General features: G+C 46.9%; 3 protein-coding genes and 1 pseudogene across 3 annotated transcripts in view; all 4 read right to left on the bottom strand.

The window, feature by feature from the left end:
* LOC119350695 (probable LRR receptor-like serine/threonine-protein kinase At1g51880) overlaps nt 1-2802 on the bottom strand; it is a 4742-nt gene extending 1940 nt beyond the window's left edge. Inside the window, exons 1-4 of the mRNA XM_037618400.1 lie at nt 2715-2802; nt 2042-2573; nt 1857-1944; nt 1316-1367 (exon numbers count right to left, since the gene is read on the bottom strand). Coding sequence (XP_037474297.1) covers nt 1316-1367; nt 1857-1944; nt 2042-2573; nt 2715-2802 — 760 coding nt within the window. The remainder of the gene's footprint in view (nt 1-1315; nt 1368-1856; nt 1945-2041; nt 2574-2714) is intronic.
* A 5663-nt stretch (nt 2803-8465) lies between these two features.
* LOC119350694 (putative leucine-rich repeat receptor-like protein kinase At2g19210) lies at nt 8466-12729 on the bottom strand. Its single transcript, XM_037618399.1, has 12 exons — nt 12591-12729; nt 11877-12432; nt 11172-11659; nt 10812-10953; nt 10552-10623; nt 10396-10467; nt 10226-10306; nt 9968-10131; nt 9605-9879; nt 9378-9508; nt 9231-9295; nt 8466-9145 (listed from the first exon to the last, which is right to left on the bottom strand). Exons 1-12 carry the CDS (start codon nt 12727-12729, stop codon nt 8466-8468), a joined length of 2865 nt encoding a protein of 954 aa, XP_037474296.1.
* Nucleotides 12730-15388: 2659 nt separating this feature from the next.
* LOC119349080 lies at nt 15389-20460 on the bottom strand (annotated as a pseudogene).
* A 4890-nt stretch (nt 20461-25350) lies between these two features.
* Nucleotides 25351-27113, bottom strand: LOC119349079 (putative F-box/LRR-repeat protein At5g02700). The gene is made up of 3 exons (XM_037617085.1): nt 26236-27113; nt 26004-26138; nt 25351-25854 (listed from the first exon to the last, which is right to left on the bottom strand). The coding sequence occupies exons 1-3, from the start codon at nt 27061-27063 to the stop codon at nt 25540-25542; spliced, it is 1278 nt and encodes a 425-aa protein (XP_037472982.1). The 5' UTR covers nt 27064-27113; the 3' UTR covers nt 25351-25539.
* Between the last annotated feature and the right edge of the window lie 44329 nt (nt 27114-71442).

The raw sequence follows: 71442 nt of genomic DNA, 5'->3' as shown, positions 1-71442 counted from the left end.
CATCTTGGACTCCTTTCACAAGTCTAGATGGGATTACTCCATTGAGCTGGTTGTGTGACCAATCTCTGCAGAACAGAATTGATAACACTATTTACATGAGTCAGAAGTAATTCATGCGAATGGCTAAATTTTGACAAAAGTTGCCCGACTTACAGAACTGTCAATGAAGTTAATTGTGAAAGGGCATCTGGAATTGATCCTACCAAGTTATTGTTTGAAAGATTCCTGTGAGTTATGAAAAACTTTCTTATAGTTTTTTGTTGCACAAGTGCAGTGGACATTAAGGCAGATCCATAACTCAAGACATACAAGTACTGGATAACTTTAAGATTGGCGAAGGAAGATGAGATACCACCGTTCAGACCTCTCGAGGACAAGTCTCTGCATATAGAAGATAAGCAGTGGATCAGTTTCAGTTGATAGGAGCAGTGTAACCCTTTCTCCATTTAATATTTCCAATTATGAATTTCACAAACATAAGTTTCTTACAGATTGTTATGAACTACTTACACACGTCTAATCCTTGGGGCCCTTGCAGTGGCGTAGCTACATGCCAACTTGTCCCACACCATAATAGTCTCCGGACCGCATGGGTCACCAAACCAGTTTTTATGCACTTGACACTTCACCTTGATTGCCATGATTACTGCAGTTAATGGTTGGCAATTTTTCAATGCACTGTTGCTATTCACCATTGCTTCAGATTTTTCAGAATTTTTGTACTACTCCCTACATCCCATATTAATTGTTGATCAAACGTTTAGCGACAATTAATATGCTATGTGTGTACAATTTTAAAATGAAAAACGTTGAAATGTGACCTATACAAAAAAGACAAATTTATGGCATAGGAGGATGAATAGTATCATGTGTTAAAAAGCCTCAGATTTGTCTTTTTTACACAACCCTCATTTCAACTTATTTTGCGCTGAAATTTGACATACATGTGTGTTATGCCTTCATGTATATGTGTGTTCTTTTCCAAAACTTTTTAAAATGTAGAAAATGTGAAATTCGACAAAATTTAAAATTTTCAAAACCGAGCTCCATGGAGCTCGGCCTCCAAAGACAATATCCGGTGGACAGCATTTTAGTTGCAACGAAATCTGAATCGACGTAGTGGCTGCCTGCTCCTTGCCGCTTCAGTAACACTGTTCTCAGCCGTCTCATCATGCCGTACTGAGCCTTTGCCCTCCATATTTTGCATGCGGGTAACAAATAACCTTAGCGACCGATGGCCACGGGATAAAAAAATCAACAGTCCAGTGTACGTCGGACACGAAGCGTGCACCGCTTTGACTCATCCAACAGTGACCTAGCTGGAAGATGGGGGCTATGCGCTCTTCTGACAAAGCTAAATGAGCAAGCTGAAAGGAGAGAGCAAGCTGAACCAGTTGAACAAGCTGAACAAGACGTGGCGAATGGCAATCTCTTGTGATACGAATGGGCGCGTGCGTCAGCTTGGTTTCTACGAAAATGGGTGACAGCTGAAGGAATCTCATGTCATGCCGCTAGGCGGATGCACCGTCGTCTCTGTGCTGTGCTGTCACTTCAACTAGCACCGCGTGGGCTGCAAAGACCTCCTGCCAGGCCTAGTCATGCCAGTCCCTGTCTCACCTCCCGTCTCTATTTGTCTCCTTAAATAAAGCCTGCTAATTAGCCTGCTACTGTAAAGCGTCTGCACCTGTAAAGTAACTAGCATGAATCTTATACTCGGCGAACGGACCAGATAATCGGGTGCCGGGGCACCCGGGTTCCATCACACCTTTCCGCAATCCTAAGCCACCTGAGACAATTCGTGCCCTCATCGCCGTCTGCATCACGACCGTCGGTACCTCGAAGAGGCTATCCGGTACCTTCTCCGTCGTTGATATATCGGTAGGTTCAACCAAATGTGTCCATATTCTGTCATGTGGATCGTCGGGATACCTGACCGATCGATCAAATGCGTTCGTGGTTAAGGTCCATGACATGCATAGAAACAACATATGGGAGTATGCGATCTTTGGCTCACCTGATGACTTCGTTGTTTTCATCGGTCCGGCCGAAGTTGATCCTGTCTGAGAGGACGAGCCCCTGTGCCGCAGTCACCTGTGGGTACATCGTCTTTTTGAGCGGCCTGAGCTCCAGCAAAGAGATGAAGGGCGTTCCAGCACCCGTGTTGATGAGGCAAACTTGCAAGAAGTCGTTTGGCACCATGACGATGGCCTCCACGGACTTCTCCGTGTCCGGCTTCGTGATGTTCACGGTTTGCCAGTAGTTGACGCCGATGTGCAGGTCAAAGATGGGTGGCCGCCGGAGGCTGTCGTAGTTGCCGTACATGAACTTGGCCCGGATGAGATACTTGAGCCCGGGCAGGAGGGAGCGGAGCGTATAGCAGTTCCGCACGCCGGATGCGAAGCTGCGGACGGTATACAAGCACTTGCACAAGGACGGTGTTATGTAGTCGGCCGAAATGTTGCGGCTGATGCCGGCGCCGTCGGTGAAGCCCGTGTCCGGGTAGTACAAGAGCTTGGTGGCCGTGTCCACGTAGCCCTCCTTCCCCTGCGTTCCGCAGTCTATGCTTATGAATCCTGCATATATAGCAAACAGCACGCGATCGATCACACGCAGATAAAGATGTTGGATGATACAGTATGGACAGAGTGCAATTGTACACGATCCATTTGTGGCAACTTGCAGTAATCTTCTAGAGAACACATGTAAGTGTATACCATTGCTGTCAGGCTGGGCACGAGCTTGCAGTACGCCTCCGGCGCCGAGGCTGAGGAAGAGAAGCATCAGCCATGGCGTGGCCGCCATTGCTCGTGGCGTTAATTGCTCCGGTGCACACGCAAGAAGCAGCTAATGGAGCATCGATCATAACATATCTTTGATATGGGAAGCCTCAACTCAATCCCTTCTAATAAAAAAATTAGACAACTTGTTTTTGCGAAATTATTAGATCTATTATAAAGATTCATCGAAAGTACACATAATAAAAATTACATTGAGGTTCATGGACCACCAAACGACCATTCCGCCCTAGAACGAGTGGCCGACGTACCGTTGTCGCCGCTTCCATACTGGAGTCGGCCCGACCTTGTCGATGACAGCCTGGAAGTCTTCGTGCACGTGCCCCTAAGGACCAGCGTCCCGGAGCCACAATCGTTGTTGTTGAATCCTTGAATCGATCTGAAGAATTGACACCAAATATCGCCGTAGCGTACGGACGGCGAGAAACCCTAACCTCGCCACCCCGAGGAGCTTGCAGGAATCTACGCGGAAACTCCATCTAAGCCGTCCAAACACCGCCCGTGCGAGGACTAAAAAATTAGACAACTTGTGGAGGCTTAATCTAGATATAATAAGCAAGAAAGTCAGACATGTCCGACTGTCACATCAGCACCACCTTGGTTAACCAAGTCGTTACATACACAGAGACAGACTAACATATCCAGCAGGACCCAGTAGTAAAACCTTTTTTTTAAGATAACGTACTGGGACACACCATGAAGCGGCGAGTCGCTCTACCGACGAGGCCACGACTCGATCCGTTCAGAAGAAAAAAGAATGTGGGTTGACATGGGTTTGCAGAGATTTTTATTCTCTTTGAGGCAAGGCATGGGCTGGAGAGTTGACACTGCCTTCGAACTTTCTATTGTGCGTGAGAGCGCACGAAGCCACGAACTGGTCGACTACAGCCAGCGGCCCCCTCTTCTTCTAGGCACTTTGTTCTTCGCTATATACACCGGCTGCGGTGGATTGGAGATGGGACGACATTACACTACCGACAACAAAACACAAAGTGAGCCCTCAAGACGAGTGATGGTATCTGTAAGTTTACCGGTAATACCGGTAATACTTTTGGTACAACGTACACCAACACTATTAAAAGCTAGTCAGGACTTCGAAAATGCACACGATCAAAAATACTAAAAAGACAAAAGCAAGATATAAAAAAAGGCATGCCAAAATGGACGACACCATGTAGCAATTGGCACCAACACCAGGCCCCACCTTGGCAATCCAGGAACCGCGAGAGAGGTTCTTCGACAGCAACACCTGGAGAAAGGGAATGACACACCACGTCGCCGACCACCGATGGTCAGATCATGGGTTTTCAACCCCAAAGGTAACTCTGAGCAATGCCTTCAAGGGAATGGCGTGGATACACGTTCAACAAAAGGTTGAAAATATGACACGAACCATCAATCCAGCCAGAGAGACACAACCGGGGTTGACAAAATCCCATGGTGTGACCCTCAAGCAGCACCTCTCGTCCTCCCAAGCAGCATGTAGCCGTTCATCTAGACCATATCGCAATAGCAATTACCACCTTCGATCCAAAAACCGCTACACGCGCGCGGAGAGAGAGAGAGAGAGAGAGAGAGAGAGAGAGAGAGAGAGAGAGAGAGAGAGAGAGAGAGAGAGATGCAATGTTGTCCTTGATCACAATCTGGGTGCGCGAACGAAGGTACCATCCACCACATAAGCCCATGCAAGGGCCAACACTCTAGCGCTATAACGGCAAAATCAGCGGCGTCCTCGGCAAAAGAAGTGGCAGATCAACGGTGGTGGTAACGACTACCAAAATGGCGCTCCCATGCTACATCTAGAGGAATCGCGTCATACCAGCCTCGACCTCATATCGGTGTTGGCCACGCCATATGAACCAGATCAGGCAGACCGCGCTTAAAACCGGAACTGCCTCCACCCGTGTTGCTGGAGATGACCAGCAGTCATAGATGTCCACCATCGTAGGCCACCACATCGGCCGCCTCTGCGTGGTGCCAAACTGCAATCTCATTGCGCAGCTACTACACCACCATAACACCCCATGATAGATACCCTACTGCCACCATCAGCCAAGTGGCTTTGCCCAACAACGTATTCATCAGTGCAGTGGCGAAGCTACACAAGATTGGTTGGGGGGGCAAGAGAGAAAATGTCCAATTCTAGGGGGGCAAAAGCTGTATTTTTTCCAATCTGCATCTACATATAAAAAATTTCTTCACAAATTTTACCAAACCTGGGGGCCATGGCCCCTGCAGGGTTGCATGTAGCTCCGCCAGTGCATCAGTGGCAAGGGGGTGTGGCAAGTGGAAGCTAGAGTTGGCCGAGTGGGAGCACGATCTAACTGTCAGCCATGTCACCTGCGCGACAATGTTGGGTCCAACTAGCGGGTTTTTAGAGCATGGCATATGCCTTTCTAGTAAATGGCAACCAGCTAGAGAAGATAAGGAAACATGAGGGCCCATGAGAATTTAACATGCTTTCTAACTGGTCATCACTCTTCCTACTGCCTATGGATCCATGAGGGTGCACGACTTGAAAACTAGAGTGCGGTGGCCATGTTCGTGCTTCCCTATTCTTGGACGTTTCACTGACACTACTAGGGATGTTGCTTCAATACCGAAGGATTCATGCCTGATCGCGAATTTTCAACTAAGGTTTCACTCGTGCCTTGAACCTAAATTGTCCAGCGGTACACCATGCGTGATTAACACAATGATACAATGAACAGGCTCTGGGACTCCAATCCTCACTACGACATGTTTGTGGTTAACGTCGATGGCTTAACGGCGGCCCGTTACGGTGGCTTCCACTTGTTTGTTACCCTGGATGAAAATGCTTCCATGACGTGATATTTTCTGTCATGTGGTTCCATGATGAAACGGCAAATATTGTAATGGAACACATCTATGACAACACAAGTATCACTATTTTGATCATGTCATAAAACCATCACAGATGTACATCGATGACAGGAAATATGATCTACTATGACAAAAGTGTATCATCACAGATGTGTATATTTTTTGTGGCGTGAGGCTGCTTGATGATAATCTCTTGCTCTTGTACTTCAAAAGATAATCTCCTCTTGCACTCAAACTCTGTCAAGATTTTCCTTGTGGATTGGAGAAGTATGAGTGGAAATAAAAAGGGGGAATTATATCTCAAAGGATTGACTCACTACTAGGAAAAGGCCTACTAATGGCGCACCAGTTTTGCCTACTAATGGCATCACTGGTGCGCCATTACTAGCACGCCATTAGTAATTTTTACTAATGGCGCACCACTGATGCGCCATTAGTATCTGGTATACTAATGGCGCACCACTGGTGCGCCATTAGTATAGGCCACAGTGCGCCATTAGTATAGGCCACGGTGCGCCATTAGTATTTTTGAATTTTGAAGGCGGGAAAATAGTAGTGGCGCACCGTCTAACCCCCACCGTGCGCCATTGCTATTTTTGAATTTTGAATTTGGATCTGGATCGTGATTTTTTTGCCCATTTTTTGCTAGTTTTTTTTTCTCGTTTTTTGGCACGATATTATTTCAAATTTTGTTCCTGTTTTTGGATCTTGTACGTTCTTTTGCCGTTTTCTTTTGCCGGAGAGGAGTTCGCCGGAGAGGAGGAGGAGGAGGTCACCGGAGAGGCGCTCGCCTACATCGCCGGAGAGGAGGAGGAGGTCGCCGGAGAGGAGTTCACCGAAGCATCGGAGAGGAGGAAGGAGAAACCATGAGGGAATGGGAGGAGAGGAGGGAGGAGGAGCTCACCGGAGAGGAGGGAGGAGAAACCGTGAGGGGAGGGGAGGGGAGGAGAGGAGGGACGAGGAGGTTCCCGGAGAGGAGGAGGTCGCCGGAGAGGAGGAGGAGGTGAGGGTATTAATAGGCTGGGGTAGGTGAGGGTATTAATAGGCTGGATTAGAATTTTGAATTTGAGTGATTTTTACAAATTCTCGAGAGATTTTGCAAATGAAGTCGAAATTCATATTTGTAAATTTTCCCAACAACTAGACCACATATCACATGGGAAACTTATTTTCTTTTATTTTTTTGACATTTTCATCATTTTCTTTTATTTTTTTTAAAACTGAAAAGGCGATCCACGGGAGGGGGGGGCATTCGGTGGAAGTGGTGGCCAAGTTACTAATGGCGCACCGTGGCATGGTGCGCCATTACTAGTTCAACTAGTAATGGCGCACCACTCCCACGGTGCGCCATTAGTAGTTTTGACAAAATTTAAAAAAAATTACTAATGGCGCACCCGCGATGTGGTGCACCATTAGTATTTGGACATTAATGGCGTACCAACACGTGGTGCGCCATTAGTATATAGTAATGGTGCACCACATGTCTGGTGCGCCATTAGTGTCAATTCCATCTATAGCCCTTTTCCTAGTAGTGACTTGGATGTTGAAGTAGAAAGACCTTTGAAATAAGCACACAAAGGTGGAGTTCTCTCTCAAATATATTTGATAGGAGTGAAGTTTGCTTTGAGTGAACAGATGGGGTAGGTGAGGGTATTAATAGGCTGGATTAGAATTTTGACCGTTGCCAACTTTTTGACACAGCTCGGAAGCTCCGAAGTGATCAGCTCAGATGCTCCGATGTGGATGAAAGGTTGAAAGTTTCATATCGCTTGGTCAGTCTGAAAGGAAGCGATTCGTAGGCCCCAATGTCAGTAGCATACTCCCTGTAACCACTTCAGAAATTCCAACCGAATGGTTTAGGAAATTCTAAGAGGGCTACTGAACGTTTGCCAAGTGGTTCAGCAGTTCTGAATGAAATAGCTAGCAACTCTGAATGACTAGACTTTTTCAACGGCTATATCTGGTGAACAATTCGCTGATTCCGACCGGAAGAGCTCAGGAACTCCGAAGTGTATGAAAGTTAGGTACATATAGTGAGGAATTTTGAAGGCTTTTGAGGGTTTTTGGAGTTTAATTCTTAAGCAATTAGAGAAGAAAGACTCGTCATGGCTTCCTTGTCCCCTGTTCTTAGTATCGGCATGCCTATGGACTCAATGTGATCTTGGATCACTAGAATAAAAATGAAGAATCCTTGGGCTAGACCAACTCTTGTCTTCATGTAAATTTGTGGGGGGTCACCTTCCATTTCCTTTTTTTTTTGCACCCCAACGAACTTTCCTAAAATGAACTTGTAGTAGGCATTAGTTCCTCGAGATATGTTGACATTGATTACAAAAATTCATCTAAGGGGCAAGATGCACTTTCACCTGGAGTATGAGTTCCTCATAGTAGTTATGTAGTAGCATTTATCTTTCTGCTTCGATGTATAGATTACATAAGTTTTCCTACATATTTGCGGTTATCGTGGTTGTATGGATTCTTTTATGCATGTATATTGATATTTGTTTTCTACTCTAATCATTCGCCAGTTTAGATATATTTTTCTCACTAATTAACACATAGAAATGACTATCATACAATATTTTTTGTCGATTAACAACAAACAACCAAGAATGGCATAGTTTACATGCAATAAACATCGATCTCAAGGTCCTATTTCCAAATTAAATTAATGCTACACTCTTGATGAGTTCAGGTATATCAGTCCATGTGTACTCACTTCGGCAAAAGCATTTCAGTATCTCGTCTAGATCCCTTCAAGAGAAAAAAAATTATGCAGAATCTATTGTTGCTTCATACGAATTTCTCAAACCAATATAGGAGTTGTCAACGTGTAGCAGGACCGGTGGGCATTGAATGCACCCTCTTGACGTCGTGTTCAATCTGAAATGCAGTACTATCACTGGATTGGTCAGCTATATAAGCACTATAACTCAAGTCCGTGTTGTCGCTGCCACCACTTTTATAGAAGCCATTGTTCCCAACTTCAATGGTGCGGCCTTCCTCGAGCTCGATGCATTCTTGCAGCTGATCCACCACGTCGGTCATGGTGGGTCGTTGCGGTGACACATAGGCAGTGCACTTGAGTGCAATTTCCACCACTTTCCACACACTGTTGATATCGTAAATGCCACACATACGTGCATCAACCACACTTTCAATGTTGCCCCGCGCCATCCGTTGTCGTGACCAATGAATGATGCTGATGGGTGTCGCCTCCCTCACTACGGCGGGTTTCCCTGTGACCATTTCCAGTAGCACGACACCGAAACTGTACACGTCGCTCTTGGCTGTTAGCTGCATAGTTGCATGGTACTCGGGGTCGACATATCCGGGTGTGCCAACAAGTGTTTTTGTGGACACGTAGTCATTGCCGCCATTGAAAGTCTTGGATAAGCCAAAATCAGCAATCCTAGCCTCTAACCTCGCGTTCAAGAGGATATTGGAGGCCTTTACATCCCTGTGAATTAGAGGTGGGTCGCATCCCTTGTGTAGATACTCCAACCCTGGAAATCACCATACACGCCAGTGCTCATGTGTTTGGAAACACAAAACATTAAGCAAAAACAAACTCGACATTGAAGTGCATACCTTGTGCAGAATCAAGTGCGATTCGGAGTCTTTGTATCCATGATAAACATCCTCCATTGTGTTTGCTTCCTATAAATAGTTTTATATTTGGTCAATTTGAAATCTCAAGAAACATTTAAATCTAAAGTTAACATGTGAATGACTTACTTGCCTTCAAGATGCTCATGCAGGGTTCCCTCTGACATATACTCATAGACGAGTGCCATGTACTCCCCATCCTTGCAGTAACCAATCAAGGTGACAAGATTTTTGTGATGAATCCGTGTTAAAATATGAGCCTAGACAAACGTTCACAACTTATAAATTTTACCCTCAAATTTCTTGGCACAATCCCTACCTTGGAACATCAAGTCCAATCAATGAAAGACATGTACCTCTGCAAGGAACTCCTTGAAACCTTGACTGGAAGAATGAGACCGTAACTTTACCGCCACCTGAGTGTCGTCCTCCAGAAAACCATCATAGACGTACCCGAACCCTCCCTGGCCAAGTATTCGTTGGAAGTTATTTGTTATCATCTTGAGCTCTTCATACGTGAACCGGCGACTCTCAAGTTGATGTAGTGAAAAATTGTCCCTATGAGCATTGTTTCCCGACGCATAGCTCGTCGTGGCTTCATTATGTGGCTCCACAAAGTTATTCATTGATCCTTAATAGGTGACAAATAATACAAGTAGGCTTAGTAGTGTGATTGGGGAAAAGATCAGATGGTGAATGTGCTCTTGCCTATGCCTCACCTCGTCTCTTCCGTCGTAGAGAGCACAAGAGTACTACCACTATTATCACCACTATCATGGACACAACCACAGGGACGACAATGTATATGGCCAGATTGCTCTTCCGTTTAGGTTCTAGCCGACATGAATTGTTATTGACGCAAAGGTCTCGGTTGTTGCCATATCTAACAAATATTAAATAAAGATGGTTAATTTTAAAATGTGGGCAATAATGTTAGATAGAATGGGAATTAAAATGTGGAGTGAGTTTGGGGGTACCTTAGATTCAATGAGCCGTCTTCGACTCTTTTGAGAAGTCTAGATGGGATTGCTCCATTGAGCTGGTTGTATGACAAATCTCTGCAGAAAAGAAATCTTAAGACAATAATACATGACTCAGAAGTAATTCATGGTAATGCCTAAATTTTGACAAAAGTTGCCCCACTTACAGAACTGTCAATGAAGTTAACTGTGAAAGGGCATCTGGAATTGATCCTACCAAGTTATTGTTTGATAGATTCCTGCAATATATGAAACACTTTCTTATCATTATTGTTGCACAAACTAGAATGGACATTAAGACAGATCTATTACACAAGACGTACAAGTACTGGATAGCTTTGAGATTGGTGAAAGAAGATGAGATATCACCGTTCAGACCTCTCAAGGACAAGTCTCTGCATATAGCAAATGATCAGTGGATCAGTTTCAGTTAATGATACTAGAAATGTAACCCTATTCTCCAGTTAATATTACCAGTTATGGTTTTCACTAACATAAGATCCTAACAGCTTGATATGAGCTACTTCCTCTGTAAAGAAATATAAGAGCGTTTGGATCACTACTTTAGTGATCTAATACTTACAAGCGTATAATCCTTGCGGGGCTTGCACTGGCGTAGCTACATGTCAACCTGTCCCACACCATAACAGTCTCTGGACCGCACGGGTCGCCAAACCAGTTTCTATGCACCTGATACTTCACCTTGATTGCCATGATCGCAGACACTGCAGTTAGTAGTTCTCAATTTTTCAATGCACTTTTGCTAATTCACAGTTGCTTCAGATCTTCAGATTTGTGTAGTGTTATACAAATCTAAAATTGCACCAGTTGAACGTGTGCAGTTTAGTGAAATATTTGTGCAATTTTAGTTAGCAGGTTAGAAGAGATTTAAAATAATCTCTTGTCCATCTATATGTATTTTTTGCGTCTGAATAAAACGTACCATCCAGGGAGTCGGTGCCAAGGTTGGTGGTGGTGACGACGGTGTACCTTTCAATAGCGTTGATGATAGGAGGTTGCGTTGATCTGACGGTGGGAATGATGGATATGTCGTAGCGGCTCTTCCGGGAGGGGGCGCTATTGTAGATGGCGACTCCATAGAGGTATTTCGGTGTGACGTTATCTGGGTGCCATGGCTCGTTGTCGAGGTTGATTGAGAACTCACGTGTGACATTGAACAGGAGGAACTCTAGCTCAGAGAAGTGCATGATGAAGATGTACCATGGCGATGGATTGTTGGGTTGGGGCTCAGGGTCCCAAGACAATGATATGCCGCTTGAGACATTTCTTGGCCTCATCGCCGTCTGCATCACGGCCGTCGGTACCTCAAAGAGGCTGTCCGGTATGACCTTGCTCGTCGTCGATACCTCAGTATATGTTCTAGAGCTGACCACAGGCGTCCATATTCTGTCATAAGTATCGTCGGGGTACCTGATCGATTGATCGAATGCGTTCATGCTTAAAAAATACACCAAAATGACTTATACTCCCTCCATTCCAAAATAAGTGTCTCAACTTCAAAATTGGTACAAAGTTGACACACTTATTTTGGAAAGGAGGGAGCATTTAGGAACAAAGGTAGTATTAATTAAGATTCATGGCATGCATAGAAACAACATAGCGAAGTTTGCGATCGTCTTTGGCTCACCTGATGACGTTGTTTTCATCAATCTGGCCGAAGTTGCTCCTCTCAGAGAGCAGGAGCCCCTGTGTCACAGTCACCTGCGGGTAGATCATCGTTTTGAGCGGCCTGAGCTCCAGCGAAGAGATGAAGGGCGTCCCGGCGCCGGTGTTGATCAGGCAAACTTGTACGAAGTCGTCCGGCACCACAAGGATGGCCTCCACAGACTTCTCCACATGCGGCTTTGAGATGTTCACGGTGTGCCAGTGGTTGACGCCGATGTGGAGGTCAAAGATGGGCGGCCGGCGGAGGGCGTCGTAGTTGCCGTACATGAACTTGGTCCGGATGAGGTACTTGAGCCCGGGCACGAGGGAACGGAGCGTGTAGCAGTTCCGCGGGCCGAATGGGAAGCTGCGGACGGTATACATGCACTTGCACAAGGACGGCCCTATGTAGTCGGCCGAAATGTTGCGGCAGGTGCCGGCACCGTCGGTGAAGCCGGTGTCTGGATAGTACGAGAGCTTGGTGGCCGTGTCAATGTAGCCCTCCTCCCCCTGCAGTCCGCAGTCTATGCTTATGAATCCTGCGGTGCAAACAGCGCGTGATCGATCGAACACGCGCAGATATATGAGATGAATTGATCATACAGTATAGACAAAGGACAAAGTGAAATTTTACATGATTTGTGTCAACTTGCAATAATCCTTTTAGTAAATTTTGAGAACGCATACAAGTACATACCATTGCTGTTGGGCTGGGCACGAGCTTGCCGTATGCCTCCGGCGGCGAGGCTGAGGCAGAGAAGAAGCAGCCACGGCGTGGCCGCCATTGTTCTTTGCGTTGATTTCTCCGTTGTGGTCAGGCGCACACACACACACATGCCGAACATATCCAACAGGACTCAATACTAAAAACTTTCAGTGACGTGCGTATAACCTTAGTTAACGTCTTGGGGGAACACACCACGAAGCGTCTACGGTGAGTCGCTCAGGAGTGGGCCCTGCCCTAGCCTGAATTCTCTAGCCACCACTTTGTACCCACGAAGAGGCCACGACTCGATCGGCTCACGAAAAACTAAAGTTTAGTTGACAGACGGGGCTGGAGAGTTGACACTGCCTTCTCTTGAAACAAGGTTTATAAATAAAGCAATCATCACGTTCATACAACAAAGTTAAGTGTCGTATCAAAATAAAATAGTCTTTTAGGGCAACAGCACAAACACACGAAAAAGAAACATAAAAGAAAGAGAAGAAAAGACCACAAGTCGTTGGCGGCGAAACAAGATGGCGTGAGGCAGCAATTATCGCGTCCATCATGTATCCAAACCAGTCGTGATCCCGCTATTTAGAAAGCGGGTAACAGTGCTGCAAAAATGCATGGAATTTGAAGATAGAGGCAGATGCCCGCCTAAGAAATATCCACTCAATCAACATCTTGTTGCGTGTTGTCCACAGGGTCTAAGCTAGCACCATGAACATAAAGCCATAAGAGGCGTCCCATGTCTGGTTTGCACGGATTTGTAGGAACCCAGACAGGTCTAGTGCCTCCGAGTCAGGCCCAGAGCCTCACGGACAAACCGTGGACAAGAAAAATACGTGTCCCCATCTCCGGAACTTCATAAATGGGACACAACCCATTCCCAAGGTCATGTCGTTTGATCACCTCCATCCCAGATGGGAGGCGATTCCATAGCAGTTGCCAAACAAAAGATTTTGATCTTCAGCTACAAGGGTGTTTTCTATAACTGAAAGATTCATGAAAGAGATGACCGTCGACATAAGGCATGATAAGCCGAGCCAACAGAGAAGATCCCCGAGGGGGTCAGCTGCCAAGAAACGGTGTCCAGATACTCCACGAGCATCGGCGGGAGGGCAGCCCACAAGTTGGCCCACTCCACGGTCTCCAGACGCCAAATGTCCTTCAGAATCCCGTTGTGGGTTGTTGTGGAAGCCAACACCATCGGATCTGAGCAGATAGTAAACACGTTTGGGAACTCAATACAAAACGGAGACCCGTCCACCCACGGGTCAAGCCAAAAGAGGTTCCACTCTCCGTTGTCAATGGAGACAGAGAGCCCATTGCAGATCTCATGCTTGATCCGCTGGATGGACTTTCAAAAATTGGACCCCTCCCTACACTCACAGGCAAGGAGGGGTCAGCCCTGCATATACCTTGCTTGAGCAAGTTGTAACCATGATCCTCCATCTCCACGAAGTGTCCGCCAGACCCATCTCAATATAAGAGCCATGTTCATACAACAAGACGCAATAATGCCTATCCCTCCCAAGTCCTTTGGCATGCATACATCAGCCCGGTGACCATATGGTACTTCTGTCAGCCATCTGTCACTTGCTAGAAGTACCGGGAAAGGTCTAGTTAGAACCCATTTCGGCAAGATATACAACCCTATAATGTACATGGGGAGACTAGATAGGGAGGAGTCAATACGAATTGTCTTACTCCCTTTAGATGTAAAATGACCGCACCATGGCTTCGACCTAGACACAACCCGACCGATAAGCGGGTCGAACTCACTCAAGGGTACCCTCGAATCAGACAACGACATCCCTAAGTATATAATGGGGAAGGAGGACAACTTGCAGTTCAAGTTGTCCACATTCTGTTGTTGATCGTCATCCGAGTACCCTAAAATCACAACTTCACTCTTGTTAAAGTTGATCTTAAGACCAGACATGGCCTCAAAACATAGGAGGAATTTGAGGTTGATAACATCGGGTCCGAAGCATACTAATCTCCCGCATGATGTCGATATACTTCCTATTCATTCCTTCGTGAGTGTCCCTAATTACCTTCTTGCAGTCCGAAGCAACTCGTATGTTCTGAATGAAGGGCTAAGGACCCGCGACAAGCAAGAGTCTTGGGGCACCCTTGACGCTGATGTATGACATGAAAATAATGTTTTTTGAGTGCGTCAAAGGATTTTTATCTAAATAATTGTTCCATTTTGCAACTCTGTTTTCCAACGTGCCCCTTTCCCCTGCCTCAGGTGTGCCATCTTTCTGGCCTAACTGAGGGGCACACCGCACACAGGTTACCCACCCCCAACCCCAAACCTAATCCCTTGCCTCTCACCGATGTCAATTTGTGTATTGTTGTAACCACTCCGAAGTTGCCTACCTCGACTAAGGCCCTGTTCGGTAATGGTCCTCTCCCGGAATCTGCCGAGTGGCTAAATGGCAACTCCACCATTTTAAACTACAGCTCCGCCAACTCCGCTCCGGGAGTTGTGGAGTGGAGCGTTGCCGAACAGCCCCTAAGTCGGCTGTTGTCGCTGCTCTACTGTTGAGGCCACTACGCCTTCGTCCTAACCACGCAAACAGGAAGAAGAATCAGCATACAAAACCCATTAGAAGCCAACAAGATGAGTGCCTCTCCTTTATCTGAGAACCTAGTTATCTTTATGCATCAACCCCTTGAGGATCGTCACTATTTCATTTTTTATTTTCTCTTAGCAAATCATATTGTGCTTTCTTGACAAAGATTATTTTGCCATCACATTTTCATGTAACACTATCATCTGAATCAAAAAATGGTCACACTTGTCGATGATGTTGTACGGTTCAGCCAACAGAGAATCTTTATCCTCTTAAGTTATCTTCTAAAGTTGAAAAATCGAGATACATCAAGTATTATATACTACTCCCTCTGTAAAGAGTAATGATCTAAACGCTCTTATATTTCTTTACAAAGGGAGTACTTCATATCAGTACATTCACACTTCCCCTAATAATAATGACAATTATCGTGTAAAAACTTTTGAATTCCCTTGAGTGAAAACAAAGAATACTCGCAGAAGAGAGGTGGAGATAATCATTGTCTAAATCCTCACCTAACAGCTGGACCAGTAGACAGTATAGAGACACTGCCCAAATGCTCTTGCTCAAATGCAGTGCTGCTCTGGCTTAGATCAGTAGACATGCCACTGTTGTACTGACCATAGTCGTTCATACTGCCACCGCTGCCAGGCGTGTAAAACCCTGCATTCACATTGTCGTGTGCAGCCTCGAGCTCAAGGCACTCATGTAGCACTGCTACCACTTCAGTCATCGTGGGCCGCTCTCCGGGCTTTTGTGCCGTACACTTCAATGCGGTGTCTGCAATTTTCCACACGCTATTGACATCGTGGTCGCCACGCATGCGCGCATCCACCACATCCTCGATGTTACCACGGGCTAGGCGCTGCCGCACCCACTGAACAATGCTCGTTGGCTCAGGGTCATTCAGGATGTGTCGTTGCCCTGCGACTATCTCCAGTAGCACTACGCCAAAGCTAAAGACGTCACTCTTGTTGGTCAGCTGAAATGTAGCATGGTACCTAGTAAAGTATGTGTGAGATACATCAATGGGTCTGGTTTCAAGAACAATCGTGCAGGTCAAGTTCTTCAAGACATGTTTGGCTCAAACGAATTTCACAATAATTTGCAAATAATTCACAAATCAATTTGATTCTTGCGTAAATCAGGATTTTTGCTTAAATCGCTAAATTCAGTGTCAAAATTTCAAATTTAAGGGACTGGGTACTGAATTTTGTTTACCCTAGGAGAAAAGGTAGATCATACATTATGACCCTGCATGTATGTTGAATTGTACTAACTTCTAGACAATCGAAATATATTACTCTAGTTGTTCATAATAGGTGAGAAGTTTTTTAGAGCATAATCTGAAACACTAGACAGTTGTGCACTTACTCAGGGTCAAGGTAACCGAGGGTGCCAACCACCCTTGCTGTCGAAACATGTGTATCGTTGTTTCTATTGAAAGCCTTGAGTAGGCCAAAATCAGCAATCTTAGCCTCCAGGTTTGCATTCAGCAAGATGTTTGACGTCTTCACGTCCCTGTGAATGAGGGGCGGGTTACACCCCTTGTGCAGATACTCAAGCCCTGAATGCATCCACATGACACATCATCAACTACATCACAATCAAAATCCACGCCTTCTATATGCACCCACATGTGGGAAAGCGTAATTAAAAGCTTACCTTGTGCGGATTCCAAGGCGATACGAAGTCTCTGTCTCCATGTTAAAGTTTTCATGGTGTTATCTTTCCCTGCAATGCAAATATAATAAGATGAATCACATGTATCACTTTTACAACTTTATATTTATATTACATAAATATATCATTTATGTTGCTGCGGGCTTGTAGCTTGATGATTTGATTAAATTTAATACCTCTAAGATGTTCGTCTAGGGCTCCTTCAGACATGTACTCATAGACAAGAGCCATGTATTTCATGTCCTTGCAGTACCCAATCAAGGACACAAGATTCTTGTGGTGAATTTTTGCCAACGTCTGAGCCTGAAACCAAAAAACATCCATGCACATTACCAAACTGAATCGCATTAGTCTACTTAACCTTGAACAATCACATTAATTCTCACCTCTGCCAAGAATTCTTGTTCACCTTGATCTGAAGATTCAGACCTCAGTTTGACAGCCACTTGTGTGCCATCCTCCAACGAACCATGATAAACTTTCCCAAACCCCCCTTTACCAATTACTCGCTCGAAGCCATTTGTGATGGCCTCTAATTCACTATATGTGAACCGGCGGTTATCGAGTCGCAACGAGTTGTGCCCCTTGATATTCGCCTCATCCAGCCGCTTGATATTGCCGCTTGTCCTTCCTTCATAAAGCAATCACACTAACTGATGTTACTTAATCACTTCACACTTGCATTCATGAGGTACCATATGCATCTTTGATGCAGAGGCCAGGGATAATGAAACCTTTTATTTTCTAAGAACACTTGCATTCTTGAGTTCAGTGTTATGTATTTCTGTATGGTTTCTTACCTTGCCTTCTCCTTCTCATGCAAATGAGAAGAACTGACAGTAGCAGAATCACTAGTACTGCAACTACGGGAACAACAACATAGACGGCAACCATAGAGCTTCTCTTCTTTTTTGGAGGCTGACAGTAGTCGCCGCTGCTGCAGAGGTTTGGATTTTTACCATATCTAGCAAAAGAAAGAGAAGGATGAGTAAATCATGCTGATGAATTAAGATATATAAAATGTATGTTGAACAAAAAGGTCAAATAAGATCTTAGAACTACTCCATATCATTGAAAAAATTCTGATGCTAGAGGGTACTAACCTGAGTGTTAGGGAGCCATCTTGAGTTCTTTTCACAAGGCCAGGAGGAATTGATCCACTGAGTTGATTGTCTGTCAGATCTCTGAAAGAAACACAACAGTTTTTTTTTATGCCACGTTTACTACTAATGGATTTGAAAAACACATAGCATGGATTACTTACAGAAGTGTGAGCGACGACAACTGCGACAGGCTGTCGGGAATTGAGCCCGTAAGATTATTGCGTGACAAATCCCTATGAATTTGCAAAAACCGGTTAAGCGTTTCGATTGCTTCAGAATAAAATTAGCATTGCAATGACTAGCTTAACGATCTCTTACTTACAAGTACTGTATTTACTCAAAAAAAATACTTACAAGTACTGTATTTACTCAAAAAGTACTTACAAGTACTGTAGACCTTTGAGGCCGGCAAACGAAGATGACAAGTTGCCGCTGAGGCCACTGGAAGATAGATTCCTGCAACATATATACAACTGCAGCTCAACATATATACTTTTAACAGGAAACAGAACATTCAGAAACTTATAACTCACAACACTTTTAACAGGAAACAGAACATTCAGAAGCATATGACTCACAAGCCTGTGACACTTCAACCCAATCCTTTCCACGCGAAATTCTTGGGCACGCAGGGATCGCCCATCCAGTTCTTCTTCACCTGGTACTTGCCTCTGATCGCCGCGATGGCAGACACTGTTACATTTCTCAGCAGCAGCAACACAAAAATCTGTCAGCTGAGTATAATTAAATTAACTGCTTCGTTGATCCTACTGTTGCATCTGAAGAAAATGACTCCTAGCTTACCATCCTGAGTGGCCGTGGTTATGCCAGTGGTGGGCAGGACGGAGAAGATCTCAAGGGCGTTGAGGATGGGCGGCAGCATGGAGTTGCCGGTGGCATTGAGCGAGACGTTGTACTGGTGGTACCCGTGGTTGGGGATGGAGTTGAAGACGGCGTTGGTGTAGAGGTACTGCGGTGTGAAGCCCTTGCCAAGCCAGAGCTGGCCGTTGAGGGTGACGTAGAACTGCCGCACGGCACTCACGGGGAGGGGCTGCAGCTCGGAGAAGTGCAGGATGCAGACGTACCCGGGATCCGGACTGCTGGCGCTAGGCTCGGCATCCCAGCTGAACACGATCGGGCTGGAGGAGTTGACGGGGGTGATGGCCGTCTGCATCACGGCGGACGGCGCGTCGAAGCTGTCGTCATCGATGTTCTGCACCTTCTTGTCCGTCGAGACCTCCGTCCACTCCGCCCGCTTGCTCATCGGGATCCAAAAGCGGTCGTGCGGGTCGTCGGGGTATCTGAGGATCACGCCATCATCCCGGCCAAAGTTGGCTCTGGTGTGAAGAACCAGCCCCTGCGTCGCGTTGGCCATCGGGTAGAGCCCGTTCTTGAGGGGCCTTAGGTCGAGGGCGGAAATGAACGGCGTCCCGGAGCCGGTGTTCACGAGGCACACCTGCACGGACTCGCCGGGGACGACGGCGATGATCTCGTAGATCACCGGCGTGTTGGCGTTCGAGATGTTCACGGTCGTCCAATAGTTGACGCCGACGTGCAGGTCGAAGACAGGCGCTATGTCGAGGCCGTCGTAGTTGCCGTACCAGAACTTGGCCCGGATGAGGTACTTGAGCCCGGCCACGAGGGAGCGGAGTGTGTAGCAGCTGCGCGTGCCGGCGCCGCCGCCGAAGCTGCGCACCTTGTGCCAGCTCCTGCCCATCGTCGGTGTGATGTACTCGGATGACATGTTGTAGTTGGTGCCGGCGTCGATGAAGCCGGCGTCGGAGATGAAGCGCAGCTTGGTGACGCCGTCCACGTAGCCCGCGGCACTCTCTGGCAGACCGCAGTCCAAGTTAATGAAACCTGCACGGCAGACGCAAAAATAAGCTGTGGCAATGTTTGTGAAGGTAATAATGACATGAAACGTCGGAAGCATGTACGATGGGCTCACCTAAGTTATCGACCTGCCCATGGACTTGAAGAACGCCGCCGAGGCCGGCGATGCCGAGAAGAAGCGGCCACAGCCACCGGGCCTCCATTGCTCTCCGCCGCTGTCCTTCCATGGTGCATGTGCCAGCAGCTATACACAGGACATAGATTATATGCAGGTACAAACGTAAGTCTAACCATCTTGTCTAGGACTAATAATTCAAACACCACATGTCAATCAGTTCATAGAAATGGGTGTGGTACAACTTAATTACCGTACCTACTTGGGGCTGATCACATGGGTGATGGGTTGACTTGCATCCTGAGTCAGTCAACCGCCTTGCTGGGTCTGGTTGGACGTGCATGGATGCCCTTGATGATTAGACTTCTCACCTTTCCCTGCGCGATTATCGCGACGGCCAGTTCCTTTAATCATGCAAGCGGGCGCTCTTATACAGTTGACTTCTGATATGTGTGTGCAGCTCGTTTTTCTCTTCTCCAATAAAGGTCGTTTTTATTAAATTAAAATGTACTAGTATCAATTAGATACTATCGAAACAATTGAGCAACAGGCCCCCTGCATAGTTAAAGTGCACACAGCCACACTTCAGCAGTCTGGCTAGAAAATAAAAACGACATGACGGCAATAGTTAAACCATAGAAGATCGACCATTATGCATATGTCAAAGTCGCTGGGGGAGGTGGACCCATCCGGAGATTATGCTACAACCCATGTTGAGTTGAAACCTCCAAATCATGGCGGTGGACCGACATCTGATTAAGACCTTGAAATATGACACCCACTCTGAGTCAGCAGCTAAATCATCTCTCCTTACAGATAAAATTGAGAAAGCAAAGGAGATTATGGCCCAGAAATCCAACATCAAGGAGCTGCTGGAAAAAATTGACGAATTGAAGAAGCAACTTATGGCCTTGTCGGAGCCCCAGAATACATTGAGCAATGGCAGCAATCATGCGTGAGGGGAAGAGCCAGAACCGCACTTTCCATGGTTATGGCACATCATCTAGCCGTCGAAATACGAAAAATTACAAAGTTGATCCCCAGGAAATATAGATTGGCACAGTCTATATTTCATTTGCAGGAAATCTGCTAGCAACAAAACCCTAGCCGAATTACTGCATTCGGAACATAGAGCAGGCTATTAGAACCAATGCAAATTACTTAGACAGTTTGTGAATCAGCATAGATAATTGTTAGTAGAAAAACCCGAACTTTAAGCCTCGAGGCAAGAAACCAAGTGGTTGACCTGGGCCTCGTCGGGTAGTTAGATCATCTTTGTTAATCCTTTAAAAATGATCATAGAAGATAAAGAACGAGGGCAAAAACTCAAATCAATTTATATGAACAAAGCTTATTTCATGATTGTAGTCGAAAGATTACAAAATTTGCTAATTATGGAAAGGACGCGGCTGTGCTATGTTCCAATGATGCTCTGTTTCTTCTTCAAAAGTACTCCCTCCGTTTCTAAATATAAGTCCTTTTAGAGATTCCACTCTAGAGACTACGTTCGAATGTATATAGACGTGTTTTAGAGTATAAGTTCACTTATTTTGCTCCATAGGCAGTCTATATTGAAATCTCTTAAAAGACTTATATTTAGGAAAGGAGGGAGTATCATGTTTCTTCTTCTTGAACCACTCTGACTCATGAATGTCAAACCAGGTAGTATGACCCATTGTGTAATGCCTTGCTAATATCAAGAGTGTGGTTTTGTGTAGCTTGAGCTACACGATACCCCTTATCTTAGCTATCCATTTTGGCATCAAGATCCGTGCAGGCACATTTGTCATTTTGTTTCTCTCAAACGAAACAATGTATAAACTTCCAACTTTGCAGGACAAGAAAACATTCTAATTACTACGTGGGAAAAAACTTTCAGATTTTTTCATGCATTTAAAATGCTAAAAATTATTTTTTTTTAATCAAAAAAATCCTCATTTTGTATATTTATGTCGGTCCAAAAAATATGAAAGTTTTTTCACACATTGAAGTTGTAAAGTTTGTTTGATCTGCAAAGTTTGAAGTTCATATGTTCTTTCATTTGAGAGAAACAAAAAAGAGAAATCTGCTTGTTGCAAGTTAGTTGGAGAGTACGGATCTCAAAGCAGTGTTGAAGGGCTGAAGATAAGAGGTTTCATGTAGGACGAGCTACAAAGGAACTTTGTGTAATATCAAAGGGTCCTTCCCAAGGTGGAGAAAGCTTGTCATGCAGTTCTCTTCTCTATGAGGCGGAGCACTAGGTTGCCTTCCTTAACAGAATGGCCTTTGATCCCAGTGGCGGAGCTAGGTAGCCAAAGCTGGGCGGGCCGGTACAAAGGAAGGCCACTAATTTTTGTCCTCATGTCCCAATTCACTTCAAACCTCTGCACTGTATTTGCTCTCGGCAGGGTGGGCCATGACCCATTTTTGTAACACATAGCTCCGCCATTGTTTGACCCGGCGGCTATGGTAGTGACTCAAGTTTTGTTAGTAGATGGCGGATCTGGAGAGTGTGACCTCTTGTTCCTCCTCGAGGAGATCAATGTTATCTTGTCTTGCCTACTCGGCTTCCACTTCTGTGTAGGCGGCAACGCATGGGGAGTCATGAACGATGTCACTCGGCAAGACGGCTTCTGCTCCATACACCAAGAAGAAAGGTAACCCATTGATCTATTGGGAGTAGTCAGCAGACTCCAAAGAACATAAGGTAGCTTGTCAACCCAACAGTCGACTACTCTCCAAAGCTACCTGAAGTCTAGGCTTGAGGCCTTGCAAGTGAGCCCATTGGTCCATCCGACTTGCCCATTGGACCGTGGATGAGCCAGTGACGCAACGTCGAGCCGGATTCCTTCCTCTTCTCTTAGCCGGATTCCTTCCTCTTCTCTTGGCAGTATTGTCAGCTTATTCTCCTTGCGAGAGGTTGGATCTGATCTCCGGAAAGGAGGTCCGCTTATTTACTTATCTGAAAAAGCAAAAGGTAGGTAGGCTGTTTCAGAGAAGAGTACGTGGGTTTTCACATAGCTGGATATGAAAGAGACCCTAATGAGCAGCTTTTATTATTATTTGCCACTGATAATACTGCGCATGTCTCTGATAAACTCGAGGGTCGTTGCTCCATCAAGTTTCCTGATGGGCTTGGCCTCAATGCACTTTGTGAACTTATCCATCATAACTAGAAAATGTGTGTATCTGCCAGAACGGTCCAACCATATCAAGTCTCCATATGGCAAAGGGCCAAGTGATAGGGATGATCCTCAAAGCTTGAGCCGGCATATGGGGCTACGTGGAGTATAACTGGCATCCAACACACGCCTTAACCAAAAGCTCTGCATCAACAGTGATGTTAGCCAGAAGAAACCACGCGCGAAAGGCTTTGGAGACAACCTATCTAGCAGAGAATGATGTCCACAGTCGCCTGAATGGATTTCTTGCAAAATCATCTTCGTCTGGAGAGACGCAACGCTGGCATTGTTTTTCGAAAAGGTGAAATACCCACGGCCTCTGCATCTCTTGATGCACATAGCCATATTATTAAAGATGCAAAATCCAGCAGCCGAACAAAATCGACCCGAAAAAAAAAGCGAAAGAAAAACCTGAGGCCGCATGCCTTGTGACAGTAGCTCCACCAGATAGCCACTAACCCTATGTTACAAGACAACATCAAAACGGAAAATAACTCCTAGGCTACGCCTTCAAGAAGGAATTGCCTCACGTTGGCATATGTCGGAAGCGATATGCTTGTATAGCTAACCATTGATGATGGCATATGCCTTGGCCTGACGGACAATCTGCTGTGCTTCGACCTCGTCAGCCAGCAAATCCTTGTTCGCCAGGTACGCCTTTAGGGCACCGTCCAATCCGGGTTGACTACCAAGACCGAATGAAAGAAACTACGAAAGCTGACTATGAGTCCACCTATGATTGACCTCTATGGGCTTTGTTTCTCGTTCAAGAATTAATGGTTTAAAAAAGCGGTTTAACAGAGTGCATAGTTATATCACAAGAACGACAGATTCTACAGTCAAGAATCTGCGCCAATTCCCACAGTCTAGAGAAAAGTATTTTCCTTTATTCCAGTACTACATTATACAACAGTAGAGTGAACAAGTGCGTGTTCAGTTAATCTCTGAACACTCACATTGCTCACGCGTAGCAGGCAGCCAATGTATAACTCCATAATTAACACACACAAAATAACCGTGTACTATGTTCCTTCGCCCCAAAATATAAGACGTTTTGGTAGGCTAAAATGGAGGTAGTACAAAAATGGATCATTTGAAGTAAAACAACAACAAATTATATACCTCATAGGCATAAAAATGGCTCGGTTCACAAAAAAAGCCTTACCTTAAAGGCGACGCAGCTTGTGAAGGGACGGCATGAGTAGGAACATCAGGAGCGCAACTTCCAGGGCAATAGGCGTCGTTCTAGGATGAGCGAGCAAATAGACAGGCGTGCTTCGATGCGCCGGTGATGCCGGCCTTGACCAATGTGTTGTTTAGAACCTCTGCAGAAACATTATTTCCTCACGATCAAGGCGGTTGTCCAATTAGAGGCCAAGTTTGTATCTCTAAATGTGCAGTCATGCACATTACTGTCTGCTGAATGAATGAAGTCCTGAAGTTTTCATAAAATGAAATAAAATTCAGCTGGGTGGAGACATTTGATTCTACATGTTGTTCAAATGGAAATTGGTTCTCTCTGAATGTAAAAGGATAATGTATCCCATCTATTACATAAGTAGAAAATTCTTGATTTGAGCATGACGATGAATCGAATATCAACTGAGTCCTTAAACTACCACACTAGAAATATTTGATAATTTTTGACCGTGTATGACCAGGAGGAATGAATATCAAGAATTCAAGATGCAGTTGCTCTGCTGCAGGATTTAACGGAGACAAAAAAAATTCAAAGCACTAGCACAGAACATACAGATTTTCTAACTTTTTCAAAGTTATCATCATTTGGACCTCCAATACGAAGAAATACAATAATTTGTGTACCAGACACTTCTTCAGATCAAAAAACGAGATTAATTTTGCAAGTAAGATGGTGTAATAGGGAATGAAGCATATCAACCAACATACACAGTCAAGTATTGCATACGGTCTCAAAAATAAAGTATTGCATACAGGACACTCAACCAGTAGATTTGATATCTCAAATCACTAGGGAGCAAATAGGGATTTTAAAAACAAACATCCCATCATTTATGATAAATCATGTTAACTTTTACTCCTTCACCTTGTTACTGAAAGCATAAGCTATGATTCTCACAAAAGAAGACCACGCGACAGAACAGTGCTTCATCAAGTTACTTGCTAATTTTTTTTATTTTTTTTGGTAGAACCAAATATTCTTTTCCCCCCAAACAAAGCAAGATTTCATAGCCATACATTAATTGCTGAATCAGAATGAACAACTAGGTTGAGGTCATTCGCAATCTAGAATGCCAAAGACATGCCACATCTCAATAACATGACGAGTAAAATACCAGTTGCATGACAATCTCTAAAGCATTACACACAAGTCACAAAGTGCCATGTTTCCAGTTCTGCACAGTGACAAGACATGCCACAAAACCTGAAGGGGCACAACAATCTAGTCAACCTTGTCCACAAGGCCACTGGAGGGATCCGTCAAGAACAGAATATGGTCAAAAGGTTGCCAACATCAGCAGCTGTAAATTCAAGTTGAGCATTTGGAGAAGGCCTGCTATCAACATGTAGCTGACTGTGTTGATCAGCTACCCATTCCTCAGTATATTGGTCCTTGACACCAAACCTCATTAACTCGAGCACTTTACCATTCAGGAGAAAGAACTTGGCAAAGTTGACATCTGTTCTGCTGCCAATATAAAGCTTCAACTCTACTTCTCTGAGATGATCGAGGCATTCGATAGGATCTTGTGGTTGAAGATGATGCACATTCTCCATATCATTTCCAGGACATGACTGAAACAAAATAATAAAGACAATTACACAATAGAAACACTGAACCCCACCTGACAAGTAAAACAAGGATTAATTCATTGGAAAATGTATGAAATGACCGTGAAGCTATTTTTTAACACCAAAAACTATCGAAGAAAGAAGAGAGTCACCGTGATGTAGAGCTTCTCCAAGCAAGGAAATTTTTTGAGGAAGACTATGACTGCATCAAGATTAGGGCCACTAGACGTGAGATGCAAAACCTTGACGCTGCGCATCAGAGCTTTCAAGTTGCCAGCAACCAATCCCTGATAACAGAGAAGGCATAAACATACAACAGGATCAGAAAGAAGCCTACTAATATGACGCGTAATACTGAATCTTAGATTAGATGGCCACAGCTACCTCAGAAATTGCAGACCCAAGCTTGAGTTTAGTAAAGTCGTCTGTCATGAAGCCAAAGGTCTCGAGTTTCGGTGCCTTGATTAGCCGGATGGTTGAGTCTGGAAGAGGATTAATTCTGATCAATCTTTCCAGTCTGGGGGCATTTTCTATGACTAGTTGACAGCCATGCCGACCGTCGTTTGTGCCGATTCTCTTGAGAGTTGGTGAATTGATGACCAGATAGTAGAAGCCGTGGCACCTGTCCAGCAGCAAGCTCTGGAGGACAGGGCAGCCATCGAGCAGGCCGTGGAGGGTGTCTTCCCGTACGAAGATAAATCTCATGCTGAGCTTCTCAAGGCAAGGGAAGTTAAACGGCGGCTGCGCGTCGTCGACAAAGAACCTGCAGTTGCCGAAGCTGGCCACGCGCAGGGTCGTTGCGAAGCGGAGGACGGACAGCGGCATCGGAATTTCGTACCGAGGGAGCCATAGGTCGATCTCCTGAAGATCTCGGAGGGCCGGGGACCCGAGCCAGCCGTCGGGGTCGATGATGTGGAGCCAGGCGGTCAGGAAGCGGCGCGCGGGGCCCGGGTGATCGGAGAGGATCTTGGACACGGCGGCGGCGCGGTCGCGGACGCGCCCGTCGATGTGGGAAACGTCGAGGTTGAGCGGGGAGGAGCGCCATAGGGGACGCCAGCGGCGGGAGAGGGATGTGGTGCGCATGGCGGAGTCGACGGGGAGGAGGGATATGATTATGCTGAGGATCTCACCGGGGAGAGAGCTAATCAGATCGATTTCCGGCGGTTCCGGTGCCGTCTTGGCTACAGGAAGCGCCGCCGCCGCCGCCGCCATGGTCTAGGGCACACGAGGAGTGACACTGAGCAAACTTCACGCAGATCTGGCTTCTCTCCAGCGCAGGCAACAGGCAAGAGGCCGAAATGGAGCAAAATAATGGGCTGGGCTGCAGGACGTGGTGTTATGCACAGTTTTTTTTTCATATAGTTGTGAATGATACCATACAGACTAGCAAGTAGATATGGCACACCAAAATGAGCCACGCAGTTTAGATATATTATAACTGAGCATCTTCCCAGCCCTCCCAGGCTATCAGTGTTTGTAGTCGTGGGATCGTTATTTTTGGATGTTTCAACCGTTCGATTAGCTGTGAACCAAACCACCGAGCGCTAATTCACAGGGCCGCTACTCCCGTAACAATATCGGAAGCCTGCCGTGAAACTGGGCCTAATGGGCTTTAATCCAGCGTGGGGCAAAGTACAGACACAACGACGTTTCAGCAACAACCTGATGCAGCCCTTCCGCTTCTTCAACCTTGGCACGCCCATGATCTCGCGATTAGGGTTGTCTTTGCCGCCGCCACTGCTCTCCTCCTGCATCGTCGACAGCTGCAGCCACCCTGCCGCCTCCTCCTTGATGCGTCCTTCCATCCTATTCTCTCCTCCTTGCCCCGTGGTTCACACTTCTCTTGACTTCACAACGGCGAAACCCTTCTCATCTCACGGTGGCGCGAGGAAACCGTGACAAGCACTCCCCGTCTGTCTTGGTGGCGTGAGGATGAAGGTAATTGCTAGATGCTTACTGAATCAACCTCTCCTCCAGTGATCTTCTCGAGAGAAAACTGCCTGATGTTCCGTCTCCCCAATGGATCTCCTCTTGCGTCATCTCACGACAGCCGTCGAGCAGGTATAAACATCAGTTTCTCCATTTTAGATAGGCCAGTGAGGTAAATTTCATCATGGAGAAGACTCAATCATGGTTTCTCTTTATTGTGCACTATCCTTTAGTGTAGTGCAAAATATTTCACCTACAGGCAGAGTTGAGAGAACTAGAATGGGGCAAGGACCTTTATGCATCGGCTAACACAACAACAGTGCCCAGTGACATTCACCGGACCATCAATGCCAACCTTCAAGTCCAAGGTCTTGCTTTCTCAGTATTTTGCGTTGCCTTTCATACATTACCAACAATGTGCTTTCTTTCTGGCTGCATAACTACCCTTTGTGGTCTGGACTCTGGAATATGCCTGCAACAATCGAGTCAAATGAATATTTATTGAAGTTTGCGGCATTTATGTAAACTGTAGTTTTTGATCTTTCATACCACCATTGCTTTCAGATGTATGTATTAACGTCTTTTTTCTTTCTCTCATTTACAGCACAAAGAAGTTGGAAATTTCTGAAGTCCCCAAGTAAATCATTGATCGATTATATATTGCTCTTTGTAGAAAAATTATAACATACTCCCTCTTTGTGCTATATATACTGCTCAATATTCATTACCATCAATAATAGAATTGATAGTGTGTGTGTGATTTCCCTCTTTTTGCACAAATTCTTAACTTGCATTTTGATATTGGCCACCCTTTGGTTACTACATACTTATCCAGATGACTGTAGCAAGTCTTTTTTTAGTAGAACTATAGGAAGTCTCTGTTTCCTAGCATTCTATCATTGCTTTCCTTTCCTCTAGAACAAGAGCACAAAGTATTTTATGAGATCTTTGGCTCTTCCTACATGAAATTTGCCATGTAACTATGGTTCCTGAAAGTACAACATAAATTTGTTTATCTAGACTCGTATGATTTATTACTTGGACAAATAGCGTAAGCATATTGGCCTATGGCAATGTTGTTGCAGATTCCAGTGTTCACATTTGCCACCTTGATTTCCCTTTTAGACGGTTTTAATAAGGCCATCACATGGGTTAATTGGTCAGGAGGGGCCAACATCCTGCAAGATATGGTGCTGCAAAATGAATGTCGAATTTGTCCAGCTAATCAGGTTAGTGTAGTATAGTACCCTCGTCTGTTCATATCTTTTTTTCTGTTGCGATGGTTGATCTCCTAATTATGTTGGTTAGTTGTAGTAAATTGCCATACTGCCCATACATGTGTTGTATCTAGAGCTTCAGAAACCTATGATGATACAGGTTGCTTGATTGATCAAGTCCATTGCTAGCTATCTTTTAATTTTATGATGCTTCTTGCGTTATCTACTTAAGTGAGAAATTGTTATATGCAAAGAAACAAGCTTGAAGTTAATTTAGAACATACATAAATACATTTAGTACAATAGTCAATTATAAAAACACCGGCAAAATTTGACTTGCTACTTTTGATTTTTGAGTCATCCATTAGTCCTATGTCGCTGACCCAGTGCAATTGCTTCTTAGGATCGGACTGCATTTTGCCTATCATGCTATCAATTGTTTCGGATGTGGTCTCTAGATGTGTGCTTCATCTTCTTACTACATGAGACGGACGTCTTCTCATATTTATCTGAACAAACTAAGTTACACCAAAGATGTCTTATGACCATCCATCTTCATCAGCGCTATGTCTATCTCGCTCTATCTTGCTTTCTATTTTCGATTGACTTTAGTTGCCTCAGTGATCCAAAACCCTTAGGTGATCCATCCACGTTTGATATTATTTACGGAGTAGGAAATTTTGATACAAACAAGCGTATTTATTCAGTACATGTATGCATAATCCGTTTCCTGTCATTTTAATACTCACATGACCTTTCAAAGGTGAAAACAATATCTATCTTTAGTTCTTCACCGACAACCCATGGTTCTCCGGAGTCTGTACTGAAATGCCTTACAAAGAAGATAACAAAAGCTTACACAACTTCTTTGCAGTATGTAGCTTTTCCTTTTATCATTGTGTATTTGTAGATGATCTTTTTAAGCATTGTGCGCTAGATGATGATTATGAGCATTTTCAGTACAAGCTATGTGATGTGTTGAAGGTTGTACTCGTAGTAGCAGCATGATGATCCTTTTTCCCACCCTAAGTATATGATGATGGTTCATCTTGTTTCCCATCTGTGCAAATGCAGTGGTGTATTCATGTTTCTTTTGGGTCGTTGCCTGGATTTTTACCTCGATTGTTACCGAGCTAACGAAGGAATTCCTTGGAATTTGCTGGTACTTGTGCCCATAGGTATAGATTGTGCAGTTCAAGAAGGTCGAGATAATATCAACTTCAGACGTTCTTATTATGTTGTTACTTGGTACGATTGTTGAGTATCAATGCATGTTGTTTCCAGAAGCATGTTTGACCTCTTTCCTGCTTGTGTTTAGTTTCGGGAGAGCTTGCAAGACTTGCAGGAACGGCCAAAGAAAGCTTAAGATCTCGATAGTAAAGGATTTTTTACTGTGTTTGTGATAAAAACATGTTCTAATCATTTCAAGGGAGTGTGCAGCACAGGACCTGTTTTTTAGAGGGATGTACCATGTATGCAACATCAACATAATATGAAGATTTTACTTGCATCCTCGTAGTAACTATTGCATTTGTATTTTTTTGTCCCTATGATTGGATGCAAAACTACAAGTATGCCAGCTGTGGGTCAATGTTTAAGGTTATTGTTGCCATTGGTTCACTGAGTGAAATATATGTTGCTTCGTTCCAACTTAGTACTCCCTGTTTCGAACGGATATAATACAATATTATTTACTACTGTATTGGGTGTTTTGTTTCAAAAGAAAAGGAAAAACTTCCATGAAACTCATTTGAGTCTATTTATCATAAGTTAAAGATAGATGGGCGCAGCAACGCGCGCCATCAATGATCTAGTGAAGTAGGAAGGCAGGACGCAAGGGCAGATATGGCATCGTCTCCTGGAGGTTCCGGGCCAGGGGAGACGCATGCGATGATAGACGCGGCTGACACAATGGTAGTGGTAGCAACGTGGGAAGCAACAAGAGACAGTCTGCAGAAAACCAACACCTTCAGTCCACCGTTGGGAAAGATGTTGTCGCTCTGGGGAGCTCTACAGAACTTGTACTATCTGAAAAGGCTGAGGAGGTTCCACCGCTGCCGCTTGTCTATGTCTCGCCACGGAAGGAAGTAAAACGGCCCAAGAAGGATGATCAAAGATCGACGGCCTCCCCAGTGGAGGACTGCCCGGATCAATGAATCTGTTATGCTAGAATTATCGGGGTATAGGCAACGCCCCGACAATTCAAGAGTTGCGTGAATTGGCGCAAGAGTTTGCCCCTAGGGTACTATGCATAGTTGAAACTCAGATTTCTAGAGTTAGGGCTGAAAGTTTGGCAAGTACTTTAGGTTATGATAACGCTTTTGCTGTTGATTCCTCCGGTAGAAGTGGAGGCTTGGCTATGTACCGGAATAATGAAATAAAGATTGAAAATTTGGGCTATTCGAGGTATCACATTGATGCTAAGGTTACCAATCTGGGTGGGGCTCCATGGAGGCTTTCATGTTTCTATGGGGAGGCTCCGACCCATCTGCGTCATCAAACATGGGATACAATGAAGAATATGGCGAGTCTGCATGATATGGCTTGGGTTTGTATTGGTGACTTTAATGAGGTGCTCCGTCATGATGAGCACGATGGAGTTGGCACGAGAAGCCAATCACAGATACAAGGGTTCCGAGATGCAGTTGATGTTTGTGGCCTAGCTGACTTGGGATTCAGTGGCACAAAATGGACATTCGAGAAAAAAGTGACCGGTGGCACTTATACGCGGGTTCGATTGGATAGAGCTTTGGGGTCGGTCGAATGGTGTGAACTTTTTCCCCAGGCAGGAGTGGAACATCTAACAGTAGCCACATCAGACCATAGTCCTATATTACTAAGCCTAACACCGGCTCAGGGGAGGAAGGTGGACAGGGTGTTTCGATACGAGGTCATGTGGGATATGCATGAAGATTTAAAACCGACCGTTCGATCTGCATGGGAGCCCAATGGCCACCATCTAATGGTTGAGGAGGTGCGTATGAATCTTGATAACCTAGCACAGAATTTAGGCGAGTGGTCGAGGACGACCTTTGGCAGTGTTCGAGGCAAAATTAGAAAGCTCAAAAAAGAGCTCGAGCGACTGCGAAACCAACCACAAAGAACAGGGCCGTCACATGTTGAAGTTAAGACAAATGATAGGCTGATTGAATTATATTTGCGGGAAGAGATAATGTGGCGACAGCGGTCACGGGTGCAATGGTTGGCGGAAGGGGATCAAAACACGCATTTTTTCACATGAGGGATTCGATGCGAAGGATTAAGAATTTGATAAAAGCTTTACATAAGCCAAGTGGTCAGGTAACCGATGATCCAACTGAGATGCAACAGCTTGCTTTTGAATTTTATAAGAATCTATATACGTCGGAGGGCATCCAAGGTTTGCAAGAAGTGCTTGAGCATGTTCTAGTAAAGGTGACTGCAACGATGAATGCAAGTTTGTTGGCTCCATATGATGGGAAAGAGGTCAAATCAGCCCTGTTTCAAATGTTCCCAACGAAGGCGCCGGGGCCAGATGGATTTCCGGTCCATTTCTTTCAGCGGCATTGGGATGTATGTGGTGAGGCTGTCACCCGGGCTGTGCTTGCTATTGTTAATGGAGAGGAAAGCCCTGAGAGGCTCAATCATACGTTACTGGTTTCAATCCCCAAGGTAACAAATCCTGTCTTACTTTCACAGTTTCGCCCCATAAGTCTATGCAATGTCTTTTACAAGATTGCCTCCAAGGTGTTAGCGAACCGTCTAAAGGCCATGTTGCCTGATATTATATCCGAAGAGCAGTCTGCATTTGTGCCTGGTAGGCTTATCACGGATAACATTATTTCAGCCTATGAATGCCTTCATTTTATGAAGAGGAATAGATCCAAATCTAACAGTTTCTGTGCTCTAATGCTAGATATGATGAAGGCTTATGACAGAGTGGAGTGGCCCTATCTCAGTGCTATTATGGAGAAACTTGGTTTCGCGCCACAATGGGTTAAAGTTATCATGACTATGATTAGTTCAGTTTCTTTTTCAGTAATGTTCAATGGTGTCAAATCAGAGGTGTTCAAGCCTACACGTGGTATTCGATAGGGAGATCCGATCTCACCGTATCTTTTCTTGTTGGCAGCAGAGGGCTTTTCGTGCCTCCTAAAGTCTCAGAACCAGTCATCCCAGCTCAGCGGCATTAAGGTGGCACCATCGGCTCCGCCGGTGAACCATCTTTTATTCACGGATGATAGCCTGCTATTTTTCAGGGCAAGTGTTGACGGAGCAGACTCGGTATCAAACCTATTGGATACATACTGCAATGCATCGGGATAGAGAGTTAACAGGGATAAGTCAACCATGTTTTTTAGTAGGGGATGCCCAGAAATAGTTCGGACTGATGTGAAGGGTTTTTTGCAAGTTCCAAATGAATCACTCAATGACAAATATCTGGGAATGCCATCTGATGTGGGGCACTCCAAGAAAGGTACGTTCAAATATCTGAGTGACCGAGTCTGGAATAAGGTGAAAGGATGGATGGGCAAGTGCTTGTCGGCAGGAGGAAAATAGGTGCTAATAAAATCGGTAGCTCAAGCTATCCCGTTTTTTCCATGTTGTGTTTTAAGTTGCCAAGAGGTCTTTGTGATCACATAAAGACTATCATCAGAAAGTTTTGGTGGGGATGTAAACAAGGAGAGCGTAAACCAGCATGGTTTTCATGGGATGTGATGACGAGGCCAAAATATTTGGGGGGCCTAGGATTCAGAGATATGGAATTGTTTAATCTCGCACTGCTGGCCAGACAAGCCTGGAGGATACTGAATGAACCGGCCACTTTAAGTGCAAGATTATTAAAGGCATCTTATTTCCCTAACTCATCTATTCTTGAGGCCCAGCTGGGTTCTCGTCCATCTCAAATATGGCGTGCAATTCTAGAGGGGCGAGATGTGTTGCAACAGGGAATAATCAGAAGGATTGGCAATGGCTTATCTACACGCATCTGGGAGGACAACTGGATTCCCAAAGAAACAGATCCAAAACCAATTGCATCACTAGTGGCGACACCTCCCAGGAGGGTATCCGATCTGCTGTCTCCGGCCACTGCCTCATGGAATGAAACCTTAGCGTACGGTTTTCTTACCCTTCGATGCCGAAGCGATCCTAAAGATCCCAGTGTGCACACGAAATACAGAGGACTTCTGGGCTTGGAACCCGGACAGGAAGGGCAGGTTTACAGTCAGTTCGACATACAAGCTCCTAGTATCAACAAAACTTCAAAGAGAAGCTTGGCTAGAAGGACGGGGTGATTCATCATCAACGGCTAGAGAAGAGGAAGCTTGGGGCCGTCTATGGCAGCTGAAAGTCCCATCAAAGATCAGAGTTTTTCTGCGGCGTCTCGCTTGACACTCCATACCAACTACGGATGTCCTACATAGACGGAATATGGCAACGCAGAGTGCGTGTCCGTTGTGTGGATGCCAAGACTCGTGGAGACATGCTCTATTGTCATGCACTATGTCGAGGTGCATCTGGGCCTTGTCGGATGAAACCCTTGTGTCGCAGATGACAGGGAATGAGGAGCCTCATGCAAAGAACTGGTTGTTTGAACTTCACGAGACTTTAGACCACGTGAGCTTCACAAGAATGGTCGTTACTTTGTGGGCTATTTGGTATGCGAGGAGAAAGGCAATTTATGAACATTTGTTCCAAAACCCACACCAGACAGTATCTTTTGTAGACTCTTATCTTCAGGAGCTACAACACATCCCAGCTGCAAAACAAAAAGTGCAAGTACTTGAAGTTTCAGGCCAGCAGCGCCGGTGGAACCCATCTCCAGCTGGGGTTGGTAAAATCAATGTGGACGGTGTACTAGCAAGGCACAGACGAGTGGGAGTGGCTGCTGCAGTCTGCCGAGACTCCAACGGTAATTTTCTGGGCTCGTCAGCAGTTGTCTTTAAAGGAATTAGAGACCCTCTTATTTTGGAAACATACGCTTGCCGAGAAGCCCTATCTTTGGCGGAGGATCTCTACGAGCTGAATATCATGGTAGCCTCAGACTGCCAAGGTGTGGTGCAAGATATCAATGAAGGCACACGGGGTGCCAATGCGGCTATTATACATGAAATAATAGACCGTAGAGCTAGTTTATCTTCTTGCTCGTTTGTTTTTGAGCGAAGAAACAATAACTTTGAGGCTCATAATCTCGCTAAATTCGCTTGTAATTTAGATATAGGGAGGCATATTTGGTTGGGCACTCCTCATGACCCAAACCGTGTACTTATGAACATTGTTTTGAATCAATAAAGCGAGCGAGATTTCTCAAAAAAAAGACTAGCAAGTAGAGAATCTTCATCTTCCTCTCGTAAAAAATAATTGAGAATCATCATCATCGTTAAAAGTCATATTGTAACGCTAGGCGCAGGTCGACCGGCCCAATTTCGGCCGGTCGCCACGCGTACCTTGGATTAAGCGGCTTTGCGTCGTTAGATTTTCTCCGCGTCCTGTTGGTTTCCTCCGCATCTATCTGGTTTGAACCTTCGATCTAAACGCACGCATATAAGGGCATCTCCAGCCGCGCCCCCAGGAAGGCCTCCCCAGGCGTTTTTTTCGCGCCGGCGCCGAAAAAACAGCCCAGTCGCGCCCCCAGGAGCCCGATTTTCGCTGGCTTGGGCCGAAAACAGCGTCGGCGGACCCAGCCCGAACCCGGCACGCTGGGGGGCGCCCCCGGGCGAACTGTTTTGGCGCGAAAAAGCCACGGGCCCGCCGCGTGAGCGACACGGCTCTCTTCTCGGCCCTTCATCGTCCTCATCGCCTCGTTTCCCGCGGTGAATCAATGCCAAAGCTGCCGCGCGCTGCCGCCGGGCCCTGGAGGAGTACGAGGAGATAGCCCGGCACGGCTTCTCCGACGAGGACGCCATGCGGTGGGCGCGGGACGACTACCTCCGCGGCGAGATGGTCCGGCAGTGCCGGGCCCTGGAGGAGATCGCCGCCCGCAAGCGTGGGTGCGAGGACGAGCACGGCGTCGTGGTCCTCGACAGCGACGACGACAACGTCGACGACGCCCCCGGACCGTCCAACCCGCCGCGCCAACCGGGGGAGGGATGCAGCAGGGACGGCGGAGGCGTAGGCGGGGGCGGCGACGACGACGACAACGATGATGACGACAGCGGTGACTACACGCGGTTCTACAGCCTCCTCTGCATGTAGAACCGCGTGGGCGGGCGGCGAGGTGGGCGGCGAGGGAGACGGCGGGGTAGCCCGCGGTAGTTTTTTTTTGTAAAATATGTTTAAGTTTGAACGAACTCGCCGATGTTTGCGTTAAATTTGAGTCGTTTTTGCGCCGTATTTGACTTTTTTGACAAACCGTGGGCACCGCGACTGGGAGGCATCACGCCCCCAGTGCGTGGTTTAGCGCCGATGCGCCCCCAGGGGGCGATTTTTTACCCCTCGGGGGCGAACAACTAGAGATGCCCTAAAGGGTACCCCACGCAGCTCGCCGGCACTGGCCAGCCACCTGCGTCCGTCCACAACCACCCATGTAGTAGGCGCACGCGCATGCGCCTATGTGCAAAGCTAACTTGCTAGCAGGCAAGCATCTTAATTGATCTACAGTAGTCAACTTGCAAGCAGACAAACAAATATCTTAATTGATCCACAAGCAGACGTACGTGCACACGCTGAACTTGATGACCTAAGCTAGCTTAAACTTAGTCGACCTTGACAGAAATTCCCCCAGAGTTGCCACCGGCGAGCTCTCGTAAACAGACCTGGACTAGATGCATCAAAATCACCAATTCCAGCAAATCGATTCTCTGGTTGAAAATTTTCTTCTCACCGGTTCCAGCAAAAAAAGCAAATATGCAGCTTCGTCATCTGGGCCAGGCCCTGGTCGCCAGTCGCAAGCTTTTTCTGCCGCCGACCGGTCTCTGGTTGAAGCTTTTTCCATATAAGGTTGAAGCTTTCTTTGTCAACAGTTGCAACATTTCTCTGGTTGTGGTTGCACAGTGTCTAGTTGGAGCTTTCTCTCTCGCTGGTTGAAGCTTTTTTCATCTACAGCCGAAGCTTTTTTGTAAACGGCTGCAACTTTTTTTGTTTGAGTAGCAACTGGTTAAAGCTTCCTCTATCGTCTCGTTGAAGCTTTTTTCATCTAAGGTTGGAGCATTTTCTGTCAACGGTTGTAACTTTTCGTGATTGGCAGTTCCGGTTGAAGCTTTCTCAAAAGTCGGTTGAAGCTTTTCCATCTAGAGTTGAAGCTATTTTTTACAGCAGTTGCAACACTAGGGTATGCGGTGGTTCTAGCCTTGCCTCCGTCTAGTCGCACACCAACGCTCGCGCCATCTCTATTTGCCGCTTCCATCGACGTCTAGTCACGACCTTCAACTCCGGCCGTCGCCGATTGCCGCACCCATCATCTTTCAGTTCTAGCTCCCGGTGCGGATGGTCCGAGCAAGCCGTGGTGCTGGTCGTAGCACGCCACACTGACGGGTTCCAACATTTGGTCTTCGAGCTCCGACTAAATATGTCGCCGATGGCCACCCTAGCTTGTTGCATCAAATCGTTGTGCCGGTTGTAGCGGTACTGCTTATACTAGTTCCAACAACAAAAACTCACTGCAGCAAAATCATAGCACCACTGTGCCGCTGTCGTAGCACGTCCATCATAGCACCACCGTGCCACCGGCCACATCTCTCAGTGTCACCACTCACACAACTGTTGAAGCTCTTTTCGCGTCGGTTGAAGCTTTTTCCCATGTTGGTTGAAACTTTTTTTCATTGTCGACGCTCGCTGCATAGGGTTGCATGATCGACGGCCACCAGTCATCACCATTAAAATGGATGTATAAAAAAACTCACTGGTTGTATAAAGACAATGGCGGTTGCAGCAAAAATCATCGTCACCGTCGTCCCGGATTGCATCTCTGCCATGAATTTATGTAGCAAATTTTCTCGTCGGTTGTAGCAAAATCCAATGACGGTTGAAACAAAAATCATTGTCCTCGTTGTAGCGTTGTAGTTCCACTGTGAGTCCATGCAACAAAAATTGTCGCTGGTTCCAGCACGCCGCGATGTTGGTTCCAGCACACAATCACCACGGTCGCAGCAGCACCCCAGCCGACCCTCGAGCTCGTAGCGCCATTATGGTGTGGGCATGGCCATGGTCGGTGTCGGTGTCCTGGACTTGGGGGTATCCAGTCCTGCCTGCCCGCGGCCCACCGCGTGGCTCCATCGACGGCCTGGTACGACCCAACTTCGACATCAACACCACAAGACCCTCGCGAGGGGCCAAGCCTCGCGAGGCGGACGACGCCAAGACCCCTGAAGGAGTTGGTGTCCTCAGGAGGGCTATTGAGGGGCGAAGAGATCTATGCAGCTACCTCATGAGGTTCAGCTAACGTGAGCCATGACGACCAAGGCCAGATGGGCGCCAGGCGGGTGCAGAGCGCAGGTTTCCTCTTTGGTGCAAGGGAGGCAAGCCACATGCGCGGAGTCCCGAGGAATCAGCCAAAGGTTTCCATTCTTGTGCAACAAGACCAAGACCGCCAGGACGGCAGGATGAAGGTCATCACCGAGCCCACCGCAGCGTCACGACCAGAGGCTTTTCGCAGGCGAAGACTGCTTTTGTCAGGATAGACTGTACTACTTGTCCCCTTTCAAATCCCTCCGTTGTGGAATCCCTTCCCGTTCATATTTGGGAGGAGGACCAAGGCCACTAAATATATGACTTAGCCACCACCATAGAGGAGGACCGAAACGAGAGCAAGTAGAGCATCACACCGGCTCAAGAGCACCTCACCTCCTGAGGCTTGTTCATCCCTTGTACTCGTTCAACCACAGCCCCTCGAGGAAATCCACGACACCACACTGGAGTAGGGTATTACACCACAACGATTGCCCGAACCAGTATAAATCTCTGTATCTTTGTGTCTCTGTGAGCTCTACGCGCTAGGCTAGGGAGGATCACGAGTAGGCAGGCTGGACAAGTTGAGATCTCCGCACGCACCCCAGAGTTCGAACCTCTCACGGGTTGCCGGATCCCGAAATCTGACATTTGGCGCGCCAGGTAGGGGTGTGTCGGATCATCTCTTCTGTCGTTCGATCCGCCACTACTCCGACACCTCCATGGCCGACGCGCGCAGGGCTCGCGCTGAGCATCAGGCTGTGGTCGCTGCTCGTGTTGCCTAGACAGCTCCGATGGGTGACGGTTGAGCTCGCCGCGCTCCCTCTCTAGTGGCCAACGCCGCCACAAGCCTTGCCGGCCACGATCAGCAAGCTTCATCGCTGCACCCTTTGATGCGCCGTGATGGCCACACCGCCACTCCGTCACTGACTCCAGCAGCTTCGTCATCCCACGCGCGCCACGGCCAGGTGGACGCATAGGCCGCTCTGCTCACGGCGCAGGAGCTTCTTCACTACCGTCGCGTGGGTGATCTCTACGAGGAGTGGCTCGAGCGTATCACCGAGCTCATCAGCGTCACGCACGGGGGCTCCGACAGGCTGGCTCGCTCGCTTCCTCAGCAACCACCTGCAGCGGGCAACATCGCGCATGGGGCTCCTCCTCCGCCTCTGGCCTGGGGCGCCATCATCGATCCAATGCGTATGGCTCCACGGCGCGACCCACAGCGGCCGGCACCGGCTCGAGATGACGTGAGCTGCCAGGTGGTGCAACGTCCCCAAGGAGAAGCGCGCATGCTTCCAGCGCCCCAGCACCAGGCTCGCGAGCCGCCACAGGAGGTGGCGGTGCGTGTGCATCAAGACTACGTTCCACCCCCTCGACGACCTTCGGTGTCCATGCCGGGAAGCCGTGCATTCACTGCAGAGCCCCGCAACGTCGTCTGGCCGAGCAAGTTCAAGCCTGACCTGCCTCCACGCTACGACGGCACCACAGACCCCGCCGAGTTCTTGCAGCTCTACGAGCTGAGCATCAAGGCGACCAACGGCGACGAGAAGATCATGGAAAACTGGTTCTCGATGGCCCTCAAGGATGGTGCGCGTTCTTGGCTCCTGAACCTGACCGAGGGGTCGGTTTCTTCCTGGGAGGAGATGCGCAGTCGCTTCATCGCCAACTTCCAGGGCACCCGCGACCGTCCACCTGCTGCGGGCGACCTGCGCCGCGTCAAGCAGCAACCTGGAGAGACCCTGCATAAATATATCCAGTGCTTCAACAACGTCCGCCTCAAGATTCCCAAGGTGTCTGACGAGGCCATCATCTCCGCGTTCACCGACGGCGTCCGTGATGTCAAGATGAAGGAGGAGCTGGCCATCCACGAGGACCTTTGCACAGCTCTGGAGATGTTCAACATGGAGAACAAGTGTGCGAGGGCTGAGGAGGGACGCCTCTCCCTCCTCGAGCTCCCTGATGCTGATCCAGAAGACAAGAAGACCAAGACCAAGGACACGAAGCGCAAGGGGCCGGCCATGCTTGCGGCAGAACCAGAGACCAAGCGTGGCTGCGACCATCCCAAGTCATCCAAGGGCAAGCGGCCGTTCTGCGCCTTCCACAATGTCAACAGCCACAACACCAGTGACTGCCAAGAGCTCAGGGCTCTCCGCGACGGGCACCTTAGTCGACGCCCCGAGTGTAACAATCGGGGCTACGATCGCGGAGGTGGCCGAGGTGGAAGACGCTGGGATGGACGCAACCACCGTCAGGAGTGGCGCGACCAGCCTCGTGAGGACCGCTGGCAGGACCAGCCTCGCGAGGGCAACTGGAGGGAGCAGCCTCGTGAGGACCGCCCCCAGGGCAATGCAGCTTTGCCTCCTCTGCCTCCACCGCCAAGAAGGAATGAAGATCACCATCAGGACGAGGGGGCGGGGGGCTTCCAGGAGCCACGGGGCATCGCCTACATCTTGGGCGGCTCACAAGCCCCAGCTTCTCACCGTATCTTCAAGCAGTTCGCGCGCGAGGTCAATGCGGCGCTCTCCAAGCTTGAAGTAACTCGCCCTCTCAAGTGGTCCAAGTGCGCCACCACCTTCGGCTCCTCAGACCGGCTCAAGTGCGCGGCCACCGCTGGCGCGCTCCCCATGCTCTGCCCCCCCGTCATCAGCAACGTGACCTTCACCAAGACTCTCATTGATGGCGGAGAAGGGCTCAATGTTCTCTCTGTTCAGACGTTTGATAGACTCCAGGTACCATACTACCAGCTACACCCCACCAAGCCATTCTCAGGAGTGACCGATGGATCAACACACCCGATCGGGCAGGTTCGCCTCCCTGTCACCTTTGGAAAGCGCAACAACTACCGCACCGAGCTCATTGACTTTGACGTCGCCGACATCCGCCTGCCCTACAACACCATCCTTGGGTACCCAACACTGGCCAAGTTCATGGCGGCCACGCACCACGGCTACAACATCCTCAGGATGCCAGGAAGCGGCAGCATCATCACGGTCGCTTATCTGGAGAAGGATGTGGTGTGCTCCCTCGAGCGCGCCTTCGAGGCTGCAGCGGTTGAGAACCCAGAAGACGAAGACGGTGCCCTTCCTCCTGAGGTCCCTGTTGCTTCGGGGTGAGTATCTTGCTTGTGTTTATATAGGTCGACTGAAGTCTTTGTTCTGACCAACTGGATCATGTATCTTTCTAGCCCCACCTCTGCTGCCACTGACATGGACATCGACAAGGCACCAGCAGACGAGGAGACCGACGATGCGGCCACTTCTTGAGCTGGTAAGTCCATTCGACCAGGCTTCATTTGGTCGAATGGATCGTCAGTCAGCTGAATTTCCGATATTTCTCTCTTCCTGTAGTTCCGCAAGAGGTCGTCGTGCTCCCTGACGATGATGAAGAAGAAGGGCCTCTACAGGAGAGGATGAAGAGGAGTGGGGGGTCAAGCAGGAGGAGGCTTGAAGTTCAAGTCCCTCAGTCGACGCCGGCGCTTGAGGCGGTGGTCGAACGTTCCAAAGACCCGGTTAGGACCAACGTCACATTCGCCAACCCGCTAACGACTGATCGTCCGTCGGGGTCGACTGCTCCGACTCCTGCCGCTCCAGTGCAACTCCACGCATTTAACCCATCATCTGCTTCAACCGCCTTGGAGCCATCGCTCTTCGCTGCATATCAGACCCCAGAAGACTCGCCGAGTGCTGCTAGGGAGGCTCTTCGCCAGGTGAACCTTGTCATGGAGCAGGTGAAGGTGATGCACGAGGCTAGTTAGGTGGCTTATAACGCCAGCACTGCCCTACAGACCAATGTTCAGGTCAGCGAATTCTGACTGAGCTTTTGAATGTTGTTTTATATCCGACCACCCACTGGGGTGTGCCTTTGTTTAGGATTTAGGAAATCTTCCACTTCACTCGACTCGTGCTGAGTCGTAGTAGTCTGTCTGGACTAGTGGGGGCATGCCGAGTGCACCTACTGGGTGTAGTCCCCGAGCCACGATCGACTGCTGGCAGTCGACTGAGGTCTTAGAATCTTATCTTTTTTTTGACTCACGCTGGGCAGACCCTGTTGAGTGTTGATCTAAACCAGTGGGGGCACGCTAAGTGCACCCACTGGGTGTAGTCCACGAGACCACGGTCGACTGCTGGCAGTCGGCTGAGGTATTAGAATAACTTTTCACTGTCATTGTCTCTTATTTCTGTCGACTGACATATCTCTCTCGCTGACTGCAGAGGTCTTGTGATCTTGGAGCTCGACTTTCCGAATTAAATAAGAAGCATATCAGCGTTGAACTTGACCTTGAACTCGCAAAGAAGAACCTCAAGACTGCTCAACAAGAGACGACCATCATGGGAGGTAACTATTCGACCTCTGCCTACTTAGTAGCTCGCGTCTTTCATTGCTTTTTCTTTCAGTCTCTTTAAACCGAGTGACTTCACACAAGCAGATGTGCGTAATGAAAACCGTCAACTTCAGGCTCGTCTGAAGAGTGTTGTTTCTTTAGAGAGAATGAAGGAAGCTTTGGAGAAGAAGGACCAGGACCTTGCTGCTGCTCAGAAGGAAGCACGTGAGAAGACAACGCTTGCGGACCAGAAGCTGGCTTCAGTTGGCAAGTTAGAAGAGGAGAACGCGAAGTTGAAGACCGCCATCTCGGAAGCCAATCGAGAAGTCGAGCAACTGAAGAAGGACAAGGATAACCTGACCACTGAAGTTGGAGGCCTCAGAACCAAGACAGGCAAGCTAGAGTCCTATCTGAGACAACTTGCCGCGAAACTAGTTCTGAAGCTTGAAAGTATATCCACTCGACTGGTTAATTGTCGTCGATTGAAGTATGTTGTAGTATTGTTGACTCACTATTTTTCACGATGGAACAGAACTTTGTCAGGACTTCAAAGCTGAAACCAAGAGGGTCGAGACAGGTCTCGACCCCATCAATTGTCCTGTGAAAGATGATGTTGCGATGAACTTGCTACGATTGGAATCACGCTTGGACGGCGCTATTTCCTATCTGACTCAATTGAAGGCTGCGATGACTCGAGTGGACGCCGAACTCTGGCCTCAGGCGGAACATTCTCAAGACCTCGAGTCATTGATCACTCGACTCAACCAGATTCCTAGCCGAGTGCAAGAGTGGAAGAAGTCATCCTCTTGCTGTGGCGCTGACGTCACCCTGTCATTGGTTCAAGTGCATTGCAAGGAGGCTAGAGAAGACAAGTTGGCGGCCCTCAAGGTTTTGAATACTAAGAAGCACTCCTTCCAGTCCTTCATGGACACCTTCCTTGAGGCAGCCACTCGTATTGCTGACAGCATCGACCTCGACAGCTTCTGCGATCCGGCCAGCCCTTCTCCCGCCGAGTGACCGAAAAGACATTATGCTTCGCCCTCATTTGCCTCAGAATGCCGAGTGATTTTGTAATCGTTAAAACTCCTTCGGGCCTGACGCCCGAGTACTTTAATCTGCGGTTAGAAACCTTTGGATTTATCTGCCCCGGGCTTATCTTTGAATATGTTGTGTTTATCTTCGAGTGAAAATTGTTCTTTTCTCAGATTAGTTTTTGTACTCTTGATGCAACTTCTGAGGAAGAGGCCGTAGTCGACTTGTTGGACGAGCCTTGAGCAGCATTGATCATCTCATCAGCGAGGCACTCAACAATGGCCTTGACGTTCCTGAAAGCAGTTCGCCTTGGCGTTAGCTGTTGAATGAGCCTTTGGCAGCATTGACTAGCTCATCAGCAAGGCACTCAACAATGGTCTTGATGTTCCTGAAAGCATCTCGCCTTGGCGTCGGCCGTTGGATGAGCCTTTGGCAGTGCCAACAATCTCGTCCTTCTTCTTGATGGTGCAGCCCCGGGGGGAGGGGTCGTGGTCGACCTGAACCATTCGGCTAGGTTTCTCAAACTTAGGTGAGTACTGGACTGCAGCTAAGCCCCCGAGTGATAGGATTGCTCACCACTCGGTAAGATTTTTCAAACTTAGGCGAGTACTGGACCGCAGCTAAGCCCCCGAATGGGAGGGTTGCTCACCACTCGGTAGGATTTTTTATACTTAGGCGAGTACTGAACTGCAGCTAAGCCCCCGAGTGAGAGGATTTCTCACCACTCGGTAGGATTTTTCAAACTTAGGCGAGTACTGGACTGCAACTACCGAGTGAGAGGATTGCTCACAACTCAGTAGGATTTTACAAACTTAGGCGAGTACTAGACTGCAGCTAAGCCCTCGAGTGGGAGGGTTGCTCGCCACTCGGTAGGATTTTTTATACTTAGGCGAGTACTGGACTGCAGCTAAGCCCCCGAGTGGGAGGGTTGCTCGCCACTCGGTAGGATTTTTCAAACTTAGGCGAATACTGGACTACAGCTAAGCCTCCGAGTGAGAGGCTGGCTCACCAATCGGTAGGATTTTTTAACACTTAGGCGAGTACTGGACTGCAACTAAGCCCCCGAGTGCGAGGCTGACTCACCACTCGGTAGGATTTTCTAACACTTAGGCGAGTACTGGACTGCAGCTAAGCCCTCGAGTGCGAGGCTGGCTCACCACTCGGTAGGATTTTCTAACACTTAGGCGAGTACTGGACTGCAGCTAAGCCTCCGAGTGAGAGGCTGGCTCACCACTCGGTAGGATTTTTTTAACACTTAGGAGAAAAGGATTCGCAGCTAAGGCTCCGAGTGAGAGGTTGGCTCACCACTTAGTAGGGTTTTCTCTTCAACTTAGGTGAAACGGATTCGCAGCTAAGGCACCCACTGGGGGATTTTAGAACATGTAAACAATGAACAACAATCATTTGGAAGACTGTAAAATCATGTCTTTTGATAATGAAACTAAAAGGTACTTCTTATTACATCTCAACAGTCTGAATGCTTTAAGAGTAAAAGGGGCGGAGCAGTTCCGCATTCCAAGCGTGTGGCTCATCTTTATTGTGATCTACGTTGAAGAGACGATATGCTCCATTGTGGAGCACTTTGGTGACGACGAAAGTGCCTTCCCAAGCAGGAGCGAGCTTGTGTGGTTTCTGCTGGTCCACTCGAAGAACCAAGTCACCCTCCTGAAATGCTCGACCTTTTACGTTTCTGGCATGGAATCGACGCAGGTCTTGTTGATAAATGGTCGACCAGATTAAGGCCATCTCTCTTTCTTCTTCTAGGAGATCGACTGCATCTTGCCGAGCCTATTCTGCTTCCTATTCTGAGAAGAGCTCAACTCGGGGCGCATTGTGGAGCAGATCACTCGGGAGTACGGCTTCGGCTCCGTAGACTAAGAAGAATGGAGTTCGACTAGTCGACCGATTAGGAGTTGTCCTCAATCCCCAAAGTACTGATGGGAGTTCATCGACCCAGGCCCCTGCTGCATGCTTGAGGTCACGCATCAACCGGGGTTTCAGTCCTTTGAGAATCAATCCATTTGCTCTTTCAGCCTGCCCATTTGATTGAGGATGGGCGATCGAATCGTAATCGACCCTCGTGCCTTGGGAAGCACAAAAGGCTCTGAACTTGTCAGAGTCGAAGTTCGACCTGTTATCTGTGATGATGCTGTGTGGAACACCATATCTGAATATCAGTTCTCTGATGAAACTTACAGCTGTACTTGCTTCAAGGTTTTTAATGGGCTTGGCTTCGATCCATTTGGTAAACTTGTCGACTGCCACCAGCACATGGGTAAATCCACTCCCGCCATTCCTCAGAGATCCAACCATGTCCAATCCCCAGACAGCGAAAGGCTAGATGAGTGGAATAGTCTTCAGATCTGACGCAGGCTTATGGGACATGTTGGAGTAAAACTGACAGCCTTCACATTTCTCCACTATTCCTTTCGCCATCTCGTTGGCACGTGGCCAGTAAAATCCGGCTCGGTATGGTTTGGCCACGATGGCCCGAGAGGACGCATGGTGACCACAGGTCCCCGAGTGAATATCATTGAGGATCAATCGGCCTTCTTCTGGCGTGATGCATTTCTGGCAGACTCCAGTTACACTTTCTCTGAACAACTGACCTTTTATCACGGTAAAGGCTTTAGACCGTCGGATGATCTGTCGAGCCTCTTCTTCATCCTCTGGAAGTTCTTTCCTCAGAATGTATGCAATGTACGACACTGTCCAGTCGGGAGTGACGACCAAAACCTCCATGACTAAGTCGACCACTGCTGGGATTTTGACTTCAGTCGGATCTGTGGTGCTCTTAGGCTGTGGGGACTCTTCAGTGAAAGGATCTTCCAGAACTGAAGGTGAATGAATATGCTCCAAAAACACATTGCTGGGTATGGCCTCTCTCTTAGAACCTATCTTTGCTAATTCATCTGCAGCTTGATTTTTCAGTCGGGGTATATGGTGAAGCTCCAACCCTTCAAACTTCTTTTCCAGCTTTCTTGCCGCATTGCAATAACCAATCATGGCCGGGCTCCTGACATCCCACTCTTTCATCACTTGATTAACCACCAAATCTGAGTCGCCGTAGACCATAAGGCAACAGAGGCCGAGTGAAATGTTGGAAATATGCCCTAGAGGCAATAATAAATTAGTTATTATTATTATATTTCCTTGTTCATGATAATCGTTTATTATCCATGCTATAATTGTATTGATAGGAAACTCAGATACATGTGTGGATACATAGACAACACCATGTCCCTAGTAAGCCTCTAATTGACCAGCTCGTTGATCAATAGATGGTTACGGTTTCCTGACCATGGAAATTGGATGTCGTTGATAACGGGATCACATCATTAGGAGAATGATGTGATGGACAAGACCCAATCCTAAGCCTAGCACAAAGATCGTGTAGTTCGTATGCTAAAGCTTTTATAATGTCAAGTATCATTTCCTTAGGCCATGAGATTGTGCAACTCCCGGATACCGTAGGGATGCTTTGGGTGTACCAAACGTCACAATGTAACTAGGTGGCTATAAAGGTACGCTACGGGTATCTCCAAAATTGTCTGTTGGGTTGGCACGAATCGAGACTGCGATTTGTCACTCCGGTTGACGGAGAGGTATCTCTGGGCCCACTCAGTAGGACATCATCATAATGTGCACAATGTGACCAAGGGGTTGATCACGGGATGATGTGTTACAGACGAGTAAAAAGACTTGCTGGTAATGAGATTGAACAAGGTATTGGCATACCGATGATAGAATCTCGGGCAAGTACAATACCGCTAGACAAAGGGAATTGTAGACGGGATTGATCGAATCCTCGACATCATGGTTCATCCGATGAGATCATCATGGAACATGTGGGAGCCAACATGGGTATCCAGATCCCGCTGTTGGTTATTGACCGGAGAACGTCTCGGTCATGTCTGCATGATTCCCGAACCCGTAGGGTCTACACACTTAAGGTTCGATGACGCTAGGGTTATAGGGAATAGATATACGTGGTTACCGAATGTTGTTCGGAGTCCCAGATGAGATCCCGGACGTCACGAGGAGTTCTGCAATGGTCCGGAGGTAAATATTTATATATGGGAAGTCCTGTTTTGGTCACCGGAAAAGTTTTGGGTGCTATGGTAACGTACCGGGACCACTGGGAGGGTCCCGGGGGTCCACCAAGTGGGGCCACCGGCCCCAGAGGGCAGCACGGGCCAAGTGTGGGAGGGGACCAGCCCCAGGTGTGCTGGTGCGCCCCCCACAAGGGCCCAAGGCGCCTAGGGTTTCGGGAGGGGGTGCTTCCACCTTACTTGGGGGGCAAGTTTCCCCCCTCTTCCCCCTTGGCCGCACCCTAGATGGGGATTGGGGCTGCCGCCACCCCTTGGGAGGGAACCCTAGGTGGGGGGAGTAGCCCTCCCTCTCCCCCTATATATAGTGGAGGCAAAGGGGCAGCCCAACACACGAAGTTCTTCTCCTGTTGGCGCAGCCCTACCTCTCTTTCTCCTCCTCTCTCGCGGTGCTTGGCGAAGCCCTGCAGGATTGCCACGCTCCTCCACCACCACCACGCCGTTGTGTTGCTGCTGGATGGAGTCTTCCCCAACCTATCCCTCTCTCCTTGCTGGATCAAGGCATGGGAGACGTCACCGGGCTGTACGTGTGTTGAACACGGAGGTGCCGTCCGTTCGGCACTAGGATCTCTGGTGATTTGGATCACGACGAGTACGACTCCTTCAACCCCGTTCTCTTGAATGGTTCCGCTTAGTGATCTACAAGGGTATGTAGATGCACTCTCCTTCCCCTCGTTGCTGGTTTCTCCATAGATAGATCTTGGTGACTCGTAGGAAAATTTTGAATTTCTGCTATGTTCCCCAACAGTGGTATCAGAGCTAGTTCTATTGCGTAGATTCTTTGCATGAGTAGAACACAAAGTAGTTGTGGGCGTTGATTTTGTTCAATATGCTTACCATTACTAGTCCAATCTTGTTTCGACGATATTGTGGGATGAAGCGGCCCGGACCGACCTTACACGTACACTTACGTGAGACAGGTTCCACCGACTGACATGCACTTGTTGCATAAGGTGGCTAGCGGGTGTCAGTCTCTCCCACTTTAGTCGGATCGGATTTGATGAAAAGGGTCCTTATGAAGGGTAAGTAGCAATTGGCATATCACGTTGTGGTTTTTGCGTAGGTAAGAAACGTTCTTGCTAGAAACCCATAGCAGCCACGTAAAACATGCAAACAACAATTAGAGGACGTCTAACTTGTTTTTGCAGGGTATGCTATGTGATGTGATATGGCCAAGAAGAATGTGATGAATGATATGTGATGTATGAGATTGATCATGTTCTTGTAATAGGAATCATGACTTGCATGTCGATGAGTATGACAACCGGCAGAAGCCATAGGAGTTGTCTTAATTTATTGTATGACCTACGTGTCATTGAACAACGCCATGTAATTACTTTACTTTATTGCTAACCGGTAGCCATAGTAGTAGAAGTAATGAGTTGGCGGGACAACTTCATGAAGACACGATGATGGAGATCATGATGATGGAGATCATGGTGTCATGCCGATGACGATGATGATCATGGAGCCCCGAAGATGGAGATCAAAAGGAGCAATATGATATTGGCCATATCACGTCACTATTTGATTGCATGTGATGTTTATCATGTTTATACATCTTATTTGCTTAGAACGACGGTAGTAAATAAGATGATCCCTTATTAAAATTTCAAGAAAGTGTTCCCCCTAACTGTGCACCGTTGTGAAAGCTTGTCGTTTCGAAGCACCACGTGATGATCAGGTGTGATAGATTCTAACATTCACATACAACGGGTGTAAGCCAGATTTACACACGCGAAACACTTAGGTTAACTTGACGAGCCTAGCATGTACAGACATGGCCTCGGAACACAAGAGACTGAAAGGTCGAGCATGAGTCGTATGGTGGATACGATCAACATGAAGATGTTCACCGATGATGACTAGTCCGTCTCACGTGATGATCGGACACGGCCTAGTTGACTCGGATCATATAATCACTTAGATGACTAGAGAGATGTCTATCTGAGTGGGAGTTCATTAGATGAACTTAATTATCCTGAACATAGTCAAAAGCCCTTTGCAAATTATGTCATAGCTCGCGCTTTAGTTCTACTATTTTAGATATGTTCCTAGAGAAAATATAGTTGAAAGTTGACAGTAGCAATTATGCAGACAGTAGAAGGCTTATGTCCTTAATGCACCGCTCAGTGTACTGGACCTCGAACGTGGTCTGTGGATGTTGCGAACATCTGACATACATGTTTTGATGACTACATGATAGTTCGGTAATGTTAAATGGTTTAGAATTGAGGCATCGAAGACATTTTTTTGAAATGTCGCAGAACATATGAGATGTTCCAAGAGCTAAAATTGGGATTTCAGGCTCGTGCCCACGTCAAGAGGTATGAGACCTCCGACGAGTTTTCTAGCCTACAAACTAAGGGAGAAGATCTCAATCGTTGAGCTTGTATTCAGATTGTCTGGGTACAACAATCACTTGAATCGAGTGGGAGTTAATCTTCTAGATGAGATAGTGATGTTTCTCCAAAGACATTGCCACCAAGCTACTAGAGCTTCGTGATGAACTATACCATAACAGGGATAGATATGATGATCCTTGAGCTATTCGCAATGTTCGACACCACGAATGTAGAAATCAAGAAGGAGCATCAATTGTTGATGGTTAGAAACCACTAGTTTCAAGAAGGGCAAGGGCAAGAAGGGGTACTTCATGAAACTGCAAAACAGTTGCTGCTCTAATGAAAAACCCAAGGTTGAACCCAAACTCGAGACTAAGTGCTTCTGTAATGAGAGGAACAGACACTAAAGCAGAACCACCCTAGATACTTGGTGGATAAGAAGGCAGGCAAGGTTAACAGAAGTATATCGGATATACATTGAATTAAATGTGTACTTTACTAGCACTCCTAGTAGCACCATGGTAATAGATACCAGTTCGATTGCTAAGTGTTAGTAAATCGAAGTAAAAGGCTACAGAATAAATGGAGACTAGCTAAAGGTGAGATAACGATGTGTGTTGGAAGTGTTTCCAAGGTTGATGTGATCAAGCATCGCACGCTCCCTCTACCATCAAGATTGGTGTTAAACCTAAATAATTGTTATTTGGTGTTTGCGTTGAGCATAGACATGATTGAATTATGTCTATCACAATACAGTTATTCATTTAAGGAGAATAATGGTTACTCTATTTATTTGAATAATACCTTCAATGGTCTTGCACCTAAAGGAATGGTTTATTGAATCTCGATTGTAGTGATACACATTTTCATGCCAAAAGACATAAGATAGTAATGATAGTACCACTTACTTGTGGCACTGCCATGTAAGTCATATTGGTGTAAAACACATGAAGAAGCTCCATGTTGATGGATCTTTGGACTCATTCATTTTTGAAAAGTTTGAGACATGCGAACCATGTCTATTGGTGTGTACGCATGAAGAAACTCCATGCAGACGGATCGTTTGGACTCACTTGATTTTGAATCACTTGAGATATGCAAATCATACCGCATGGGCAAGATTATTGAAAAGCCTCGTTGTCAGTAAGATGGAACAAGATAGCAACTTGTTGGAAGTAACACATTTTGATGTGTACAGTCCAATGAGTGCTGAGGCATGCATTGAATATCGTTATGTTCTTACTTCACAAATGATTTGAGTAGATGTTGAGTATATTTACTTGATGAAACACAAGTCTGAATTATTGAATGGTTCAAGTAATTTCAGAGTGAAGTTGAAGATCATCGTGACAAGAGGATAAAATGTCTATGATATGATCATAGAGATGAGTATCTGAGTTACGAGCTTTGGCACACAATTAAGACATTGTGGAAATTGTTTCACAATTAATACCACCTGGAACACCATAGTGTGATGGTGTGTCCAAACATCATAGTTGCACCCTATTGGATATGGTGCGTACCATGATGTCTCTTATCAAATTACCACTATCGTTCATGGGTTAGGCATTAGAGACAACCACATTCACTTTGATAGGGCACCACATAATTCCGTTGAGATGACACCGTATGAACTAGGGTTTAGAGAAACCTAAGCTGCCGTTTCTTGAAAGTTTGGGGCAGCGACGCTTATATGAAAAAGTTTCATCCTGATGAGCTCAAACCCAAAGTGGATAAAATGCATCTTCATAGGACACCCAAAAACAGTTGGGTATACCTCCTATTTTAGATCTGGAAGCAAAATGATTGTTTCTAGAAACGGGTCCTTTCTCAAGGAAAAGTTTCTCTCGAAAGAATTGAGTGGGAGGATGGTGGAGACTTGATGAGGTTGTTGAACCATCACTTCAACTAGTGTGTAGCAGGGCACAGGAAGTTGTTCCTGTGGCACCTACACCAATTGAAGTGGAAGCTGATGATAGTGATCATAATGCTTCGGATCAAGTCACTACCAAACCTCGTAGGATGACAAGGACATGTACTGCTTCAGAGTAGTACGGTGACCCTGTCTTGAAGGTCATGTTGCTAGACAACAATGAACCTACGAGCTATGGAGAAGCGATGGTGGGCCCGAATTCCGACAAATGGCTTGAGGCCATAAAATCCGAGAAGAGGATCCATGTAAGAAAACAAAGTGTAGACTTTGGAAGAACTACTTGATGGTCGTAAGGCTGTTGAGTATAGATGGATTTTAAAAGAAAGACAGACAATGATGGTAAGTATTACCATTAAGAAAGCTCGACTTGTCGTTAAGATGTTTTTCGACAAGTTCAAGGAGTTGACTACGATGAGACTTTCTCACTCGTAGCGATGCTAAGAGTCTGTTGGAATTATGTTAGCAATTACTGCATGATTTATGAAATATTGCAGATAGGATGTCAAAACATTGTTTCCTCGACAATATCCTTGAGGAAAGGTTGTATGTGATACAACCAGAAGGTTTGTCAATCCTGAAAGACACTAACAAGTATGCAAAGCTCCAGCAATCCTTCTAAGGACTGGAGTAAGCATCTCGGAGTTGGAATGTACGCTTTGATGAGGTGATCAAAGATTTTGGGTTTATGCAAAGTTTAAGAGAAACTTGTATTTCCAAAGAAGTGAGTGGGAGCACTATAGAATTTCTGATAAGTATATGTGAATGACATATTGTTGATCAGAAATGATGTAGAATTTCTGGAAAGCATATAGGGTTATTTGAAAAGTGTTTTTCAATAGAAAACCTGAATTAAGCTGCTTGAACATTGAGCATCAAGATCTATGAGGATAGATCAAAAAACGCTAAATGGTACTTTCGAATGAGCACATACCTTGACATGATCTTGAAGGTCTTCAAGATGGATCAGTCAAAGAAGGAGTTCTTGCCTGAGTTGTAAGGTATGAAGTTAAGAGTTAAAGCTCGACCACGGCAAAAAAGAGAGAAAGGACGAAGGTCGTCCCCTATGCTTCAGACGTAGGCTCTATAGTATGCTATGCTGTGTACCGCACCAGAAGTGTGCCTTGCCATGAGTTAGTCAAGGGGTACAAGAATGATCCAAGAACGGATCATTGGACAGCGGTCAAAATTATCCTTAGAGGAATAAGGAAATGTTTCTCGATTATGGAGGTGATAAAGAGTTCAGCGTAAAGGGTTACGTCGATGCAAGCTTTAACACCTATCTGAATGACTCTGAGTAGCAAACCGGATACGTATAGTGGAGCGACCATTTGGAATAGCTCCAAGTGGAGCGTGGAAGCATCATTTACAATATGACCTAGAGATTTGTGAAATACATACGGATCTGAATGTTGCAGACCCGTTGACTAAAACCTCTCTCACAAGCAAAACATGATCAAACCCCAGAACTCATTGAGTCTTAATCACATGATGATGTGAACTAGTTTAGTGACACTAGTAAACTCTTTGGATGTTGGTCACATGGTGATGTGACCTGTCAGTGTTAATCACATGGCGTTGTGAACTAGATTATTGACTCTAGTGCAAGTGGGAGACTGTTGTAAATATGCCCTAGAGGCAATAATAAATTAGTTATTATTATTATATTTCCTTGTTCATGATAATAGTTTATTATCCATGCTATAATTGTATTGATAGGAAACTCAGATACATGTGTGGATACATAGACAACACCATGTCCCTAGTAAGCCTCTAATTTACTAGCTTGTTGATCAATGATGGTTACGGTTTCCTGACCATGGACATTGGATGTCGTTGATAATGGGATCACATCATTAGGAGAATGATGTGATGGACAAGACCCAATCCTAAGCCTAGCACAAAGATCGTGTAGTTCGTATGCTAAAGCTTTTATAATGTCAAGTATCATTTCCTTAGACCATGAGATTGTGCAACTCCCGGATACCGTAGGAATGCTTTGGGTGTACCAAACGTCACAACGTAACTGGGTGGCTATAAAGGTACGCTACGGGTATCTCCGAAAGTGTCTGTTGGGTTGGCGCGAATCGAGACTGGGATTTATCACTCCGGTTGACGGAGAGGTATCTCTGGGCCCACTCGGTAGGACATCATCATAATGTGCACAATGTGACCAAGGGTTTGATCACGGGATGATGTGTTACCACGAGTAAAGAGACTTGCCGGTAATGAGATTGAACAAGATATCGGCATATCGACGATCGAATCTCGGGCAAGTACAATACCGCTAGACAAAGGGAATTGTATACGGGATTGATCGAATCCTCGACATCGTGGTTCATCCGATGAGATCTTCGTGGAACATGTGGGAGCCAACATGGGTATCCAGATCCCGCTGTTGGTTATTGACCGGAGAACGTCTCGGTCATGTCTGCATGATTCCCGAACCCGTAGGGTCTACACACTTAAGGTTCGATGACGCTAGGGTTATAGGGAATAGATATACGTGGTTACTGAATGTTGTTCGGAGTCCCAGATGAGATCCCGGACGTCACGAGGAGTTCCGGAATGGTCCGGAGGTAAAGATTTATATATGGGAAGTCCTGTTTTGGTCACCGGAAAAGTTTCCGGTGCTATCGGTAAAGTACCGGGACCACCGGGAGGGTCCCGGGGTCCACCAAGTGGCATGGGCCAAGTGTGGGAGGGGACCAGCCCCAGGTGGTCTGGTGCGCCCCCCCACAAGGGCCCAAGGCGCCTAGGGTTTGGGGAGGGGGTGCTTCCACCTTACTTGGGGGGCAAGTTTCCCGCCTCTTCCCCCTTGGCCGCACCCTAGATGGGAATTGGGGCTGCCTCCACCCCTTGGGAGGGAACCCTAGGTGGGGGCGCAGCCCTCCCTCTCCCCCTATATATAGTGGAGGCAAAGGGGCAGCCCAACACATGAAGTTCTTCTCCTGTTGGCGCAGCCCTACCTCTCTTTCTCCTCCTCTCCCGCGGTGCTTGGCGAAGCCCTGCAGGATTGCCACACTCCTCCACCACCACCACGCCGTTGTGCTGCTGCTGGATGGAGTCTTCCCCAACCTCTCCCTCTCTCCTTGCTGGATCAAGGCATGGGAGACGTCACCGGGCTATACGTGTGTTGAACGCGGAGGTGCTGTCCGTTCGGCACTAGGATCTCCGGTGATTTGGATCACGACGAGTACGACTCCTTCAACCCCGTTCTCTTGAACGCTTCCGCTTAGCGATCTACAAGGGTATGTAGATGCACTCTCCTTCCCCTCGTTGCTGGTTTCTCCATAGATAGATCTTGGTGACTCGTAGGAAAATTTTGAATTTCTGCTACGTGCCCCAACATGAAATGGCCATACGCAACCCGTATAAAAGTGCTTCATATTCAGCTTCGTTATTGGAGGAATCAAAATGAATCTGGAGAACATAGCTAAGCTTGTCTCCACAGGGAGATACCAATACTACCCCAGTACCTAAACCATTCCACATCTTGGAGCCATCGAAGAACATAGTCCAATGCTCCGAGTGAACTTGAGTCGGCAATTGCTGCTCAATCCACTCGGCAAGGAAATCTGCGATTGCTTGGGACTTGATAGCTTTATTTGCCTCAAACTTGATATCCAATGGAAGTAGTTCAATCACCCATTTTGCCACTCGACCAGTTGCATCTCTGTTGTTCAGAATTTCAGATAATGGTGCATCGCTGACGATTGTAATGGAGTGATCAGAGAAATAATGTGCAACCTTCTTCATGGTCATGTAGATTCCATAGACAAGCTTCTGATAATGTGGATATCGTTGCTTGGATGGAGTCAAAACTTCAGAGAGATAATATACTGGGCGCTGAACCTTGTAAGCCTTTCCTTCTTCTTCTCGCTCGACCGTGAGTACTGTACTGACAACTTGTCCCGTGGCTGCAATATAAAGCAGTAAAGGCTCTTTGCTAATTGGCGCAGCGAGCACCGACTGGGTGGAAAGTAGGGTTTTGAGCTCTGCAAACGCTGCATCAGCTTCCTCAATCCACTCGAACTTATCAGATTTCTTCATCAATCAGTAAAGAGGTAAGGCCTTTTCACTGAGACGAGAAATGAATCAACTCAAGGTGGCCAAACAACCAGTCATCTTCTGAACGTCATGCACACGCACGGGGCGTTTCATTCGGAGGATGGTATCAACTTTTTCTGGATTGGTGTCAATCCCTTGTTCGGAAACGAGAACACCGAGTAACTTTTCGCCTGGAACTCCGACTATGCACTTTGACGGATTAAGCTTGATATTGTACCTTCTTAGGTTGGCAAATGTTTCTGCGAGGTCAGTCAGTAGGTCGGAACCTTTGCGAGACTTGACCACAATGTCATCCATGTATGCTTCCACATTCTGACTGATTTGAGTGAGCAGGCACTTCTGAATCATTCTCATGAATGTGGCTCCAGCATTTTTAAGACCAAATGGCATGGTGACATAGCAAAAGCACTCGAATGGGGTGATGAAGGCTATTTTTATTTCACCGGGACCATATAGTCGGATCTGATGATACCCGGAATATGCATCTACAAAAGACAAGCGCTCACCGCCCTGTCGTCGAGTCAACAATCTGATCGATGCGGGGGAGAGGGAAATGATCTTTCGGGCAGGCCCGATTGATATGCTTGAAATCAATGCACATACAAAGTGAATCATCCTTCTTAGGGACCATGACTACATTGGCAAGCCACTCGGAGTGGTAGATCTCACGGATGAACTCTGCTGCTAGCAGCCGAGCCACTTCTTCGCCAATTGCTTTTCTCTTCTGTACGGTGGACCGCCGAAGATGCTATTTGACGGGTTTTACCTTGGGGTCGACACACAAACGGTGCTCAGCCAGTTCTCTGGGTACACCCGGCATGTTAGAGGGTTTCCATGCAAAGATGTCCCAGTTCTCACAGAGGAACTGGATGAGCGCTTCTTCCTATTTGCTGTCGAGTGTCATTGATATATGAGTCGGTGCGGCATTGGGATCGGTCGGGTGAATATGAATCGGCTTCGTTTCACCAGATGACTGAAATGCAGAATCTATGGCAGGCTTCTTGGCTCGGAGAAAATCACTCGGATCTGCATTCTTTTGATATTCTTGGAATTCAACTGCTGCCATTTATGCATCAGCAATTTTGGAACCCTTCTGGAAGCATTTCTCTGCTTTCTGCCGATTGACAGCAACTGTGATCACACCTCTGGGGCCAGACATCTTCAACTTGAGGTACACGTAACATGGTCGAGCCATAAAACATGCGTAGACAGGCCTACCCAGAATGGCATGATAAGCACTCTGGAAATCCACGACTTCAAATGTCAACTTTTCCTTACGGTAATGCTTGGAATCACCGAAAAGCACGTCGAGAGCGATCTGGACGAGTGATTCAGCTTTCTTTCCAGGGATAACACCATGGAAACTCATATTGCTCTCGCTAGTTTGGACATTGGAATGCCCATCCCCTTCAAGGTTTTAGCATAAAGAATATTCATGCCGCTACCACCATCCATCAGCACTTTAGTCAGTCTAGTGCCTCCGACCACTGGGTCGACCACCAATGCCTGCCTCCTGGGCGTGGCTATACATGCAGGGTGATCAGACTGGTCGAATGTGATGGTTGTATGAGACCATTTCACGTATGTGTTCGTCGTCGCTGGAGCGACCATATTCACTTCTCTGTTGATAACTTTCAACCGATTCTTGCTCTCCATATCGGCAAAAATCATCAGGGTGGAATTGACTTTGGGATAACCGTCGTCTTCCTCTTCGTCCTTGTCTTTGTCTAACTCTCTTTCCTTCTCACTGGGTTGTTTTTCTCGAAACTCCTGGATCAGGAGTCAACATTGTCGAGTGGTATGCTTAGGGTAAATCAAATTACCCTCTTCGTCCTTCTTCGTGTGGATGTGACACGATAAATCCAACACATAATTTCCTGCTTGATCCTTTACCTTCTTAGGGGGCCAGGGCCCTTTAGGTTTTCCTTTAAACTTTCCTTGAGCCACTACTGCAATCTCACCGGGTGCTGCAGGCTCGGCCTTACATTTCTGTTTCCGATTGGAATTACCTCCACTGGCCTCTTGGCCGACTGGTTTTCCCTTTCCGATGCGGAGTCGATCCTCTTCTTCTCCGTTAGCGTACCGGGTGGCTATTTCCATCATCCGAGTCAGAGTCACATCTCCAGTTCGACCGAACTTCAGGACCAACTCTCGGTATTTGACGCCTTCCTTGAAGGCACACACTGCTTGATGCTCTGATACATTTTCAATGGTGTGATGCAAAGTGGTCCATCTCTGAATGAAATCCCTTAAAGTCTCACTCGGTTTTTGCACACAATGCTGCAACTCTGTCAACCCTGTTGGCCGCTTGCAAGTGCCCTCAAAAGTTTTGACGAACACTCGAGCAAGCTCTTCCCAACTATATATACTGCTTGGAGCTAACTGAGTCAACCACGCTCGGGCCGAGCCTTCCAACATCAGAGGAAGATGTTTCATTGGTACTTCATCATTCCCGCCACCAATCTATACAGCCACTCGGTAATCCTCAAGCCAAGTTTCAGGCTTGGACTCTCCATTGAACTTACTGACTCCGGTCGCCAACCTGAAGTTGGGAGGAATCACCGCAGCCCTGATGGCTCTGCTGAAACACTGTGGGCCTGAAACATGCACTCTGCTATCACTCGGACGATCTCTGCCAGGGTCTTCTCTATGTGCTCTGTTCCGGTTAACTAGACCTTGAACGAGGATAGATCTCGAATCGAAGCCTGGCTCTCTTGGCTCGACTGGCGCTCTGCGCTCGCCACTGTGACAGCGTCTATCATCGTATTGCCGAGGCACATATGATGCACTCCTCGGAGGAGGTGTGGGCACTCGACGATGATTGTCGTGGTCGAGCCGATGATCATACTGTCCATGGCCTTCATGCCGCAGGGGCGATCTTGGGCTATGGGCCGACTGAACTGTATCCGCTACTACGGATCTGCTATGAATCCTATTCCGCGACTGAGACACTGCTATGTTCTGTTCTCCTGCTGCCCGGAGCAAGGCCCGGATCTGCATCAAACCTCTGTCGGCCTCCGACTGGGAAGGTTGAATTGACTCTGCTATTCGAGCTGCAGCTGTGATATTTTGGATCGGAGTGCGGTATACCTTAGGCGGAGGCAGGAAAAGCTGTCATTGACTGGACTCAGGGATCCGCTCCCGAGCACGCTCGTCGAGAGCATGCTGAAGGTTCTCCAGTCGAGTGTGCTCAGCCAAATTAGCCAAGCACACCTCTTCCAAGGCCCGAGCCTATGGGGTTTCCCCAACGATGGGCGTGTGGAGTGCATCCATGTTGCGGCGACGAAGTTCTTCCCTCTGCTGCAAAGAAAGGGGTTCGGGATGGTATTCCTCATGGACGCGCGACGGATCGCCGCCACCATCCTCGCCGCCTTCATGGTGGAAACTAGGCAGACCACACGGTCCATCGACCATCAAGACTTCAGCTGCAGGGTCGCTGCTATCGCACTCGGATGCGGTCTCGGTGGAGCCAGTCGACAGATCAAACAAGCCATGGAGAGTTTCATCGGGCTCGATTGCCGCGACCTGATGGGTGGCCCAACGTCGAGCCACCGCGCCTTTCACCCACCGCTGAAGCCGCGACCGACCGGATCGCTTGCAGCGGCGAACAACGGGGAGGGAAGACACCATCGGAGCCAACCGATACTGAGTTGACGGTTGTTGGAGAAGGACGCCGCGAACGCACGCGCGAAAGTGCGTCGCCCCTCGGACGGGGAGTGCCTCAACGTCAAGGGGAGCTTCCTGAAGCCAAGCGGATTCGTCGGTGACGAAAACGAGCGCGCCGAGATGGATCTCGCGGCCCTCAGCCAATCCGCCGCCGGAAACCATGATGATGATGATCAAAAAAATTTGCAACTTCACCAACAAATCGCTAAGACACCTGCCCCATGGTGGGCGCCAACTGTCGTGGTCCTAAGACTGACAGTAGAAAGGAGGGTAGGTATGGAGAGGCAAGATCTCAGCTATGGTGAAGATGTACACACGGGGTTTACAAGTTCATGCCCTTCGCAGAGGAAGTAATAGCCCTACGTCTCGGTGCCCAGAGGCGGTCGACTGGATTATATGTGTGTGATGTTACAGGGGGTGCGAACCCTTGTGCCAGAGGAGGCGTGCCCGGTGCCCCTCTCAGGCTGGGCTCAGGGGCTCTCCTTTGGAGGGCCTCAGGCTGGGCTCGGAGGCTCTCCTTTGGAGGGCCTCAGATCTAGCCAATGTCGCGAGAGTGGCGCTCGGGCACCATGTGGAGGCGCGCCCGGTGCCCCGCTCGGGCTGGGCTCGGGGGCTCTCCTTTGGAGGGCCTCAATCTAGCCAACGTCGCGAGAGTGGCGCTCGGGCACCATGTGGAGGCGCTCTTCAGAGCATGCTTCCCAAGAGAAGGTAGCAGGCGTGAGGCACCAGGCGTACATGAGTTTATCAGCAAGGTAATCGAGGAGATTCAGGAAGGAAGGGTTCTGCAAGGCGACCGTTGCCTACCGCGAGGCGAAGCTCACTGCCCTAGCAAGGGTAAAGAGTTCCGTGTCTGCATCGACATCCCTGGGCTCAACAGGGCCGCGTCTCGGTAGCTCATGTGGTCGTCTCGCACTGCCAGATGTGAGGGACCGCCCCACAGCTACGTCTGCATGCCTTTTGGCCTGGCGGGCGCGATTGAGGCGTTCCAGTGTTGCATGAGGGACGCCCAGGCAGCCTGCGAAGCCAGGCACCAGGCGATCTTGGCAGAGATGGAGGAGCATCCTCAGGAGCCTTCCGGTCCCCCCGAGCCTCCCAAGGTTCGGCACCGGAGCGGCTCATGAGGATCGGCTTCAGCAGCGCACGTTTTTTGGCTACTTCAACAACTCTTCAGCAATGGTACAAGGTGACATCTCCCTAGTTCGTTCAGTTTGGGGGCGCCCTGTCGTGGTCCTAAGACTGACAGTAGAAAGGGGGGTAGGTATGGAGAGGCAAGATCTCAGCTATGGTGAAGATGTACACACGGGGTTTACGAGTTCAAGCCCTTCGCGGATGAAGTAATAGCCCTATGTCTCGGTGCCAGGAGGCGGTCAATTGGATTATATGCGTGTGATGTTACAGGGGGTGCAAACCCTTGTGCCGGAGGAGGGGGTGGCTTATATAGAGTACGCCTGGACCCTCACTATCCTCCATTACAAGGGGCTTAATTAATGTACATAAAGTAGGGGTGTTACTGATAACGCCAACCTTAAGTGCTATTAATGACCTTAAAGACTACGGAGTGAACGCCCGCCCGTTGCAATGCTGAGTGACTCCTGATCTTCGGTAGGTCAAGTGATTCCTTGGATGGTCGAGCGACAATAGGTAGGGGGACACCCGAGTGACATGACTGGTCGAATGGATTGCACTCGACATCTTTGACTGGGGGTCCCTTGTTGCCTCTTGGACTTCTTATCTTCTAGGGTAGTGACCTTTGGTAGGACGTATGGGTCAGGCCCATGACCCTACCCCAGGTCTGTATCCTCATCACGCCCCTCGGGCTGCATCATCCCCAGGCCGTGTGGGTCTGTCCCTATGGCGTGTATCCCTTTTGCATTTTATCAGAGCACGTTACAAACCTTCACAAACTACTTTCGAAATACCGACTGCCTGACTGGCGCTTCATCGCTAAGAACGACTCACGCCCTTGCAAGCCCTCCCACGACCGCCTCATGATTAAGGACTGGCACGACGTCTGTGCTCGGGTCCGTCCCTGCAGCGTCGCTAAACCCAAGCAGCTGAGCTCTGGCTCACGGACCGGTCCCATGTACGTCACCTCCCGTGGCTCTTGGTGCCTTGTTCTCGCATGATCTAATCGTGATGGGTAAGCAAGGGCGCGTGACATGGTGCCCCCATGGCCACGGGAACCGCGCACCGGTTGTTTTTCTTCAGATCCTTGCATGAGAAGATTGGGCACGGCGTCTGTGCTCGGGTCCGTCCCTGCAGCGTCGATAAATCCAGCGACTGAGCTCTGTCTGGCGGGCCGGTCCCGTTCACGTCACCTCCTGGGGTCGTTCGTGTCTAGCCTTCTCATGCAATAACCTCAGGAAACTCATTCGGCGCAGGATGCCTAACCATCTTGCAGGACCAATCCAAGCAAGACCAGGCGCAACCCGCCTTGAGGTAGGGCCTCGTGAGTCCCGTGCTGGCTCATGGGGGCCCATATACCCTCCTCCAGCCCTGCCGTGCAAGCCACGTGTCAGGGCGGGGCTGTACACGCCCCAGGGGCTCTCCTCAGAGGGAGCCCCCTCCCACCCACCAATGGAAGCACCGTGCTCTGTGCTGGTCGTCGACACTGCCGAGGAGCAGCTATGCCCGTGCAAGAGCGGAAGTGCTATGCTCCACGCTGGTGATAAACAACTGGGGGTGGCCTCACGACCGCATTAATCCCAGGGAGCCTCTGGGCTCAGTGACTGGCCTCACCGCGCTGCTCTCCCTCGGGAAGGTAGCGCGAGGGGGCTGGGCACTGGGGCTACGCTCATATCGCGCCTAGTGTACCCACCTCGCCAGGCCTCATAGGTCTGGTCTTTGCGCACCCCTCCCAAGTGAGAGCTCGGCGAGGGAAAGGTAAGATGGTCTGTTCATACGTCAAGGGGGACCCCTGAGCATCGCGACTCAGGATCCTAACTGGTCACGTAGCCCCTCACCTCTTGGGCTTGTCCTGGCGATCCGGACGACCCAACGAGGGCTGAGGTATGCGCGGGGCCGGGCCCTGCCGACGCAGAACACCAAGACTTGGTTGTCACCCTTCTTCTTCAAGCCGTTCGTACATCAAGGGGGACTCCTGAGCATCGCGACTCAGGAGCCTAACTGGCCCCGTAGCCCCTCACCTCTTGGGCTCGTCCAGGTGATCCGGATGACCCAACGACGGCTGAGATACACGCGAGGCCGGGCCCTGCCGATGCAGAACATCAAGGCTTGCCCCCTGCATCTTTTCCTAAGTTGTTTGCACGTCAAGGAGGACTCCTGATCATCGCGACTCAGGAGCCTAACTGGTCAAGTAGCCCCTCACCTCTTGGGCTCGTCCTGGTGATCCGGACGACCCAACGACGGCTGAGGTACGCGCGGGGCCGGGCTCTGCCGATGCAGAACAATAAAGCAAAATGGAAAAGCTAAAGGAGCATAATCTAGTTATTACAAGACATATTGTTCCAAGCAGATAGTTTTAAACACCTCCCTGAGGCATGTCGCATGGTGCAGGATAAACAGGCAAAAAGCAGAATCTCCGCGCCACCTCTTCAGACTTTGGCATGACCACTGTTCGCCAGCGGAATCTACTACCTCTTGAGCACTGCGTTGGTTTTCCCTTGAAGAGGAAAGGGTGATGCACCAAATTAGGTAAGTATTTCCCTTAGTTTTTGAGAACTAAGGTATCAATCCAGTAGGAGGCTCCTCAAAAGTCCCACACACCTACACAAACAAACAAGAACATCACAACCAACGCGATAAAGGGGTTGTCAATCCCTTCACGGTAACTTGCGAAAGTGAGATATGATAGAGATAATAAGATAAGATAAATATTTTTGGTATTTTTATAATATAGATTGGAAAGTAAAAGATGCAGATAAAAGTAGATGGAAAATTTATATGATAAAAGATAGACCCGGGGGCCATAGGTTTCACTAGTGTCTTCTCTCAAGATAGCATAAGTATTACGGTGGGTGAACAAATTACTGTCGAGCAATTGATAGAAAAGTGCATAGTTATGAGATTATCTAGGCATGATCATGTATATAGGAATCACGTCCGCAACAAGTAGATCGAAACGATTCTGCATCTACTACTATTACTCCACACATCGACCGACTCCTGCCTGCATCTAGAGTATTAAGTTCATGAAGAACAAAGTAACGCATTGATATGTCTCCAATGCATCTATAATTTTTGATTGCTCCATGCTACTTTATCCACTGTTTTGGACTATATTGGGCTTTATTTTCCACTTTTATATTACTTTTCGGACTAACCTATTAACCGGAGGCCCAGCCCAGAATTGCTGTTTTTTGCCTTTTTCAGTATTTCGAAGAAACAGAATATCAAACGGAGTCCAAACGGAATGAAACCTTCGGGATCGTGATTTTCCAACCGAACGTGATCCAGGAGACTTGGACCCTACTCCAAGAAGTTTCCGAGGAGGTCACGAGGGTGGAGGGCGCCCCCTGGGCGCCCCCTACCTCGTGGGCCCCTCGGAGCTCCACCGACGTAGTCCTTCCTCCTATATATACCTATGTATCCCCAAACGATCAGCACAGGAGCCAAAAACCTAATTCCACCGCCGCAACCTTCTGTATCCACGAGATCTCATCTTGGGGCCTGTTCCGGAGCTCCGCCGGAGGGGGCATCCACCACGGAGGGCTTCTACATCATCACCATAGCCCCTCCGATGAAGTGTGAGTAGTTTACTTCACACCTTCGGGTCCATAGCTAGTAGCTAGATGGCTTCTTCTCTCTTTTTGGATCTCAATACAATGTCCCCCCCTCTCTCGTGGAGATCTATTCGATGTAATCTTCTTTTTGCGGTGTGTTTGTTGAGACCGATGAATTGTGGGTTTATGATCCAGTATTATCTATGGAAAATATTTGATTCTTCTCTGAATTCTTTTATGTATGATTGAGTTATCTTTGCAAGTCTCTTCGAATTATCTTTTTTGGTTTGGCCAACTAGATTGGTAGTTCTTGCAATGGGAGAAGTGCTTAGCTTTGGGTTCAATCTTGTGGTGTTCTTACTAAGTGACAGAAAGAGTTGCAAGGCACGTATTGTATTGTTGCCATCGAGGATAACAAGATGGGTTTTTTTATCATATTGCATGAATTTATCCCTCTACACCATGTCATCTTGCTTACGGCGTTACTCTATTTTTACTTAATACTCTAGATGCATGCTGGATAGCGATCGATGAGTGGAGTAATAGTAGTAGATGCAGAATCATTTCGATCTACTTGTTTTGAATGTGATGCCTATATACATGATCATCGCCTAGATATACTCATAACTATGCTCAATTCTGTCAATTGTTCAACAGTAATTTGTTCACCCATGTAGAATACTTATGCTCTTGAGAGAAGCCACTAGTGAAACCTATGGCCCCCGGGTCTATTCTCATCATATCAATCTATATCACTTTATTTACTTGCTTTGTTTTACTTTGCCTTTTACTTTTTACTTTGCATCTATCTATCAAAAATACCGAAAATATTATCTCTATCAGATCTCACTCTCGTAAGTGACCGTGAAGGGATTGACAACCCCTAAGCGTTGGTTGCGAGTTTCTATCGTTTTGTGTAGGTACGAGGGACTTGTGCGTGGTCTCCTACTGGATTGATAACTTGGTTCTCAAAAACTGAGGGAAATACTTACGCTACTTTACTGCATCATCCTCTCCTCTTCAGGGAAATCCAACGCAGTGCTCAAGAGGTAGCAAGAAGAATTTCTGGCACCGTTGCCGGGGAGGCTCACGCAAGCAAGTCAACCATACCAAGTACCCATCGCAATCCCTATCTCTCGCATTACATTATTTGCCATTTGCCTCTCGTTTTCCTCTCCCCCACTTCACCCTTGCCGTTTTATTTGCCCTCTCTTTCCCAATATCCTCCTCTCTTTCCCGTTTGCCTTTTTCCCTTTGCCTTCCTGCTTGCTCTTGTGTTAGTTTGTCTTTTTGTTGCGATGGCTCTACCTAGATTTGGTGACCTTCACCTTAAAAGGCTAGAGGAGATCGAAAGCAATGTTAGTAAGTTTATGGTTTTACAATTTGAGCACAATAATTTCTTTAGAAACGAACTTAAGGAACAAAAAAGTTTTATGAGCTTTATGAATAAAGAACTCGATGATATGTCTAAAGAATTTGATGGTATAAGGGCTCAAATTGCTCGTCTTGAAAAGATGACCGCTGAAATTTCGGATATGCAAGCTACCTTAGTCAATAAGATGGCCGCTAAACCAAATACCTATGAAAATCAAGATGAAGATCTAAAAGTTATTGATGTGTCCCCCATTAAATCTTTGTTTTGCAATATGAATCTTGATGAATCTGAAGATTATCTTCCTTTACCTAGAAGGCGTTCTAAGAATTCAGAGTTTCTAGATCTTGATGATGAAATTGATGAAAGTGGGATTGAAAGAAATAAAAATCTTGATGTTGCTAAACCCACTATTTTGGATCTCAAGGAATTTAATTATGAAAATTGCTCTTTGATTGGTTGTATTTCCTTGTTGCGATCCGTGCTAGATTCTCCTCATGCTTATAGTCAAAATAAGGCCTTTACCGAACATATTGTTGATGCTTTGATGCAATCTTATGAAGAAAAACTTGAGTTGAAAGTTTCTATCCATAGAAAACTCTATGATGAGTGGGAACCTACTATTAAAATTAAAATTAAAGATTTTGAGTTTTATGCTTTGTGTGATTTGGGTGCTAGTGTCTCTACTATCCCCAAAACTTTATGTGATTTGCTAGATTTCCGTGATTTTGATGATTGCTCCCTAAACTTGCATCTTGCGGATTCCACTATCAAAAAGCCTATGGGAAGAATTAATGATGTTCTTATTGTTGCAAATAGGAATTATGTGCCCGTAGATTTTATAGTTCTTGATATAGATTGCAATCCTTCATGTCCTATTATTCTTGGTAGACCTTTCCTTAGAACGATTGGTGCAATTATTGATATGAAGGAAGGGAATATTAGATTCCAATTTCCCTTAAAGAAGGGTATGGAACACTTCCCTAGAAAGAAAATAAAATTACCATATGAATCTATCATGAGAGCCACTTATGGATTTCCTACCAAAGATGGCAATACCTAGATCTATCCTTGCTTTTATGCCTAGCTAGGGGCGTTAAACGATAGCGCTTGTTGGGAGGCAACCCAATTTTATTTTGTGTTTTTTGTTTTTGCTTCTGTTTAGGAATAAATAATCCATCTACCTTATGTTTTTATGTGGTTTTATGTTTAATTAGTGTTTGTGCCAAGTAGGACCTATAGGATAACCTACGATGATAGTTGATTTGATTCTGCTGAAAAGCAGAAACTTTGCACGCACGAATTTATTTATGATAAATCACAGGAACGTGATTTTGCGTTTATTCTTTTTTCTTATGATCAATAAACAAATTTTCCTGGACTTCCTATTTTGGTAGAATTGTTAGAGTTTCAGAAGTTTGCGTTAGTTACAGATTTCTACAGACTGTTCTGTTTTTGACAGATTCTGTTTTTCGTGTGTTGTTTGCTTATTTTGATGAATCTATGGCTAGTAAATTATTTTATAAACCATAGAGAAGTTGGAATACAGTAGGTTTAACACCAATAAAAATAAAGAATGAGTTCATTACAGTACCTTGAAGTAGTCTTTTGTTTACTTTCTCTAACGGAGCTCACGAGATTTCTGTTGAGTTTTGTGTTGTGAAGTTTTCAAATTTTGGGTGAATTCTTTTGATGGATTATGGAACAAGGATTGGAAAGAGCCTAAGCTTGGGGATGCCCATGGAACCCCCAAGATAACCCAAGGACACAAAAAAGTCAAAGCTTGGGGATGCCCCGGAAGGCATCCCCTCTTTCGTCCACTTCCATCGGTAATTTACTTGGAGCTATATTTTTATTCACCAACATGATATGTGTTTTGCTTGGAGCGTCTTGTATCATTTGTGCCTTTGCTTGTTAGTTTACCACAATTATCCTTTCTGTACACACCTTTTGAGAGAGCCATACATGAATTGGAATTTGTTAGAATAATCTACGTGCTTCACTTATATCTTTTGAGCTTGATAGTTTTGCTCATTGTGCTTCACTTATATCTTTTGAGCGCGATAATTTTTGCTCTAGTACTTCACTTAGATCTTTTAGAGCACGGTGGTGGTTTTGTTTTAAAGAAACTATTTGATCTCTCATGCTTCACTTCGATTATTTTTAGAGTCGTTAATAGCATGGTATTTTGCTTAATGTTAATATACTTGGTGTTCAAGACATGTGAAACTTTCTTTTGAGTGAATTGAATACTAAGATAAGTTTGATGCTTGATAATTGTTTTGAGATATGGAGGTGATAATATCAAAGTCGTGCTAGTTGGGTGATTATGAATTTGAGAAATACTTGTGTTGAAGCTTGCAAGTCCCGTAGCATGCACGTATGGTTAAAGTTGTGTAACAAATTTGAAACATGAAGTGTACCTGGCTTGTGCATCCTTATGAGTGGCGGTCGGGGATGAGCGATGGTCTTTTCCTACCAATCTATCCCCCTAGGAGCATGCGCGTAGTACTTGATTTTTGATGACTTCTAAATTTTTGCAATAAGTATATGAGTTCTTTTGACTAATGTTGAGTCCATGGATTATACGCACTCTCACCTTTCCAGCTTTGCTAGCCTCTTCGGTACCGTGCATTGCCCTTTCTCACCTTGAGAGTTGGCGCAAACTTCGCCGGTGCATCCAAACCCCGTGATACGATACACTCTATCATACATAAACCTCCTTATATATTCCTCAAAACATCCACCATACCTACCTATTATGGCATTTCCATAGCCATTCCGAGATATATTGCCATGCAACTTCCATCATCATCATCATGACATACATTACTTTTGTCATATTGCTATTGCACAATCATGTAGTTGACATCGTATTTGTGGCAAAGCCACCATGCATTATTTTTCATACATGTCACTCTTGATTCATTGCACCATCCCGGTGCACCGCCGGAGGCATTCATATAGAGTCATATCTTGTTCTAAGTTTTGAGTTGTAATCCTTGTGTTGTAATCAATACAAGTGTGATGATCATCATTATTAGAGCATTGCCCAGATAAAAAAGAAGAAGAGAAAGGCCAAAGAGAAAAAAAATAAAGGCCCAAAAAAAGAGAATAAAAAGGGCAATGCTACTATCTCTTTTTCCACACTTGTGCTTCAAAGTAGCACCTTGTTCTTCATGTAGTGAGTCTCATATAGTGTGCTTCAAAGTAGCACCTTGTTCTTCATGTAGTGAGTCTCATAAGTTGTCCTTTTTATACTAGTGGGAATTTTTCATTATAGAACTTGGCTTGTATATTCCTACGATGGGCTTCCTCAAATGCCCTACGTCTTCGTGAGCAAGCAAGTTGGATGCACACCCACTAGTTTTCTTTTGTTGAGCATTCATAGCTCTAGTGCATCCGTTGCATGGCAATCGCTACTCCTCATGTTGACATCAATTGATGGGCATCTCCATAGCCCATTGATTAGCCTCGTCAATGTGAGACTTTCTCCTTTTTTTGTCTTCTCCACACAATCCCCAGTATCATATTCTATTCCACCCATAGTGTTATATCCATGGCTCACGCTCATGTATTGCGTGAAAGTTGAAAAAGTTTGAGATTATTTAAGTATGAAACAATTTCTTGGCTTGTCATCGGGGGTATAGAAGTTGGGAACATCTTTGTGTGACGAAAATGAAGCATAGCCTAACTATATGATTTTGTAGGGATGAACTTTCTTTTGCCATGTTATTTTGAGAAGACATGATTGCTTTGATTAGTATGTTAAGTATTATTATTTTTGTGTCAATATGAACTTTTGTCTTGAATCTTTTGGATCTGAATATTCATATCACAATTAAGAAGATTTACATTGAAATTATGCCAAAGTATCACTCCGCATCAAAAATTCTTTTTTTTATCATTTACCTACTTGAGGACGAGCAGGAATTAAGCTTGGGGATGCCTGATACGTCTCCAACGTATCTATAATTTTTGATTGCTCCATGCTACTTTATCCACTGTTTTGGACTATATTGGGCTTTATTTTCCACTTTTATATTACTTTTGGGACTAACCTATTAACCGGAGGCCCAGCCCAGAATTGCTGTTTTTTTGCCTTTTTCAGTATTTCGAAGAAATAGAATATCAAACGGAGTCCAAACGGAATGAAACCTTCGGGATCGTGATTTTCCAACCGAACGTGATCCAGGAGACTTGGACCCTACTCCAAGAAGTTTCTGAGGAGGTCACGGGGGTGGAGGGCGCCCCCCACTTGGGAGCGCCCCCTACCTCGTGGGCCCCTCGGAGCTCCACCGACGTACTCCTTCCTCCTATATATACCTATGTATCCCCGAACGATCAGAACAGGAGCCAAAAACCTAATTCCACCGCCGCAACCTTATGTATCCACGAGATCCCATCTTGGGGCCTTATCCGGAGCTCCGCCGGAGGGGGCATCCACCATGGAGGGCTTCTACATCATCACCATAGCCCCTCCGATGAAGTGTGAGTAGTTTACTTCAGACCTTTGGGTCCATAGCTAGTAGCTAGATGGCTTCTTCTCTCTTTTTGGATCTCAATACAATGTTCTCCCCCTCTCTCGTGGAGATCTATTCGATGTAATCTTCTTTTTGCGGTGTGTTTGTTGAGAACGATGAATTGTGGGTTTATGATCCAGTATTATCTATGGAAAATATTTGATTCTTCTCTGAATTCTTTTATGTATGATTGAGTTATCTTTGCAAGTCTCTTCGAATTATCTTTTTTGGTTTGGCCAACTAGATTGGTAGTTCTTGCAATGGGAGAAGTGCTTATCTTTGGGTTCAATCTTGCGGTGTCCTTACTCAGTGACAGAAAGAGTTGCAAGGCACGTATTGTATTGTTGCCATCGAGGATAACAAGATGTTTTTTTTATCATATTGCATGAATTTATCCCTCTACATCATGTCATCTTGCTTACGGTGTTACTCTATTTTTACTTAATACTCTAGATGCATGCTGGATGGCGGTCGATGAGTGGAGTAATAGTACACTACTGGAAACAGGGAATTTGCCATAAGTCAGCTCTTTGCCGTATGCCAGCGGATGGCAAAGAACGTCTTTGCCATCTGCTTACAAAAAACAGACGAAAAAGAACTGACAGATGACAAAGAACCTGGTTGCCATCAGCCAGTTCTTTGCCATCCGCCAGCCGATGGCAAAGAATCTTTGCCATCCGCTGGCAGATGGCAAAGAGGTGGGTAGGGTCCAGTGCTATTACGGCCTATCAACCCACCTCTTTGCCATCTGCCAGCAGATGGCAAAGAATCTTTTCTGTCTGCTGCCAGATGGCAAAGAAGTGGGTGGGGCCCAATGGATGACGGCGCTGTAACGGCCCAGTAGCCCCACCTCTTTGCCATCTGCCAGCCGCTGGCTGATGGCAAAGATATGGGCCTTTGCCATCCGCTGGCTGATGGCAAAGAAGTCGGACTATCTCCTCCCCTCTCTTCTAAAAAAAATCTCCTCCCCTCTCTCCCAGCCCGGCCCCACCCCCCTCTCTCTCTCTCCCAGCCCGGCCCCACCCCTC

Source organism: Triticum dicoccoides, chromosome 1B (genome assembly GCF_002162155.2).
Source record: "Triticum dicoccoides isolate Atlit2015 ecotype Zavitan chromosome 1B, WEW_v2.0, whole genome shotgun sequence".
Lineage (NCBI taxonomy): Eukaryota > Viridiplantae > Streptophyta > Magnoliopsida > Poales > Poaceae > Triticum > Triticum dicoccoides.
Note: the sequence above shows the minus strand (reverse complement) of the source record. Positions and strands in the feature narration are given on the sequence as shown.

What these genes read in the sequence shown, in the direction of transcription:
- LOC119350694 (XM_037618399.1), bottom strand. Translation starts at nt 12,729, where the DNA reads ATGTGTGTGTGTGTGCGCCTGACCACAACGGAGAAATCAACGCAAAGA. An exon ending in CTCAAAGCTATCCAGTACTT is followed by an intron (nt 10,468 to 10,551) that starts GTACGTCTTGTG and finishes CATATATTGCAG; the next exon opens with GAATCTATCAAACAATAACT. An exon ending in CATGAGCATCTTGAAGGCAA is followed by an intron (nt 9,296 to 9,377) that starts GTAAGTCATTCA and finishes ATTTATAGGAAG; the next exon opens with CAAACACAATGGAGGATGTT.
- LOC119349079 (XM_037617085.1), bottom strand. Translation starts at nt 27,063, where the DNA reads ATGGCGGCGGCGGCGGCGGCGCTTCCTGTAGCCAAGACGGCACCGGAA. An exon ending in TTGGGTCTGCAATTTCTGAG is followed by an intron (nt 26,139 to 26,235) that starts GTAGCTGTGGCC and finishes CTCTGTTATCAG; the next exon opens with GGATTGGTTGCTGGCAACTT. An exon ending in TGGAGAAGCTCTACATCACG is followed by an intron (nt 25,855 to 26,003) that starts GTGACTCTCTTC and finishes ATTTTGTTTCAG; the next exon opens with TCATGTCCTGGAAATGATAT.